Below are 70,543 nucleotides of genomic sequence, written 5' to 3'. Positions count from 1 at the left end.
GATTCTCCTCGAGGCTTGGCAGGGCAATTGGGACTCCTCTCCAGCTGAGGCGGGAGACCAAGGGTCCCTTTCCACGTGCCACAGGAATCCTGGGACTCCTATCAAGTTTCACGAGGAGTCAGGCATCGTCTCCTTTGGAGGCACTGATCTCCGCGTACCTCTGAAGTTTTCAAAGGATGTGAGGCCTCCGGTCGCGATGAGGTGGGGAACTAGGTCTTTCTCTGTGGTCTCCACAGGGGATTCAGACATCCTTTCGTCTTGGGAGATGCAAGACGAGCCTGCATTCAAGTCACTGCAGGGATATCCGGCCTTATTTCGAGTCAGGGCTTCGCGGTGTCCATTCCACTTGAGGCCGCAAACTCAGGGTCCCTCTCACATACCTAGAGCTGAGAGAAGCCTCCTCTTGAGGTGCTTGTGGTAAGGTGGTATTCCTCTGGAGTCGAAGCCAGGGACTAACCTCTCATCTCGAGTTGATTTTTGGTCCACGGAGCGCTTTCGTGTTGCTGCAGTGACCTCGGGATCCCTCTAGCCTTGAAACAGTGTTCTTGGGGTTTCTCTGGAGTGCCATCAAGGAAATCAAGGCTCCTTTCATGTGTGATGTGCAACACGGAATTGCTCTGCATGCAGTGCAGGGGAATTGGGCCTCATCTCGCGGCGAGGGTGAAGTCTCATGGTTTTTCTCGAGTTGCGGCGGGAACCTGGGGAATATTCTCGAGTTAGGACGGGGATGGCCCTTCCACACACGTGTTTCTTCAGCGACGTCAGGACTCCTGCCTAGTTGCGAGGGAGAACTCGGGATTCTCCTCGAGGCTTGGCAGGGCAATTGGGACGCCTCTCCAGCTGAGGCGGGAGACCAAGGGTCCCTTTCCACGTGCCACAGGAATCCTGGGAATCCTATCAAGTTTCACGAGGAGTCAGGCATCGTCTCCTTTGGAGGCACTGATCTCCGCGTACCTCTGGAGTTTTCAAAGGATGTGAGGCCTCCGGTCGCGAAGAGTTGGGGAACTAGGTCTTTCTCTGTGGTCTCCACAGGGGATTCAGACATCCTTTCGTCTTGGGAGATGCAAGACGAGCCTGCATTCAAGTCACTGCAGGGATATCCGGCCTTATTTCGAGTCAGGGCTTCGCGGTATCCATTCCACTTGAGGCCGCAAACTCAGGGTCCCTCTCACATACCTAGAGCTGAGAGAAGCCTCCTCTTGAGGTGCTTGTGGTAAGGTGGTATTCCTTTGGAGTCGAAGCCAGGGACTAACCTCTCATCTCGAGTTGATTTTTGGTCCACGGAGCTCTTTCGTGTTGCTGCAGTGACCTCGGGATCCCTCTAGGCTTGAAACAGTGTTCTTGGGGTTTCTCTGGAGTGCCATCAAGGAAATCAAGGCTCCTTTCATGTGTGATGTGCAACACGGAATTGCTCTGCACGCAGTGCAGGGGAATCGGGCCTCATCTCGCGGCGCGGGGGAAGTCTCATGGTTTTTCTCGAGTTGCGGCGGGAACCTGGGGTATATTCTCGAGTTACGACGGGGATGGCCCTTCCACACACGTGTTTGTTCAGCGACGGCAGGACTCCTGCCTAGTTGCGAGGGAAAACTCGGGATTCTCCTCGAGGCTTGGCAGGGCAATTGGGACTCCTCTCCAGCTGAGGCGGGAGACTAAGGGTCCCTTTCCACGTGCCACAGGAATCCTGGGACTCCTATCAAGTTTCACGAGGAGTCAGGCATCGTCTCCTTTGGAGGCACTGATCTCCGCGTACCTCTGAAGTTTTCAAAGGATGTGAGGCCTCCGGTCGCGATGAGGTGGGGAACTAGGTCTTTCTCTGTGGTCTCCACAGGGGATTCAGACATCCTTTCGTCTTGGGAGATGCAAGACGAGCCTGCATTCAAGTCACTGCAGGGATATCCGGCCTTATTTCGAGTCAGGGCATCGCGGTGTCCATTCCACTTGAGGCCGCAAACTCAGGGTCCCTCTCACATACCTAGAGCTGAGAGAAGCCTCCTCTTGAGGTGCTTGTGGTAAGGTGGTATTCCTCTGGAGTCGAAGCCAGGGACTAACCTCTCATCTCGAGTTGATTTTTGGTCCACGGAGCTCTTTCGTGTTGCTGCAGTGACCTCGGGATCCCTCTAGCCTTGAAACAGTGTTCTTGGGGTTTCTCTGGAGTGCCATCAAGGAAATCAAGGCTCCTTTCATGTGTGATGTGCAACACGGAATTGCTCTGCATGCAGTGCAGGGGAATTGGGCCTCATCTCGCGGCGAGGGGGAAGTCTCATGGTTTTTATCGAGTTGCGGCGGGAACCTGGGGTATATTCTCGAGTTACGACGGGGATGGCCCTTCCACACACGTGTTTCTTCAGCGACGTCAGGACTCCTGCCTAGTTGCGAGGGACAACTCGGGATTCTCCTCGAGGCTTGGCAGGGCAATTGGGACGCCTCTCCAGCTGAGGCGGGAGACCAAGGGTCTCTTTCCACGTGCCACAGGAATCCTGGGACTCCTATCAAGTTTCACGAGGAGTCAGGCCTCGTCTCCTTTGGAGGCATAGATCTCCGCGTACCTCTGGAGTTTTCAAAGCATGTGAGGCCTCCGGTCGCGAAGAGTTGGGGAACTAGGTCTTTCTCTGTGGTCTCCACAGGGGATTCAGACATCCTTTCATCTTGGAAGATGCAGGACGAGCCTGCATTCAAGTCACTGCAGGGATATCCGGCCTTATTTCACGTCAGGGCATCGTGGTGTCCATTCCATTTGCGGCCGCAAACTCAGGGTCCCTCTCACATAGCTAGAGCTGAGAGAAGCCTCCTCTTGAGGTGCTTGTGCAAGGTGGTATTCCTCTGGAGTCGAAGCCAGGGACTAACCTCTCATCTCGAGTTGATTTTTGGTCCATGGAGCACTTTCGTGTTGCTACAGTGACCTCAGGATCCCTCTAGCCTTGAAACAGTGTTCTTGGGGTTTCTATGGAGTGACATCAAGGAAATCAAGGCTCCTTTCATGTGTGATGTGCAAAACGGAATTGCTCTGCACGCAGTGCAGGGGAATCGGGCCTCATCTCGCGGCGAGGCGGAAGTCTCATGGTTTTTCTCGAGTTGCGGCGGGAACCTGGGGTATATTCTCGAGTTACGACGGGGATGGTCCTTCCACACAAGTGTTTGTTCAGCGACCTCAGGACTCCTGCCTAGTTGCGAGGGACAACTCGGGATTCTCCTCGAGGCTTGGCAGGGCAATTGGGACGCCTCTCCAGCTGAGGCGGGAGACCAAGGGTCCCTTTCCACGTGCCACAGGAATCCTGGGACTCCTATCAAGTTTCACGAGGAGTCAGGCATCGTCTCCTTTGGAGGCAATGATCTCCGCGTACCTCTGGAGTTTTCAAAGGATGTGAGTCCTCCGGTCGCCATGAGGTGGGGAACTAGGTCTTTCTCTCTGGTCTCCACAGGGGATTCAGACAACCTTTCATTTTGGGAGATGCAAGCCGAGCTTGCATTCAAGTCACTGCAGGGATATCCGGCCTTATTTCGCGTCAGGGCATCGCAGTGTCCATTCCACTTGAGGCCGCAAAATCAGCGTCCCTCTCACATACCTAGAGCTGAGAGAAGCCTCCTCTTGAGGTGCTTGTGGTAAGGTGGTATTCCTCTGGAGTCGAAGCCAGGGACTAACCTCTCATCTCGAGTTGATTTTTGGTCCACGGAGCTCTTTCGTGTTGCTACAGTGACCTCAGGATCCCTCTAGCCTTGAAACAGTGTTCTTGGGGTTTCTCCGAAGTGCCATCAAAGAAATCAAGGCTCCTTTCATGTGTGATGTGCAACACGGAATTGCTCTGCACGCAGTGCAGGGGAATCGTGCCTCATCTCACGGTGAGGGGGAAGTCTCATTGTTTTTCTCAAGTTGCGGCGGGAACCTGGGGTATATTCTCGACTTACGACGGGGATGGCCCTTCCACCCACATGTTTGTTCAGCTACGTCAGGAGTCCTGCCTAGTTGTGAGGGACAATTCGGGATTCTCCTCGAGGCTTGGCAGGGCAATTGGGACGCCTCTCCAGCTGAGACGGGAGACCAAGTGTCCCTTTCCACGTGCCACAGGAATCCTGGGACTCCTATCAAGTTTCACGAGGAGTCAGGCATCGTCTCCTTTGGAGGCACTAATCTCCGCTTACCTCTGGAGTTTTCAAAGGATGTGAGGCCTCCGGTCGCGATGAGGTGGGGAACTAGGTCTTTCTCTGTGGTCTCCACAGGGGATTCAGACATCCTTTCGTCTTGGGAGATGCAAGACGAGCCTGCATTCAAGTCACTGCAGGGATATCCGGCCTTATTTCGAGTCAGGGCATCGCGGTGTCCATTCCACTTGAGGCGGCAAACTCAGGGTCCCTCTCACATAGCTAGAGCTGAGAGAAGCCTCCTCTTGAGGTGCTTGTGGTAAGGTGGTATTCCTCTGGAGTCGAAGCCAGGGACTAACCTCTCATCTCGAGTTGATTTTTGGTCCACGGAGCTCTTTCGTGTTGCTACAGTGACCTCAGGATCCCTCTAGCCTTGAAACAGTGTTCTTGGGGTTTCTCTGGAGTGCCATCAAGGAAATCAAGGCTCCTTTCATGTGTGATGTGCAACACGCAATTGCTCTGCACGCAGTGCAGGGGAATCGGGCCTCATCTTGCGGCGAGGGGGAAGTCTCATGGTTTTTCTCGAGTTGCGGCGGGAGCCTGGGGAATATTCTTGAGTTACGACGGGGATGGCCCTTCCACACACGTGTTAGTTCAGCGACGTCAGGACTCCTGCCTAGTTGCGAGGGACAACTCGGGATTCTCCTCGAGGCTTGGCAGGGCAATTGGGACGCCTCTCCAGCTGAGGCGGGAGACCAAGGGTCCCTTTCCACGTGCCACAGGAATCCTGGGACTCCTATCAAGTTTCACGAGGAGTCAGGCATCGGCTCCTTTGGAGGCACTGATCTCCGCGTACCTCTGGAGTTTTCAAAGGATGTGAGTCCTCCGGTCGCCATGAGGTGGGGAACTAGGTCTTTCTCTCTGGTCTCCACAGGGGATTCAGACAACCTTTCATTTTGGGAGATGCAAGCCGAGCTTGCATTCAAGTCACTGCAGGGATATCCGGCCTTATTTCGCGTCAGGGCATTGCAGTGTCCATTCCACTTGAGGCCGCAAACTCAGGGTCCCTCTCACATACCTAGAGCTGAGAGAAGCCTCCTCTTGAGGTGCTTGTGGTAAGGTGGTATTCCTCTGGAGTCGAAGCCAGGGACTAACCTCTCATCTCGAGTTGATTTTTGGTCCACGGAGCTCTTTCGTGTTGCTACAGTGACCTCAGGATCCCTCTAGCCTTGAAACAGTGTTCTTGGGGTTTCTCTGGAGTGCCATCAAGGAAATCAAGGCTCCTTTCATGTTTGATGTGCAACACGGAATTGCTCTCTATGCAGTGCAGGGGAATCGTGCCTCATCTCACGGTGAGGGGGAAGTCTCATTGTTTTTCTCAAGTTGCGGCGGGAACCTGGGGTATATTCTCGAGTTACGACGGGGATGGCCCTTCCACCCACGTGTTTGTTCAGCGACGTCAGGACTCCTGCCTAGTTGTGAGGGACAATTCGGGATTCTCCTCGAGGCTTGGCAGGGCAATTGGGACGCCTCTCCAGCTGAGACGGGAGACCAAGTGTCCCTTTCCACGTGCCACAGGAATCCTGGGACTCCTATCAAGTTTCACGAGGAGTCAGGCATCGTCTCCTTTGGAGGCACTAATCTCCGCGTACCTCTGGAGTTTTCAAAGGATGTGAGGCCTCCGGTCGCGATGAGGTGGGGAACTAGGTCTTTCTCTGTGGTCTCCACAGGGGATTCAGACATCCTTTCGTCTTGGGAGATGCAAGACGAGCCTGCATTCAAGTCACTGCAGGGATATCCGGCCTTATTTCGAGTCAGGGCATCGCGGTGTCCATTCCACTTGAGGCGGCAAACTCAGGGTCCCTCTCACATAGCTAGAGCTGAGAGAAGCCTCCGCTTGAGGTGCTTGTGGTAAGGTGGTATTCCTCTGGAGTCGAAGCCAGGGACTAACCTCTCATCTCGAGTTGATTTTTGGTCCACGGAGCTCTTTCGTGTTGCTACAGTGACCTCAGGATCCCTCTAGCCTTGAAACAGTGTTCTTGCGGATTCTCTGGAGTGCCATCAAGGAAATCAAGGCTCCTTTCATGTGTGATGTGCAACACGCAATTGCTCTGCACGCAGTGCAGGGGAATCGGGCCTCATCTCGCAGCGAGGGGGAAGTCTCATGGTTTTTCTCGAGTTGCGGTGGGAACCTGGGGAATATTCTCGAGTTAGGACGGGGATGGCCCTTCCACACACGTGTTTGTTCAGCGACGTCAGGACTCCTGCCTAGTTGCGAGGGACAACTCGGGATTCTCCTCGAGGCTTGGCAGGGCAATTGGGACGCCTCTCCAGCTGAGGCGGGAGACCAAGGGTCCCTTTCCACGTGCCACAGGAATTCTGGGAATCCTATCAAGTTTCACGAGGAGTCAGGCATCGTCTCCTTTGGAGGCACTGATCTCCGCGTACCTCTGGAGTTTTCAAAGGATGTGAGGCCTCCGGTCGCGATGAGGTGGGGAACTAGTTCTTTCTCTGTGGTCTCCACAGGGGATTCAGACATCCTTTCGTCTTGGGAGATGCAAGACGAGACTGCATTCAAGTCACTGCAGGGATATCCGGCCGTATTTCGAGTCAGGGCTTCGCGGTGTCCATTCCACTTGAGGCCGCAAACTCAGGGTCCCTCTCACATACCTAGAGCTGAGAGAAGCCTCCTCTTGAGGTGCTTGTGGTAAGGTGGTATTCCTCTGGAGTCGAAGCCAGGGACTAACCTCTCATCTCGAGTTGATTTTTGGTCCACGGAGCTCTTTCGTGTTGCTGCAGTGACCTCGGGATCCCTCTAGCCTTGAAACAGTGTTCTTGGGGTTTCTCTGGAGTGCCATCAAGGAAATCAAGGCTCCTTTCATGTGTGATGTGCAACACGGAATTGCTCTGCACGCAGTGTAGGGGAATCGTGCCTCATCTCGCGGCGAGGGGGAAGTCTCATGGTTTTTCTCGAGTTGCGGCGGGAACCTGGGGTATATTCTCGAGTTACGACGGGGATGGCCCTTCCACACACGTGTTTCTTCAGCGACGTCAGGACTCCTGCCTAGTTGCGAGGGACAACTCGGGATTCTCCTCGAGGCTTGGCAGGGCAATTGGGACGCCTCTCCAGCTGAGGCGGGAGACCAAGGGTCTCTTTCCACGTGCCACAGGAATCCTGGGACTCCTATCAAGTTTCACGAGGAGTCAGGCATCGTCTCCTTTGGAGGCACTGATCTCCGCGTACCTCTGGAGTTTTCAAAGGATGTGAGGCCTCCGGTCGCAAAGAGTTGGGGAACTAGGTCTTTCTCTGTGGTCTCCACAGGGGATTCAGACATCCTTTCATCTTGGGAGATGCAAGACGAGCCTGCATTCAAGTCACTGCAGGGATATCCGGCCTTATTTCGCGTCAGGGCATCGTGGTGTCCATTCCATTTGAGGCCGCAAACTCAGGGTCCCTCTCACATACCTAGAGCTGAGAGAAGCCTCCTCTTGAGGTGCTTGTGCAAGGTGGTATTCCTCTGGAGTCGAAGCCTGGGACTAACCTCTCATCTCGAGTTGATTTTTGGTCCACGGAGCACTTTCGTGTTGCTACAGTGACCTCAGGATCCCTCTAGCCTTGAAACAGTGTTCTTGGGGTTTCTATGGAGCGACATCAAGGAAATCAAGGCTCCTTTCATGTGTGATGTGCAACACGGAATTGCTCTGCACGCAATGCAGGGGAATCGGGCCTCATCTCGCGGCGAGGGGGAAGTCTCATGGTTTTTCTCGAGTTGCGGCGGGAACCTGGGTTATATTCTCGAGTTACGACGGGGATGGTCCTTCCACACAAGTGTTTGTTCAGCGACGTCAGGACTCCTGCCTAGTTGCGAGGGACAACTCGGGATTCTCCTCGAGGCTTGGCAGGGCAATTGGGACGCCTCTCCAGCTGAGGCGGGAGAACAAGGGTCCCTTTCCACTTGCCACAGGAATCCTGGGACTCCTATCAAGTTTCACGAGGAGTCAGGCATCGTCTCCTTTGGAGGCACTGATCTCCGCGTACCTCTGGAGTTTCCAAAGGATGTGAGTCCTCCGGTCGCCATGAGGTGGGGAACTAGGTCTTTCTCTCTGGTCTCCACAGGGGATTCAGACATCCTTTCATCTTGGGAGATGCAAGCCGAGCTTGCATTCAAGTCACTGCAGGGATATCCGGCCTTATTTCGCGTCAGGGCATCGCAGTGTCCATTCCACTTGAGGCCGCAAAATCAGGGTCCCTCTCACATACCTAGAGCTGAGAGAAGCCTCCTCTTGAGGTGCTTGTGGTAAGGTGGTATTCCTCTGGAGTCGAAGCCAGGGACTAACCTCTCATCTCGAGTTGATTTTTGGTCCACGGAGCTCTTTCGTGTTGCTACAGTGACCTCAGGATCCCTCTAGCCTTGAAACAGTGTTCTTGGGGTTTCTCTGGAGTGCCATCAAGGAAATCAAGGCTCCTTTCATGTGTGATGTGCAACACGGAATTGCTCTGCACGTAGTGCAGGGGAATCGTGCCTCATCTCGCGGCGAGGGGGAAGTCTCATGGTTTTTCTCGAGTTGCGGAGGGAACCTGGGGAATATTCTTGAGTTACGACGGGGATGGCCCTTCCACACACGTGTTAGTTCAGCGACGGCAGGACTCGTGCCTAGTTGCGAGGGACAACTCGGGATTCTCCTCGAGGCTTGGCAGGGCAATTGGGACGCCTCTCCAGCTGAGGCGGGAGACCAAGGGTCCCTTTCCACGTGCCACAGGAATCCTGGGACTCCTATCAAGTTTCACGAGGAGTCAGGCATCGGCTCCTTTGGAGGCACTGATCTCCGCGTACCTCTGGAGTTTTCAAAGGATGTGAGGCCTCCGGTCGCGATGAGGTGGGAAACTAGGTCTTTCTCTGTGGTCTCCACAGGGGATTCAGACATCCTTTCCTCTTGGGAGATGCAAGACGAGCCTGCATTCAAGTCACTGCAGGGATATCCGGCCTTATTTCGAGTCAGGGCATCGCGGTGTCCATTCCACTTGAGGCCACAAACTCAGGGTCCCTCTCACATAGCTAGAGCTGAGAGAAGCCTCCACTTGAGGTGCTTGTGGTAAGGTGGTATTCCTCTGGAGTCGAAGCCAGGGGCTAACCTCTCATCTCGAGTTGATTTTTGGTCCACGGAGCACTTTCGTTTTGCTACAGTGACCTCAGGATCCCTCTAGCCTTGAAACAGTGTTCTTGGGGATTCTCTGGAGTGACATCAAGGAAATCAAGGCTCCTTTCATGTGTGATGTGTAAAACGGAATTGCTCTGCACGCAGTGCAGGGGAATCGGGCCTCATCTCGCGGCGAGGTGGAAGTCTCATGGTTTTTCTCGAGTGGCGGCGGGAACCTGGGGTATATTCTCGAGTTACGACGGGGATGGCACTTCCACACACGTGTTTGTTCAGCGACGTCAGGACTCCTGCCTAGTTGCGAGGGACAACTCGGGATTCTCCTCGAGGCTTGGCAGGGCAATTGGGACGCCTCTCCAGCTGAGGCGGGAGACCAAGTGTCCCTTTCCACGTGCCACAGGAATCCTGGGACTCCTATCAAGTTTCACGAGGAGTCAGGCATCGTCTCCTTTGGAGGCACTGATCTCCGCGTACCTCTGGAGTTTTCAAAGGATGTGAGGCCTCCGGTCGCGATGATGTGGGGAACTAGGTCTTTCTCTGTGGTCTCCACAGGGGATTCAGACATCCTTTCGTCTTGGGAGATGCAAGACGAGCCTGCATTCAAGTCACTGCATGGATATCCGGCCTTATTTCGAGTCAGGGCATCGCGGTGTCCATTCCACTTGAGGCCGCAAACTCAGGGTCCCTCTCACATAGCTAGAGCTGAGAGAAGCCTTCTCTTCAGGTGCTTGTGGTAAGGTGGTATTCCTCTGGAGTCGAAGCCAGGGACTAACCTCTCATCTCGAGTTGATTTTTGGTCCACGGAGCTCTTTTGTGTTGCTACAGTGACCTCAGGATCCCTCTAGCCTTGAAACAGTGTTCTTGGGGTTTCTCTGGAGTGCCATCAAGGAAATCAAGGCTCCTTTCATGTGTGATGTGCAACACGGAATTGCTCTGCACGCAGTGCAGGGGAATCGGGCCTCATCTCGCGGCGAGGGGGAAGTCTCATGGTTTTTCTCGAGTTGCGGTGGGAACCTGGGGTATATTCTCGAGTTACGAAGGGGATGGCCCTTCCACACACGTGTTTGTTCAGCGACGTCAGGACTCCTGCCTAGTTGCGAGGGACAACTCGGGATTCTCCTCGAGGCTTGGCAGGGCAATTGGGACGCCTCTCCAGCTGAGGCGGGAGACCAAGGGTCCCTTTCCACGTGCCACAGGAATCCTGGGACTCCTATCAAGTTTCACGAGGAGTCAGGCATCGTCTCCTTTGGAGGCACTGATCTCCGCGTACCTCTGGAGTTTTCAAAGGATGTGAGGCCTCCGGTCGCGATGATGTGGGGAACTAGGTCTTTCTCTGTGGTCTCCACAGGGGATTCAGACATCCTTTCGTCTTGGGAGATGCAAGACGAGCCTGCATTCAAGTCACTGCAGGGATATCCGGCCTAATTTCGAGCCAGGGCATCGCGGTGTCCATTCCATTTGAGGCCGCAAACTCAGGGTCCCTCTCACATACCTAGAGCTGAGAGAAGCCTCCTCTTGAGGTGCTTGTGGTAAGGTGGTATTCCTCTGGAGTCGAAGCCAGGGACTAACCTCTCATCTCGAGTTGATTTTTGGTCCACGGAGCTCTTTTGTGTTGCTACAGTGAACTCAGTGTCCCTCTAGCCTTGAAACAGTGTTCTTGGTGTTTCTCTGGAGTGCCATTAAGGAAATAAAGGCTCCTTTCATGTGTGATGTGCAAGACGGAATTGCTCTGCACGCAGTGCAGGGGAATCGGGCCTCATCTCGCGGCGAGGGGGAAGTCTCATGGTTTTTCTCGAGTTGCGGCGGGAACCTGGGGTATATTCTCGAAGTACGACGGGGATGGCCCTTCCACACACGTGTTTGTTCAGCGAAGTCAGGACTCCTGCCTACTTGCGAGGAACAACTCGGGGTTCTCCTCGAGGCTTGGCAGGGCAACTGGGACGCCTCTCCAGCTGAGGCGGGAGACCAAGGGTCCCTTTCCACGTGCCACAGGAATCCTGGGACTCCTGTCAAGTTTCACGAGGAGTCAGGCATCGTCTCCTTTGGAGGCACTGATCTCCGCGTACCTCTGGTGTTTTCAAAGGATGTGAGGCCTCCGGTCGCGATGAGGTGGGGAACTAGGTCTTTCTCTGTGGTCTCCACAGGGGATTCAGACATCCTTTCATCTTGGGAGATGCAAGACGAGCCTGCATTCAAGTCACTGCAGGGATATCCGGCCTTATTTCGCGTCAGGGCATCGCGGTGTCCATTCCACTTGAGGCCGCAAACTCAGGGTCCCTCTCACATACCTAGAGCTGAGAGAAGCCTCCTCTTGAGGTGCTTGTGGTGAGGTGGTATTCCTCTGGAGTCGAAGCCAGGGACAAACCTCTCATCTCGAGTTGATTTTTGGTCCACGGAGCTCGTACGTGTTGCTACAGTGACCTCAGGATCCCTCTAGCCTTGAAACAGTGTTCTTGTGGTTTCTCTGGAGTGACATCAAGGAAATCAAGGCTCCTTTCATGTGTGATGTGCAACACGGAATTGCTCTGCACGCAGTGCAGGGGAATCGGGCCTCATCTCGCGGCGAGGGGGAAGTCTCATGGTTTTTCTCGAGTTGCGGTGGGAACCTGGGGTATATTCTCGAGTTACGACGGGGATGACCCTTCCACACACGTGTTTCTTCAGCGACGGCAGGACTCCTGCCTAGTTGCGAGGGACAACTCGGGATTCTCCTCGAGGCTTGGCAGGGCAATTGGGACGCCTCTCCAGCTGAGGCGGGAGACCAAGGGTCCCTTTCCACGTGCCACAGGAATCCTGGGACTCCTATCAAGTTTCACGAGGAGTCAGGCATCGTCTCCTTTGGAGGCACTTATCTCCGCGTACCTCTGGAGTTTTCAAAGGATGTGAGGCCTCCGGTCGCGATGAAGTGGGGAACTAGGTGTTTCTCTGTGGTCTCCACAGGGGATTCAGACATCCTTTCGTCTTGGGAGATGCAAGACGAGCCTGCATTCAAGTCACTGCAGGGATATCCGGCCTAATTTCGAGCCAGGGCATCGCGGTGTCCATTCCACTTGAGGCCGCAAACTCAGGGTCCCTCTCACATAGCTAGAGCTGAGAGAAGCCTCCTCTTGAGGTGCTTGTGGTAAGGTGGTCTTCCTCTGGAGTCGAAGCCAGGGACTAACCTCTCATCTCGAGTTGATTTTTGGTCCACGGAGCTCTTTTGTGTTGCTACAGTGAACTCAGTGTCCCTCTAGCCTTGAAACAGTGTTCTTGGTGTTTCTCTGGAGTGCCATTAAGGAAATAAAGGCTCCTTTCATGTGTGATGTGCAAGACGGAATTGCTCTGCACGCAGTGCAGGGGAATCGGGCCTCATCTCGCGGCGAGCGGGAAGTCTCATGGTTTTTCTCGAGTTGCGGCGGGAACCTGGGGTATATTCTCGAAGTACGACGGGGATGGCCTTTCCAACCACGTGTTTGTTCAGCGACGTCAGGACTCCTGCCTACTTGCGAGGAACAACTCGGGGTTCTCCTCGAGGCTTGGCAGTGCAATTGGGACGCCTCTCCAGCTGAGGCGGGAGACCAAGGGTCCCTTTCCACGTGCCACAGGAATCCTGGGACTCCTATCAAGTTACATGAGGAGTCAGGCATCGTCTCCTTTGGAGGCACTGATCTCCGCGTACCTCTGGAGTTTTCAAAGGATGTGAGGCCTCCGGTCGCGATGAGGTGGGGAACTAGGTCTTTCTCTGTGGTCTCCACAGGGGATTCAGACATCCTTTCTTCTTGGGAGATGCAAGACGAGCCTGCATTCAAGTCACTGCAGGGATATCCGGTCTGATTTCGAGTCAGGGCATCGCGGTGTCCATTCCACTTGAGGCCGCAAACTCAGGGTCCCTCTCACATAGCTAGAGCTGAGAGAAGCCTCCTCTTGAGGTGCTTGTGGTAAGGTGGTATTCCTCTGAAGTCGAAGCGAGGGACTAACCTCTCACCTCGAGTTGATTTTTGGTCCACGGAGCTCTTTCGTGTTGCTACAGTGACCTCAGGATCCCTCTAGCCTTGAAACAGTGTTCTTGGGGTTTCTCTGGAGTGCCATCAAGGAAATCAAGGCTCCTTTCATGTGTGATGTGCAACACGGAATTGCTCTGCACGCAGTTCAGGGGAATCGGGTCTCATCTCGCGGCGAGGGTGAAGTCTCATGGTTTTTCTCGAGTTGCAGCGGGAACCTGGGGTATATTCTCGAGTTACGACGGGGATGGCCCTTCCACACACGTGTTAGTTCAGCGAGGGCAGGACTCCTGCCTAGTTGCGAGGGACAACTCGGGATTCTCCTCGAGGCTTGGCAGGGAAATTGGGACGCCTCTCCAGCTGAGGCGGGAGACCAAGGGTCCCTTTCCACGTGCCACAGGAATCCTGGGACTCCTGTCAAGTTTCACGAGGAGTCAGGCATCGTCTCCTTTGGAGGCACTGATCTCCGTGTACCTCTGGTGTTTTCAAAGGATGTGAGGCCTCCGGTCGCGATGAGGTGGGGAACTAGGTCTTTCTCTGTGGTCTCCACAGGGGATTCAGACATCCTTTCATCTTGGGAGATGCAAGACGAGCCTGCATTCAAGTCACTGCAGGGATATCCGGCCTTATTTCGCGTCAGGGCATCGCGGTGTCCATTCCACTTGAGGCCGCAAACTCAGGGTCCCTCTCACATACCTAGAGCTGAGAGAATCCTCCTCTTGAGGTGCTTGTGGTAAGGTGGTATTCCTCTGGAGTCGAAGCCAGGGACTAACCTCTCATCTCGAGTTTATTCATGGTCCACGGAGCTCTTTCGTGCTGCTACAGGGACCTCAGGATCCCTCCAGCCTTGAAACAGTGTTCTTGGAGTTTCTCTGGAGTGGCATCAAGGAAATCAAGGCTCCTTTCATGTGTGATGTGCAACACGGAATTGCTCTGCACGCATTGCAGGGGAATCGGGCCTCATCTCGCGGCGAGGGGGAAGTCTCATGGTTTTTCTCGAGTTGCGGCGGGAACCTGGGGTATATTCTCGAGTTACGACGGGGATGGCCCTTCCACCCACGTGTTTGTTCAGCGACGTCAGACTCCTGCCTAGTTGCGAGGGACAACTCGGGATTTTCCTCGAGGCTTGGCAGGGCAATTGGGACGCCTCTCCAGCTGAGGCGGGATACCAAGGGTCCCTTTCCACGTGCCACAGGAATCCGGGGACTCCTATCAAGTTTCATGAGGAGTCAGGCATCGTCTCCTTTGGAGGCACTGATCTCCGCGGACCTCTGGAGTTTTCAAAGGATGTGAGGCCTCCGGTCGCCATGAGGTGGGGAACTAGGTCTTTCTCTGCGGTCTCCACAGGGGATTCAGACATCCTTTCATCTTGGGAGATGCAAGACGAGCCTGCATTCAAGTCACTGCAGGGATATCCGGCCTTATTTTGCGTCAGGGCATCGCAGTGTCCATTCCACTTGAGGCCGCAAAATAAGGGTCCATCTCACATAGCTAGAGCTGAGAGAAGCCTCCTCTTGAGGTGCTTGTGGTAAGGTGGTATTCCTCTGGAGTCGAAGCCAGGGACTAACCTCTCATCTCGAGTTGATTTTTGGTCCACGGAGCTCGTACGTGTTGCTACAGTGACCTCAGGATCCCTCTAGCCTTGAAACAGTGTTCTTGGGGTTTCTCTGGAGTGACATCAAGGAAATCAAGGCTCCTTTCATGTGTGATGTGCAACACGGAATTGCTCTACACGCAGTGCAGGGGAATCGGGCCTCATCTCGCGGCGAGGGGGAAGTCTCATGGTTTTTCTCGAGTTGCGGTGGGAACCTGGGGTATATTCTCGAGTTACGACGGGGATGGCCCTTCCACACACGTGTTTGTTCAGCGACGGCAGGACTCCTGCCTAGTTGCGAGGGACAACTTGGGATTCTCCTCGAGGCTTGGCAGGGAAATTGGGACGCCTCTCCAGCTGAGGCGGGAGACCAAGGGTCCCTTTCCACGTGCCACAGGAATCCTGGGACTCCTATCAAGTTTCACGAGGAGTCAGGCATCGTCTCCTTTGGAGGCACTGATCTCCGCGTACCTCTGGAGTTTTCAAAGGATGTGAGGCCTCCGGTCGCGATGAAGTGGGGAACTAGGGGTTTCTCTGTGGTCTCCACAGGGGATTCAGACATCCTTTCGTCTTGGGAGATGCAAGACGAGCCTGCATTTAAGTCACAGCAGGGATATCCGGCCTTATTTCGCGTCAGGGCATCGCGGTGTCCATTCCATTTGAGGCCGCAAACTCAGGGTCCCTCTCATATACCTAGAGCTGAGAGAAGCCTCCTCTTGAGGTGCTTGTGGTAAGGTGGTATTCCTCTGGAGTCGAAGCCACGGACTAACCTCTCATCACGAGTTGATTCATGGTACACGGAGCTCTTTCGTGCTGCTACAGTGACCTCAGGATCCCTCCAGCCTTAAAACAGTGTTCTTGGGGTTTCTCTGGAGTGCCATCAAGGAAATCAAGGCTCCTTTCATGTGTGATGTGCAACACGGAATTGCTCTGCACGCAGTGCAGGGGAATCAGGCCTCATCTCGCGGCGAGGGGGAAGTCTCATGGTTTTTCTCAAGTTGCGGAGGGAACCTGGGGTATATTCTCGAGTTACGACGGGGATGGCCCTTCCACCCACGTGTTTGTTCAGCGACGTCAGGACTCCTGCCTAGTTGCGAGGGTCAACTCGGGATTCTCCTCGAGGCTTGGCAGGGCAATTGGGACGCCTCTCCAGCTGAGGCGGAAGACCAAGTGTCCCTTTCCACGTGCCACAGGAATCCTGTGACTCCTAAGAATTTTCACGAGGAGTCAGGCATCGTCTCCTTTGGAGGCACTGATCTCCGCGTCCCTCTGGAGTTTTCAAAGGATGTGAGGCCTCCGGTCGCGATGAGGTGGGGAAGTAGGTCATTCTCTGTGGTCTCCACTGGGATTCAGACATCCTTTCGTCTTGGGAGATGCAAGACGAGCCTGCATTCAAGTCACTGCAGGGATATCCGGCCTTATTTCGCGCCAGGGAATCGCGGTGTCCATTCCACTTGAGGCCGCAAACTCAGGGTCCCACTCACATAGCTAGAGCTGAGAGAAGCCTCCTCTTGAGGTGCTTGTGGTAAGGTGGTATTCCTCTGGAGTCGAAGCCAGGGACTAACCTCTCATCTCGAGTTGATTTTTGGTCTACGGAGCTCTTTCGTGTTGCTACAGTGACCTCAGGATCCCTCTAGCCTTGAAACAGTGTTCTTGGGGTTTCTCTGGAGTGCCATCAAGGAAATCAAGGCTCCTTTCATGTGTGATGTGCAACACGGAATTGCTCTGCACGCAGTGCAGCGTATCGGGCCTTATTTTGCGGCGAGGGGGAAGTCTCATGGTTTTTCTCGAGTTGCGATGGGAACCTGTGGTATATTCTCGAGTTACTACGGGGATGGTCCTTCCACTCACGTGTTTGTTCAGTGACGTCAGACTCCTGCCTAGTTGCGAGGGACAACTCGGGATTCTCCTCGAGGCTTGGCAGGGCAATTGGGACGCCTCTCCAGCTGAGGCGGGAGACCAAGGGTCCCTTTCCACGTGCCACAGGAATCCTGGGACTCCTATCAAGTTTCACGAGGAGTCAGGCATTGTCTCCTTTGGAGGAACTGATCTCTGCATACCTCTGGAGTTTTCAAAGGATGTGAGGCCTCCGGTCGCGATGAGGTGGGGAACTAGGTCTTTCTCTGTGGTCTCCACAGGGGATTCAGACATCCTTTCGTCTTGGGAGATGCAATACGTGCCTGCATTCAAGTCACTGCAGGGATATCCGGCCTTATTTTGAGTCAGGGCATCGCGGTCTCCATTCCACTTGAGGCCGAAAACTCAGGGTCCCTCTCACATACCTAGAGCTGAGAGAAGCCTCCTCTTGAGGTGCTTGTGGTAAGGTGGTATTCCTCTGGAGTCGAAGCCAGGGACTAAGCTCTCATCTCGAGTTGATTTTTGGTCCACGGAGCTCTTTCGTGTTGCTACAGTGACCTCAGGATCCCTCTAGCCTTGAAACAGTGTTCTTGGGCTTTCGCTGGAGTGCCGTCAAGGAAATTAAGGCTCCTTTCATGTGTGATGTGCAACACGGAATTGCTCTGCACGCAGTGCAGGGGAATCGGGCCTCATCTCGCGGCGAGGGGGAAGTCTCATAGTTTTTCTCGAGTTGCGGCGGGAACCTGGGGTACATTCTCGAGTTACGACAGGGATGGCCCTTCCAACCACGTGTTTCTTCAGCGACGTCAGGACTCCTGCCTAGTTGCGAGGGACAACTCGGTGTTCTCCTCGAGGCTTGGCAGGGCAATTGGGACGCCTCTCCAGCTGAGGCGGGAGACCAAGGGTCCCTTTCCACGTGCCACAGGAATCCTGGGACTCCTATCAAGTTTCACGAGGAGTCAGGCATCGTCTCCTTTGGAGGCACTGATCTCCGCGTACCTCTGGAGTTTTCAAAGGATGTGAGGCCTCCGGTCGCCATGAGGTGGGGAACTAGGTCTTTCTCTGTGGTCTCCACAGGGGATTCAGATATCCTTTCGTCTTGGGAGATGCAAGACGAGCCTGCATTCAAGCCACTGCAGGGATATTCGGCCTTATTTCGAGTCAGGGCATCGCGGTGTCCATTCCAATTGAGGCCGCAAAATCAGGGTCCCTCTCACATACCTAGAGCTGAGAGAAGCCTCCTCTTGAGGTGCTTGTGGTAAGGTGGTATTCCTCTGGAGTCGAAGCCAGGGACTAACCTCTCATCTCGAGTTGATTTTTGGTCCACGGAGCTCTTTCGTGTTGCTACAGGGACCTCAGGATCCCTCTAGCCTTGAAACAGTGTTCTTGGGGTTTCTCTGGAGTGCCATCAAGGAAATCAAGGCTCCTTTCATGTGTGATGTGCAACACGGAATTGCTCTGCATGCAGTGCAGGGGAATCGGGCCTCATCTCACGGCGAGGGGGAAATCTCATGGTTTTTCTCGAGTTGCGGCGGGAACCTGGGGTATATTCTCAAGTTACGACGGGGATGGCCCTTCCAACCACGTGTTTGTTCAGCGACGTCAGGACTCCTGCCTAGTTGCGAGGGACAACTCGGGATTCTCCTCGAGGCTTGGCAGGGCCATTGGGACGCCTCTCCAGCTGAGGCGGGAGACCAAGGGTCCCTTTCCACGTGCCACAGGAATCCTGGAACTCCTATCAAGTTTCACGAGGAGTCAGGCATCGTCTCCTTTGGAGGCACTGATCTCCGCGTACCTCTGGAGTTTTCAAAGGATGTGAGGCCTCCGGTCGCGATGAGGGGGGAACTAGGTCTTTCTCTCTGTCTCCACAGGGAATTCAGACATCCTTTCGTCTTGGGAGATGCAAGACGAGCCTGCATTCAAGTCACTGCAGGGATATCCGGCCTTATTTCGAGTCAGGGCATCGTGGTGTCCATTCCACTTGAGGCCGCAAACTCAGGGTCCCTCTCACATAGCTAGAGCTGAGAGAAGCCTCCTCTTGAGGTGCTTGTGGTAAGGTGGTATTCCTCTGGAGTCGAAGCCAGGGACTAAGCTCTCATCTTGAGTTGATTTTTGGTCCACGGAGCTCTTTCTTGTTGCTACAGTGACCTCAGGATCCCTCTAGCCTTGAAACAGTGTTCTTGGGCTTTCGCTGGAGTGCCGTCAAGGAAATCAAGGCTCCTTTCATGTGTGATGTGCAACACGGAATTGCTCTGCACGCAGTGCAGGGGAATCGGGACTCAACTCGCGGCGAGGGGGAAGTCTCATGGTTTTTCTCGAGTTGCGGCGGGAACCTGGGGTATATTCTCGAGTTACGACGGGGATGGCCCTTCCACCCACGTGTTTGTTCAGCGACGTCAGGACTCCTGCCTAGTTGCGAGGGACAACTCGGGGTTCTCCTCGAGGCTTGGCAGGGCAATTGGGACGCCTCTCCAGTTGAGGCGGGAGACCAAGGGTCCCTTTCCACGTGCCACAGGAATCCTTGGACTCCTATCAAGTTTCACGAGGAGTCAGGCATCGTCTCCTTTGGAGGCACTGATCTCCGCGTACCTCTGGAGTTTTCTAAGGATGTGAGGCCTCCGGTCGCCATGAGGTGGGGAACTAGGTCTTTCTCTGTGGTTTCCACAGGGGATTCAGACATCCTTTCATCTTGGGAGATGCAAGACGAGCCTGCATTCAAGTCACTGCAGGGATATCCGGCCTTATTTCGAGTCAGGGCATAGCGGTGTCCATTCCACTTGAGGCCGCAAACTCAGGGTCCCTCTGACATACCTAGAGCTGAGAGAAGCCTCCTCTTGAGGTGCTTGTGGTAAGGTGGTATTCCTCTGGAGTCGAAGCCAGGGACGAACCTCTCATCTCGAGTTGATTTTTGGTCCACGGAGCTCTTTCGTGTTGCTACAGTGACCTCAGGATCCCTCTAGCCTTGAAACAGTGTTCTTGGGGATTCTCTGGAGTGCCATCAAGGAAATCAAGGCTCCTTTCATGTGTGATGTGCAACACGGAATTGCTCTGCACGCAGTGCAGGGGAATCGGGCCTCATCTCGCGGCGAGGGGGAAGTCTCATGGTTTTTCTCGAGTTGCGGCGGGAACCTGGGGTATATTCTCGAGTTACGACGGGGATGGCCCTTCCAACCACGTGTTTGTTCAGCGAAGTCAGGACTCCTGCCTAGTTGCGAGGGACAACTCGGGATTCTCCTCGAGGCTTGGCAGGGCCATTGGGACGCCTCTCCAGCTGAGGCGGGAGACCAAGGGTCCCTTTCCACGTGCCACAAGAATCCTGGAACTCCTATCAAGTTTCACGAGGAGTCAGGCATCGTCTCCTTTGGAGGCACTGATCTCCGCGTACCTCTGGAGTTTTCGAAGGATGTGAGGCCTCCGGTCGCCATGAGGTGGGGAACTAGGTCTTTCACTGTGGTCTCCACAGGGGATTCAGATATCCTTTCGTCTTGGGAGATGCAAGACGAGCCTGCATTCAAGTCACTGCAGGGAAATCCGGCCTTATTTCGAGTCAGGGCATAGCGGTGTCCATTCCACTTGAGGCCGCAAAATCAGGGTCCCTCTCACATACCTAGAGCTGAGAGAAGCCTCCTCTTGAGGTGCTTGTGGTAAGGTGGTATTCCTCTGGAGTCGAAGCCAGGGACTAACCTCTCATCTCGAGTTGATTTTTGGTCCACGGAGCTCTTTCGTGTTGCTACAGGGACCTCAGGATCCCTCTAGCCTTGAAACAGTGTTCTTGGGGTTTCTCTGGAGTGCCATCAAGGAAATCAAGGCTCCTTTCATGTGTGATGTGCAACACGGAATTGCTCTGCATGCAGTGCAGGGGAATCGGGCCTCATCTCACGGCGAGGGGGAAATTTCATGGTTTTTCTCGAGTTGCGGCGGGAACCTGGGGTATATTCTCGAGTTACGACGGGGATGGCCCTTCCAACCACGTGTTTGTTCAGCGACGTCAGGACTCCTGCCTAGTTGCGAGGGACAACTCGGGATTCTCCTCGAGGCTTGGCAGGGCCATTGGGACGCCTCTCCAGCTGAGGCGGGAGACCAAGGGTCCCTTTCCACGTGCCACAGGAATCCTGGAACTCCTATCAAGTTTCACGAGGAGTCAGGCATCGTCTCCTTTGGAGGCACTGATCTCCGCGCCCCTCTGGAGTTTTCAAAGGATGTGAGGCCTCCGGTCGCGATGAGGGGGGAACTAGGTCTTTCTCTGTGTCTCCACAGGGAATTCAGACATCCTTTCGTCTTGGGAGATGCAAGACGAGCCTGCATTCAAGTCACTGCAGGGATATCCGGCCTTATTTCGAGTCAGGGCATCGTGGTGTCCATTCCACTTGAGGCCGCAAACTCAGGGTCCCTCTCACATAGCTAGAGCTGAGAGAAGCCTCCTCTTGAGGTGCTTGTGGTAAGGTGGTATTCCTCTGGAGTCGAAGCCAGGGACTAAGCTCTCATCTTGAGTTGATTTTTGGTCCACGGAGCTCTTTCTTGTTGCTACAGTGACCTCAGGATCCCTCTAGCCTTGAAACAGTGTTCTTGGTCTTTCGCTGGAGTGCCGTTAAGGAAATCAAGGCTCCTTTCATGTGTGATGTGCAACACGGAATTGCTCTGCACGCAGTGCAGGGGAATCGGGACTCAACTCGCGGCGAGGGGGAAGTCTCATGGTTTTTCTCGAGTTGCGGCGGGAACCTGGGGTACATTCTCGAGTTACGACGGGGATGGCCCTTCCACCCACGTGTTTGTTCAGCGACGTCAGGACTCCTGCCTAGTTGCGAGGGACAACTCGGGGTTCTCCTCGAGGCTTGGCAGGGCAATTGGGACGCCTCTCCAGCTGAGGCGGGAGACCAAGGGTCCCTTTCCACGTGCCACAGGAATCCTTGGACTCCTATCAAGTTTCACGAGGAGTCAGGCATCGTCTCCTTTGGAGGCACTGATCTCCGCGTACCTCTGGAGTTTTCTAAGGATGTGAGGCCTCCGGTCGCCATGAGCTGGGGAACTAGGTCTTTCTCTGTGGGCTGCACAGGGAATTCAGACATCCTTTCGTCTTGGGAGATGCAAGACGAGCCTGCATTCAAGTCACTGCAGGGATATCCGGCCTTATTTCGCGTCAGGGCATCGCGGTGTCCATTCCACTTGAGGCCGCAAACTCAGGGTCCCTCTCACATACCTAGAGCTGAGAGTAGCCTCCTCTTGAGGTGCTTGTGGTAATGTGGTCTTCCTCTGGAGTCGAAGCCAGGGACTAACCTCTCATCTCGAGTTGATTTTTTGTCCACGGAGCTCTTTCGTGTTGCTACAGTGACCTCAGGATCCCTCTAGCCTTGAAACAGTGTTCTTGGGGTTTCGCTGGAGTGCCGTCAAGGAAATCAAGGCTCCTTTCATGTGTGATGTGCAACACGGAATTGCTTTGTACGCAGTGCAGGGGAATCGGGCCTCATCTCGCGGCGAGGGGGAAGTCTCATGGTTTTTCTCGAGTTTCGGCGGGAACCTGGGGTATATTCTCGAGTTACGACGGGGATGGCCCTTCCACCCACGTGTTTGTTCAGCGACGTCAGGACTCCTGCCTAGTTGCGAGGGACAAATCGGGGTTCTCCTCGAGGCTTGGCAGGGCAATTGGAACGCCTCTCCAGCTGAGGAGGGAGACCAAGGGTCCCTTTCCAAGTACCACAGGAATCCTGGGACTCCTATCAAGTTTCACGAGGAGTCAGGCATCGTCTCCTTTGGAGGCACTGATCTCCACGTACCTCTGGAGTTTTCAAAGGATGTGAGGCCTCCGGTCGCGATGAGGTGGGGAAATAGGTCTTTCTCTGTGGTCTCCACAGGGGATTCAGACATCCTTTCGTCTTGGGAGATGCAAGACGAGCCTGCATTCAAGTCACGGCAGGGATATCCGGCCTTATTTCGAGTCAGGGCATCGCGGTGTCCATTCCACTTGAGGCCGCAAACTCTGGGTCCCTCTGACATACCTAGAGCTGAGAGAAGTCTCCTCTTGAGGTGCTTGTGGTAAGGTGGTATTCCTCTGGAGTCGAAGCCAGGGACTAAGCTCTCATCTCGAGTTGATTTTTGGTCAACAGAGCTCTTTCGTGTTGCTACAGTGACCTCGGGATCCCTCTAGCCTTGAAACAGTGTTGTTGGGGTTTCTCTGGAGTGCCATCAAGGAAATCAAGGCTCCTTTCATGTGTGATGTGCAACACGGAATTGCTCTGCACGCAGTGCAGGGGAATCGGGCCTCATCTCGCCGCGAGGGGGAAGTCTCATGGTTTTTCTCGAGTTGCGGCGGGAACCTGGGGTATATTCTCGAGTTACGACGGGGATGGCCCTTCCACCCACGTGTTTGTTCAGCGACGTCAGGACTCCTGCCTAGTTGCGAGGGACAACTCGGGAATCTCCTCGAGGTTTGGCAGGGCAATTGGGACGCCTCTCCAGCTGAGGCGGGAGACCAAGGGTCCCTTTCCACGTGCCACAGGAATCCTGGGACTCCTATCAAGTTTCACGAGGAGTCAGGCATCGTCTCCTTTGGAGGCACTGATCTCCGCGTACCTCTGGAGTTTTCGAAGGATGTGAGGCCTCCGGTCGCGATGAGGTGGGGAACTAGGTCATTCTCTGTGGTCTCCACAGGGGATTCAGACATCCTTTCATCTTGGGAGATGCAAGACGAGCCTGCATTCAAGTTACTGCAGGGATATCCGGCCTTATTTCGAGTCAGGGCATAGCGGTCTCCATTCCACTTGAGGCCGCAAACTCAGGGTCCCTCTCATATAGCTAGAGCTGAGAGAAGCCTCCTCTTGAGGTGCTTGTGGTAAGGTGGTATTCCTCTGGAGTTGAAGCCAGCGACTAACCTCTCATCTCGAGTTGATTCTTGGTCCACGGAGCTCTTTCGTGTTGCTACAGTGACCTCAGGATCCCTCTAGCCGTGAATCAGTGTTCTTGGGGTTTCTCTGGAGTGCCATCAAGGAAATCAAGGCTCCTTTCATGTGTGATGTGCAACACGGAATTGCTCTGCACGCAGTGCAGGGGAATCGGGCCTCATTTCGCGGCGAGGGGGAAGTCTCATGGTTTTTCTCGAGTTGTGGCGGGAACCTGGGGTATATTCTCGAGTTACGACGGGGATGGCCCTTCCACCCACGTGTTTGTTCAGCGACGTCTGGACTCCTGCCTACTTGCGAGGGACAACTCGGGATTCTCCTCGAGGCTTGGCAGGGCAATTGGGACGCCTCTCCAGCTGAGGCGGGAGACCAAGGGTCCCTTTCCACGTGCCACAGGAATCCTCGGACTCCCATCAAGTTTCACGAGGAGTCAGGCATCGTCTCCTTTGGAGGCACTGATCTCCGCGTACCTCTGGAGTTTTCGAAGGATGTGAGGCCTCCGGTCGCCATGAGGTGGGGAACTAGGTCTTTCTCTGTGGTCTCCACAGGGGATTCAGATATCCTTTCGTCTTGGGAGATGCAAGACGAGCCTGCATTCAAGTCACTGCAGGGAAATCCGGCCTTATTTCGAGTCAGGGCATCGCGGTGTCCATTCCACTTGAGGCCGCAAACTCAGGGTCCCTCTCACATACCTAGAGCTTTGAGAAGCCTCCTCTTGAGGTGCTTGTGGTAAGGTGGTATTCCTCTGGAGACGAAGCCAGGGACTAACCTCTCATCTCGAGTTGATTTTTGGTCCACGGAGCTCTTTCGTGTTGCTACAGTGACCTCAGGATCCCTCTAGCCTTGAAACAGTGTTCTTGCGGTTTCTCTGGAGTGCCATCAAGGAAATCAAGGCTCCTTTCCTGTGTGATGTGCAACACGGCATTGCTCTGCACGCAGGGCAGGGGAATCAGGCCTCATCTCGCGGCGAGGGGGAATTCTCATGGTTTTTCTCGAGTTGCGGCGGGAACCTGGGGTATATTCTCGAGTTACGAGGGGATGGCCCTTCCACACACGTGTTTGTTCAGTGACGTCAGGACTCCTGCCTAGTTACGAGGGAAAACTCGGTATTCTCCTCGAGGCTTGGCAGGGCAATTGGGACGCCTCTCCAGCTGAGGCGGGAGACCAAGGGTCCCTTTCCACGTGCCACAGGAATCCTGGGAATCCTATCAAGTTTCACGAGGAGTCAGGCATCGTCTCCTTTGGAGGCACTGATCTCCGCGTACCTCTGGAGTTTTCGAAGGATGTGAGGCCTCCGGTCGCCATGAGGTGGGGAACTAGGTCTTTCACTGTGGTCTCCACAGGGGATTCAGATATCCTTTCGTCTTGGGAGATGCAAGACGAGCCTGCATTCCAGTCACTGCAGGGAAATCCGGCCTTATTTCGAGTCAGGGCATCGCGGTGTCCATTCCACTTGAGGCCGCAAACTCTGGGTCCCTCTGACATACCTAAAGCTGAGAGAAGCCTCCTCTTGAGGTGCTTGTGGTAAGGTGGTATTCCTCTGGAGTCGAAGCCAGGGACTAACCTCTCATCTCGAGTTGATTTTTGGTCAACAGAGCTCTTTTGTGTTGCTACAGTGACCTCGGGATCCCTCTAGCCTTGAAACAGTGTTCTTGGGGTTTCTCTGGAGTGCCATCAAGGAAATCAAGGCTCCTTTCTTGTGTGATGTGCAACAGGGAATTGCTCTGCACACAGTGCAGGGGAATCGGGCCTCATCTCGCCGCGAGGGGGAAGCCTCATGGTTTTTCTCGAGTTGCGGCGGGAACCTGGGGTATATTCTCGAGTTACGACGGGGATGACCCTTCCACCCACGTGTTTGTTCAGCGACGTCAGTACTCCTGCCTAGTTGCGAGGAAGAACTCGGGAATCTCCTCGAGGCTTGGCAGGGCAATTGGGACGCCTCTCCAGCTGAGGCGGGAGACCAAGGGTCCCTTTCCACGTGCCACAGGAATCCTGGGACTCCTATCAAGTTTCACCAGGAGTCAGGCATCGTCTCCTTTGGAGGCACTGTTCTCCGCGGACCTCTGGAGTTTTCAAAGGATGTGAGGCCTCCGGTCGCGATGAGGTGGGAACTAGGTCTTTCTCTGTGGTCTCCACAGGGGATTCAGACATCCTTTCATCTTGGGAGATGCAAGACGAGCCTGCATTCAAGTCACTGCAGGGATATCCGGCCTTATTTCGAGTCAGGGCATCGCGGGCTCCATTCCACTTGAGGCCGCAAACTCAGGGTCCCTCTCACATAGCTAGAGCTGAGAGAAGCCTCCTCTTGAGGTGCTTGTGGTAAGGTGGTATTCCTCTGGAGTCGAAGCCAGGGACTAAGCTCTCATCTCGAGTTGATTTTTGGTCCACGGAGCTCTTTCGTGTTGCTACAGTGACCTCAGGATCCCTCTAGCCTTGAAACAGTGTTCTTGGGGTTTCGCTGGAGTGCCGTCAAGGAAATCAAGGCTCCTTTCATGTGTGATGTGCAACACGGAATTGCTCTGTACGCAGTGCAGGGGAATCGGGCCTCATCTCGCGGCGAGGGGGAAGTCTCATGGTTTTTCTCGAGTTGCGGCGGGAACCTGGGGTATATTCTCGAGTTATGACGGGGATTGCCATTCCACCCACGTGTTTGTTCAGCGACGTCAGGACTCCTGCCTAGTTGCGAGGGACAACTCGGGGTTCTCCTCGAAGCTCGGCAGGGCAATTGGAACGCCTCTCCAGCTGAGGCGGGAGACCAAGGTTTCCTTTCCAAGTACCACAGGAATCCTGGGACTCCTATCAAGTTTCACGAGGAGTCAGGCATCGTCTCCTTTGGAGGCACTGATCTCCACGTACCTCTGGAGTTTTCAAAGGATGTGAGGCCTCCGGTCGCGATGAGGTGGGGAACTAGGTCTTTCTCTGTGGTCTCCACAGGGGATTCAGACATCCTTTCGTCTTGGGAGATGCAAGACGAGCCTGCATTCAAGTCACTGCAGGGATATCCGGCCTTATTTCGAGTCAGGGCATCGCGGTGTCCATTCCACTTGAGGCGGCAAACTCAGGGTCCCTCTCACATACCTAGAGCTGAGAGAAGCCTCCTCTTGAGGTGCTTGTGGTAAGGTGGTATCCCTCTGGAGACGAAGCCAGGGACTAACCTCTCATCTCGAGTTGATTTTTGGTCCACGGAGCTCTTTCGTGTTGCTACAGTGACCTCAGGATCCCTCTAGCCTTGAAACAGTGTTCTTTGGGTTTCTCTGGAGTGCCATCAAGGAAATCAAGGCTCCTTTCATGTGTGATGTGCAACACGGAATTGCTCTGCACGCAGTGCAGGGGAATCGGGACTCATATCGCGGCGAGGGGGAAGTCTCATGGTTTTTCTCGAGTTGCGGCGGGAACCTGGGGTATATTCTCGAGTTACGACGGGGATGGCCCTTCCACCCACGTGTTTGTTCAGCGACGTCAGGACTCCTGCCTAGTTGCGAGGGACAACTCGGGGTTCTCCTCGAGGCTTGGCAGGGCAATTGGGACGCCTCTCCAGCTGAGGCGGGAGACCAAGGGTCCCTTTCCACGTGCCACAGGAATCCTGGGACTCCTATCAAGTTTCACGAGGAGTCAGGCATCGTCTCCTTTGGAGGCACTGATCTCCACGTACCTCTGGAGTTTTCAAAGGATGTGAGGCCTCCGGTCGCGATGAGGTGGGGAACTAGGTCTTTCTCTGTGGTCTCCACAGGGGATTCAGACATCCTTTCGTCTTGGGAGATGAAAGACGAGCCTGCATTCAAGTCACTGCAGGGATATCCGGCCTTATTTCGAGTCAGGGCATCGCGGTGTCCATTCCACTTGAGGCCGCAAACTCTGGGTCCCTCTGACATACCTAAAGCTGAGAGAAGCCTCCTCTTGAGGTGCTTGTGGTAAGGTGGTATTCCTCTGGAGTCGAAGCCAGGGACTAACCTCTCATCTCGAGTTGATTTTTGGTCAACAGAGCTCTTTTGTGTTACTACAGTGACCTCGGGATCCCTCTAGCCTTGAAACAGTGTTCTTGGGGTTTCTCTGGAGTGCCATCAAGGAAATCAAGGCTCCTTTCTTGTGTGATGTGCAACAGGGAATTGCTCTGCACGCAGTGCAGGGGAATCGGGCCTCATCTCGCCGCGAGGGGGAAGCCTCATGGTTTTTCTCGAGTTGCGGCGGGAACCTGTGGTATATTCTCGAGTTACGACGGGGATGGCCCTTCCACCCACGTGTTTGTTCAGCGACGTCAGGACTCCTGCCTAGTTGCGAGGGACAACTCGGGATTCTCCTCGAGGCTTGGCAGGGCCATTGGGACGCCTCTCCAGCTGAGGCGGGAGACCAAGGGTCCCTTTCCACGTGCCACAGGAATCCTGGAACTCCTATCAAGTTTCACGAGGAGTCAGGCATCGTCTCCTTTGGAGGCACTGATCTCCGCGTACCTCTGGAGTTTTCAAAGGATGTGAGGCCTCCGGTCGCGATGAGGGGGGAACTAGGTCTTTCTCTGTGTCTCCACAGGGAATTCAGACATCCTTTCGTCTTGGGAGATGCAAGACGAGCCTGCATTCAAGTCACTGCAGGGATATCCGGCCTTATTTCGAGTCAGGGCATCGTGGTGTCCATTCCACTTGAGGCCGCAAACTCAGGGTCCCTCTCACATAGCTAGAGCTGAGAGAAGCCTCCTCTTGAGGTGCTTGTGGTAAGGTGGTATTCCTCTGGAGTCGAAGCCAGGGACTAAGCTCTCATCTTGAGTTGATTTTTGGTCCACGGAGCTCTTTCTTGTTGCTACAGTGACCTCAGGATCCCTCTAGCCTTGAAACAGTGTTCTTGGGCTTTCGCTGGAGTGCCGTCAAGGAAATCAAGGCTCCTTTCATGTGTGATGTGCAACACGGAATTGCTCTGCACGCAGTGCAGGGGAATCGGGACTCAACTCGCGGCGAGGGGGAAGTCTCATGGTTTTTCTCGAGTTGCGGCGGGAACCTGGGGTATATTCTCGAGTTACGACGGGGATGGCCCTTCCACCCACGTGTTTGTTCAGCGACGTCAGGACTCCTGCCTAGTTGCGAGGGACAACTCGGGGTTCTCCTCGAGGCTTGGCAGGGCAATTGGGACGCCTCTCCAGTTGAGGCGGGAGACCAAGGGTCCCTTTCCACGTGCCACAGGAATCCTTGGACTCCTATCAAGTTTCACGAGGAGTCAGGCATCGTCTCCTTTGGAGGCACTGATCTCCGCGTACCTCTGGAGTTTTCTAAGGATGTGAGGCCTCCGGTCGCCATGAGGTGGGGAACTAGGTCTTTCTCTGTGGTTTCCACAGGGGATTCAGACATCCTTTCGTCTTGGGAGATGCAAGACGAGCCTGCATTCAAGTCACTGCAGGGATATCCGGCCTTATTTCGAGTCAGGGCATAGCGGTGTCCATTCCACTTGAGGCCGCAAACTCAGGGTCCCTCTGACATACCTAGAGCTGAGAGAAGCCTCCTCTTGAGGTGCTTGTGGTAAGGTGGTATTCCTCTGGAGTCGAAGCCAGGGACGAACCTCTCATCTCGAGTTGATTTTTGGTCCACGGAGCTCTTTCGTGTTGCTACAGTGACCTTAGGATCCCTCTAGCCTTGAAACAGTGTTCTTGGGGTTTCTCTGGAGTGCCATCAAGGAAATCAAGGCTCCTTTCATGTGTGATGTGCAACACGGAATTGCTCTGCACGCAGTGCAGGGGAATCGGGCCTCATCTCGCGGCGAGGGGGAAGTCTCATGGTTTTTCTCGAGTTGCGGCGGGAACCTGGGGTATATTCTCGAGTTACGACGGGGATGGCCCTTCCAACCACGTGTTTGTTCAGCGACGTCAGGACTCCTGCCTAGTTGCGAGGGACAACTCGGGATTCTCCTCGAGGCTTGGCAGGGCCATTGGGACGCCTCTCCAGCTGAGGCGGGAGACCAAGGGTCCCTTTCCACGTGCCACAGGAATCCTGGAACTCCTATCAAGTTTCACGAGGAGTCAGGCATCGTCTCCTTTGGAGGCACTGATCTCCGCGTACCTCTGGAGTTTTCGAAGGATGTGAGGCCTCCGGTCGCCATGAGGTGGGGAACTAGGTCTTTCACTGTGGTCTCCACAGGGGATTCAGATATCCTTTCGTCTTGGGAGATGCAAGACGAGCCTGCATTCAAGTCACTGCAGGGAAATCCGGCCTTATTTCGAGTCAGGGCATCGCGGTGTCCATTCCACTTGAGGCCGCAAAATCAGGGTCCCTCTCACATACCTAGAGCTGAGAGAAGCCTCCTCTTGAGGTGCTTGTGGTAAGGTGGTATTCCTCTGGAGTCGAAGCCAGGGACTAACCTCTCATCTCGAGTTGATTTTTGGTCCACGGAGCTCTTTCGTGTTGCTACAGGGACCTCAGGATCCCTCTAGCCTTGAAACAGTGTTCTTGGGGTTTCTCTGGAGTGCCATCAAGGAAATCAAGGCTCCTTTCATGTGTGATGTGCAACACGGAATTGCTCTGCATGCAGTGCAGGGGAATCGGGCCTCATCTCACGGCGAGGGGGAAATCTCATGGTTTTTCTCGAGTTGCGGCGGGAACCTGGGGTATATTCTCGAGTTACGACGGGGATGGCCCTTCCAACCACGTGTTTGTTCAGCGACGTCAGGACTCCTGCCTAGTTGCGAGGGACAACTCGGGATTCTCCTCGAGGCTTGGCAGGGCCATTGGGACGCCTCTCCAGCTGAGGCGGGAGACCAAGGGTCCCTTTCCACGTGCCACAGGAATCCTGGAACTCCTATCAAGTTTCACGAGGAGTCAGGCATCGTCTCCTTTGGAGGCACTGATCTCCGCGCCCCTCTGGAGTTTTCAAAGGATGTGAGGCCTCCGGTCGCGATGAGGGGGGAACTAGGTCTTTCTCTGTGTCTCCACAGGGAATTCAGACATCCTTTCGTCTTGGGAGATGCAAGACGAGCCTGCATTCAAGTCACTGCAGGGATATCCGGCCTTATTTCGAGTCAGGGCATCGTGGTGTCCATTCCACTTGAGGCCGCAAACTCAGGGTCCCTCTCACATAGCTAGAGCTGAGAGAAGCCTCCTCTTGAGGTGCTTGTGGTAAGGTGGTATTCCTCTGGAGTCGAAGCCAGGGACTAAGCTCTCATCTTGAGTTGATTTTTGGTCCACGGAGCTCTTTCTTGTTGCTACAGTGACCTCAGGATCCCTCTAGCCTTGAAACAGTGTTCTTGGGCTTTCGCTGGAGTGCCGTCAAGGAAATCAAGGCTCCTTTCATGTGTGTTGTGCAACACGGAATTGCTCTGCACGCAGTGCAGGGGAATCGGGACTCAACTCGCGGCGAGGGGGAAGTCTCATGGTTTTTCTCGAGTTGCGGCGGGAACCTGGGGTATATTCTCGAGTTACGACGGGGATGGCCCTTCCACCCACGTGTTTGTTCAGCGACGTCAGGACTCCTGCCTAGTTGCGAGGGACAACTCGGGGTTCTCCTCGAGGCTTGGCAGGGCAATTGGGACGCCTCTCCAGCTGAGGCGGGAGACCAAGAGTCCCTTTCCACGTGCCACAGGAATCCTTGGACTCCTATCAAGTTTCAGGAGGAGTCAGGCATCGTCTCCTTTGGAGGCACTGATCTCCGCGTACCTCTGGAGTTTTCTAAGGATGTGAGGCCTCCGGTCGCCATGAGGTGGGGAACTAGGTCTTTCTCTGTGGTTTCCACAGGGGATTCAGACATCCTTTCGTCTTGGGAGATGCAAGACGAGCCTGCATTCAAGTCACTGCAGGGATATCCGGCCTTATTTCGAGTCAGGGCATAGCGGTGTCCATTCCACTTGAGGCCGCAAACTCAGGGTCCCTCTGACATACCTAGAGCTGAGAGAAGCCTCCTCTTGAGGTGCTTGTGGTAAGGTGGTATTCCTCTGGAGTTGAAGCCAGCGACTAACCTCTCATCTCGAGTTGATTCTTGGTCCACGGAGCTCTTTCGTGTTGCTACAGTGACCTCAGGATCCCTCTAGCCGTGAATCAGTGTTCTTGGGGTTTCTCTGGAGTGCCATCAAGGAAATCAAGGCTCCTTTCATGTGTGATGTGCAACACGGAATTGCTCTGCACGCAGTGCAGGGGAATCGGGCCTCATTTCGCGGCGAGGGGGAAGTCTCATGGTTTTTCTCGAGTTGTGGCGGGAACCTGGGGTATATTCTCGAGTTACGACGGGGATGGCCCTTCCACCCACGTGTTTGTTCAGCGACGTCTGGACTCCTGCCTACTTGCGAGGGACAACTCGGGATTCTCCTCGAGGCTTGGCAGGGCAATTGGAACGCCTCTCCAGCTGAGACGGGAGACCAAGGGTCCCTTTCCACGTGCCACAGGAATCCTCGGACTCCCATCAAGTTTCACGAGGAGTCAGGCATCGTCTCCTTTGGAGGCACTGATCTCCGCGTACCTCTGGAGTTTTCGAAGGATGTGAGGCCTCCGGTCGCCATGAGGTGGGGAACTAGGTCTTTCACTGTGGTCTCCACAGGGGATTCAGATATCCTTTCGTCTTGGGAGATGCAAGACGAGCCTGCATTCAAGTCACTGCAGGGAAATCCGGCCTTATTTCGAGTCAGGGCATCGCGGTGTCCATTCCACTTGAGGCCGCAAACTCAGGGTCCCTCTCACATACCTAGAGCTTTGAGAAGCCTCCTCTTGAGGTGCTTGTGGTAAGGTGGTATTCCTCTGGAGACGAAGCCAGGGACTAACCTCTCATCTCGAGTTGATTTTTGGTCCACGGAGCTCTTTCGTGTTGCTACAGTGACCTCAGGATCCCTCTAGCCTTGAAACAGTGTTCTTGGGGTTTCTCTGGAGTGCCATCAAGGAAATCAAGGCTCCTTTCATGTGTGATGTGCAACACGGAATTGCTCTGCATGCAGTGCAGGGGAATCCGGACTCATATCGCGGCGAGGGGGAAGTCTCATGGTTTTTCTCGAGTTGCGGCGGGAACCTGGGGTATATTCTCGAGTTACGACGGGGAAGGCCCTTCCACCCACGTGTTTGTTCAGCGACGTCAGGACTCCTGCCTAGTTGCGAGGGACAACTCGGGGTTCTCCTCGAGGCTTGGCAGGGCAATTGGGACGCCTCTCCAGCTGAGGAGGGAGACCAAGTGTCCCTTTCCACGTGCCACAGGAATCCTGGGACTCCTATCAAGTTTCACGAGGAGTCAGGCATCGTCTCCTTTGGAGGCACTGATCTCCGCGTACCTCTGAAGTTTTCAAAGGATGTGAGGCCTCCGGTCGCGATGAGGTGGGGAACTAGGTCATTCTCTGTGGTCTCCACAGGGGATTCAGACATCCTTTCATCTTGGGAGATGCAAGACGACCCTGCATTCAAGTCACTGCAGGGATATCCGGCCTTATTTCGAGTCAGGGCATAGCGGTCTCCATTCCACTTGAGGCCGCAAACTCAGGGTCCCACTCACATAGCTAGAGCTGAGAGAAGCCTCCTCTTGAGGTGCTTGTGGTAAGGTGGTATACCTCTGGAGTTGAAGCCAGGGACTAACCTCTCATCTCGAGTTGATTCTTGGTCCACGGAGCTCTTTCGTGTTGCTACAGTGACCTCAGGATCCCTCTAGCCTTGAAACAGTGTTCTTGCGGTTTCTCTGGAGTGCCATCAAGGAAATCAAGGCTCCTTTCATGTGTGATGTGCAACACGAAATTGCTCTGCACGCAGTGCAGGGGAATCGGGCCTCATCTCGCGGCGAGGGGGAATTCTCATGGTTTTTCTCGAGTTGCGGCGGGAACCTGGGGTATATTCTCGAGTTACGAGGGGATGGCCCTTCCACACACGTGTTTGTTCAGTGACGTCAGGACTCCTGCCTAGTTGCGAGGGAAAACTCGGTATTCTCCTCGAGGCTTGGCAGGGCAATTGGGACGCCTCTCCAGCTGAGGCGGGAGACCAAGGGTCCCTTTCCACGTGCCACAGGAATCCTGGGAATCCTATCAAGTTTCACGAGGAGTCAGGCATCGTCTCCTTTGGAGGCACTGATCTCCGAGTACCTCTGGAGTTTTCGAAGGATGTGAGGCCTCCGGTCGCCATGAGGTGGGGAACTAGGTCTTTCACTGTGGTCTCCACAGGGGATTCAGATATCCTTTCGTCTTGGGAGATGCAAGACGAGCCTGCATTCCAGTCACTGCAGGGAAATCCGGCCTTATTTCGAGTCAGGGCATCACGGTGTCCATTCCACTTGAGGCCGCAAACTCTGGGTCCCTCTGACATACCTAAAGCTGAGAGAAGCCTCCTCTTGAGGTGCTTGTGGTAAGGTGGTATTCCTCTGGAGTCGAAGCCAGGGACTAACCTCTCATCTCGAGTTGATTTTTGGTCAACAGAGCTCTTTTGTGTTGCTACAGTGACCTCGGGATCCCTCTAGCCTTGAAACAGTGTTCTTGGGGTTTCTCTGGAGTGCCATCAAGGAAATCAAGGCTCCTTTCTTGTGTGATGTGCAACAGGGAATTGCTCTGCACACAGTGCAGGGGAATCGGGCCTCATCTCGCCGCGAGGGGGAAGCCTCATGGTTTTTCTCGAGTTGCGGCGGGAACCTGGGGTATATTCTCGAGTTACGACGGGGATGGCCCTTCCACCCACGTGTTTGTTCAGCGACGTCAGTACTCCTGCCTAGTTGCGAGGAAGAACTCGGGAATCTCCTCGAGGCTTGGCAGGGCAATTGGGACGCCTCTCCAGCTGAGGCGGGAGACCAAGGGTCCCTTTCCACGTGCCACAGGAATCCTGGGACTCCTATCAAGTTTCACCAGGAGTAAGGCATCGTCTCCTTTGGAGGCACTGTTCTCCGCGGACCTCTGGAGTTTTCAAAGGATGTGAGGCCTCCGGTCGCGATGAGGTGGGGAACTAGGTCTTTCTCTGTGGTCTCCACAGGGGATTCAGACATCCTTTCATCTTGGGAGATGCAAGACGAGCCTGCATTCAAGTCACTGCAGGGATATCCGGCCTTATTTCGAGTCAGGGCATCGCGGGCTCCATTCCACTTGAGGCCGCAAACTCAGGGTCCCTCTCACATAGCTAGAGCTGAGAGAAGCCTCCTCTTGAGGTGCTTGTGGTAAGGTGGTATTCCTCTGGAGTCGAAGCCAGGGACTAAGCTCTCATCTCGAGTTGATTTTTGGTCCACGGAGCTCTTTCGTGTTGCTACAGTGACCTCAGGATCCCTCTAGCCTTGAAACAGTGTTCTTGGGGTTTCGCTGGAGTGCCGTCAAGGAAATCAAGGCTCCTTTCATGTGTGATGTGCAACACGGAATTGCTCTGTACGCAGTGCAGGGGAATCGGGCCTCATCTCGCGGCGAGGGGGAACTCTCATGGTTTTTCTCGAGTTGCGGCGGGAACCTGGGGTATATTCTCGAGTTATGACGGGGATTGCCCTTCCACCCACGTGTTTGTTCAGCGACGTCAGGACTCCTGCCTAGTTGCGAGGGACAACTCGGGGTTCTCCTCGAAGCTTGGCAGGGCAATTGGAACGCCTCTCCAGCTGAGGCGGGAGACCAAGGTTCCCTTTCCAAGTACCACAGGAATCCTGGGACTCCTATCAAGTTTCACGAGGAGTCAGGCATCGTCTCCTTTGGAGGCACTGATCTCCACGTACCTCTGGAGTTTTCAAAGGATGTGAGGCCTCCGGTCCCGATGAGGTGGGGAACTAGGTCTTTCTCTGTGGTCTCCACAGGGGATTCAGACATCCTTTCGTCTTGGGAGATGCAAGACGAGCCTGCATTCAAGTCACTGCAGGGATATCCGGCCTTATTTCGAGTCAGGGCATCGCGGTGTCCATTCCACTTGAGGCGGCAAACTCAGGGTCCCTCTCACATACCTAGAGCTGAGAGAAGCCTCCTCTTGAGGTGCTTGTGGTAAGGTGGTATCCCTCTGGAGACGAAGCCAGGGACTAACCTCTCATCTCGAGTTGATTTTTGGTCCACGGAGCTCTTTCGTGTTGCTACAGTGACCTCAGGATCCCTCTAGCCTTGAAACAGTGTTCTTTGGGTTTCTCTGGAGTGCCATCAAGGAAATCAAGGCTCCTTTCATGTGTGATGTGCAACACGGAATTGCTCTGCACGCAGTGCAGGGGAATCGGGACTCATATCGCGGCGAGGGGGAAGTCTCATGGTTTTTCTCGAGTTGCGGCGGGAACCTGGGGTATATGCTCGAGTTACGACGGGGATGGCCCTTCCACCCACGTGTTTGTTGAGCGACGTCAGGACTCCTGCCTAGTTGCGAGGGACAACTCGGGGTTCTCCTCGAGGCTTGGCAGGGCAATTGGGACGCCTCTCCAGCTGAGGCGGGAGACCAAGGGTCCCTTTCCACGTGCCACAGGAATCCTGGGACTCCTATCAAGTTTCACGAGGAGTCAGGCATCGTCTCCTTTGGAGGCACTGATCTCCACGTACCTCTGGAGTTTTCAAAGGATGTGAGGCCTCCGGTCGCGATGAGGTGGGGAACTAGGTCTTTCTCTGTGGTCTCCACAGGGGATTCAGACATCCTTTCGTCTTGGGAGATGAAAGACGAGCCTGCATTCAAGTCACTGCAGGGATATCCGGCCTTATTTCGAGTCAGGGCATCGCGGTGTCCATTCCACTTGAGGCCGCAAACTCTGGGTCCCTCTGACATACCTAAAGCTGAGAGAAGCCTCCTCTTGAGGTGCTTGTGGTAAGGTGGTATTCCTCTGGAGTCGAAGCCAGGGACTAACCTCTCATCTCGAGTTGATTTTTGGTCAACAGAGCTCTTTTGTGTTGCTACAGTGACCTCGGGATCCCTCTAGCCTTGAAACAGTGTTCTTGGGGTTTCTCTGGAGTGCCATCAAGGAAATCAAGGCTCCTTTCTTGTGTGATGTGCAACAGGGAATTGCTCTGCACGCAGTGCAGGGGAATCGGGCCTCATCTCGCCGCGAGGGGGAAGCCTCATGGTTTTCCTCGAGTTGCGGCGGGAACCTGGGGTATATTCTCGAGTTACGACGGGGATGGCCCTTCCACCCACGTGTTTGTTCAGCGATGTCAGGACTCCTGCCTAGTTGCGAGGGACAACTCGGGATTCTCCTCGAGGCTTGGCAGGGCCATTGGGACGCCTCTCCAGCTGAGGCGGGAGACCAAGGGTCCCTTTCCACGTGCCACAGGAATCCTGGAACTCCTATCAAGTTTCACGAGGAGTCAGGCATCGTCTCCTTTGGAGGCACTGATCTCCGCGTACCTCTGGAGTTTTCAAAGGATGTGAGGCCTCCGGTCGCGATGAGGGGGGAACTAGGTCTTTCTCTCTGTCTCCACAGGGAATTCAGACATCCTTTCGTCTTGGGAGATGCAAGACGAGCCTGCATTCAAGTCACTGCAGGGATATCCGGCCTTATTTCGAGTCAGGGCATCGTGGTGTCCATTCCACTTGAGGCCGCAAACTCAGGGTCCCTCTCACATAGCTAGAGCTGAGAGAAGCCTCCTCTTGAGGTGCTTGTGGTAAGGTGGTATTCCTCTGGAGTCGAAGCCAGGGACTAAGCTCTCATCTTGAGTTGATTTTTGGTCCACGGAGCTCTTTCTTGTTGCTACAGTGACCTCAGGATCCCTCTAGCCTTGAAACAGTGTTCTTGGGCTTTCGCTGGAGTGCCGTCAAGGAAATCAAGGCTCCTTTCATGTGTGATGTGCAACACGGAATTGCTCTGCACGCAGTGCAGGGGAATCGGGACTCATTTCGCGGCGAGGGGGAAGTCTCATGGTTTTTCTCGAGTTGTGGCGGGAACCTGGGGTATATTCTCGAGTTACGACGGGGATGGCCCTTCCACCCACGTGTTTGTTCAGCGACGTCTGGACTCCTGCCTACTTGCGAGGGACAACTCGGGATTCTCCTCGAGGCTTGGCAGGGCAATTGGAACGCCTCTCCAGCTGAGACGGGAGACCAAGGGTCCCTTTCCACGTGCCACAGGAATCCTCGGACTCCCATCAAGTTTCACGAGGAGTCAGGCATCGTCTCCTTTGGAGGCACTGATCTCCGCGTACCTCTGGAGTTTTCGAAGGATGTGAGGCCTCCGGTCGCCATGAGGTGGGGAACTAGGTCTTTCACTGTGGTCTCCACAGGGGATTCAGATATCCTTTCGTCTTGGGAGATGCAAGACGAGCCTGCATTCAAGTCACTGCAGGGAAATCCGGCCTTATTTCGAGTCAGGGCATCGCGGTGTCCATTCCACTTGAGGCCGCAAACTCAGGGTCCCTCTCACATACCTAGAGCTTTGAGAAGCCTCCTCTTGAGGTGCTTGTGGTAAGGTGGTATTCCTCTGGAGACGAAGCCAGGGACTAACCTCTCATCTCGAGTTGATTTTTGGTCCACGGAGCTCTTTCGTGTTGCTACAGTGACCTCAGGATCCCTCTAGCCTTGAAACAGTGTTCTTGGGGTTTCTCTGGAGTGCCATCAAGGAAATCAAGGCTCCTTTCATGTGTGATGTGCAACACGGAATTGCTCTGCATGCAGTGCAGGGGAATCCGGACTCATATCGCGGCGAGGGGGAAGTCTCATGGTTTTTCTCGAGTTGCGGCGGGAACCTGGGGTATATTCTCGAGTTACGACGGGGAAGGCCCTTCCACCCACGTGTTTGTTCAGCGACGTCAGGACTCCTGCCTAGTTGCGAGGGACAACTCGGGGTTCTCCTCGAGGCTTGGCAGGGCAATTGGGACGCCTCTCCAGCTGAGGAGGGAGACCAAGTGTCCCTTTCCACGTGCCACAGGAATCCTGGGACTCCTATCAAGTTTCACGAGGAGTCAGGCATCGTCTCCTTTGGAGGCACTGATCTCCGCGTACCTCTGAAGTTTTCAAAGGATGTGAGGCCTCCGGTCGCGATGAGGTGGGGAACTAGGTCATTCTCTGTGGTCTCCACAGGGGATTCAGACATCCTTTCATCTTGGGAGATGCAAGACGACCCTGCATTCAAGTCACTGCAGGGATATCCGGCCTTATTTCGAGTCAGGGCATAGCGGTCTCCATTCCACTTGAGGCCGCAAACTCAGGGTCCCACTCACATAGCTAGAGCTGAGAGAAGCCTCCTCTTGAGGTGCTTGTGGTAAGGTGGTATACCTCTGGAGTTGAAGCCAGGGACTAACCTCTCATCTCGAGTTGATTCTTGGTCCACGGAGCTCTTTCGTGTTGCTACAGTGACCTCAGGATCCCTCTAGCCTTGAAACAGTGTTCTTGCGGTTTCTCTGGAGTGCCATCAAGGAAATCAAGGCTCCTTTCATGTGTGATGTGCAACACGGAATTGCTCTGCACGCAGTGCAGGGGAATCGGGCCTCATCTCGCGGCGAGGGGGAATTCTCATGGTTTTTCTCGAGTTGCGGCGGGAACCTGGGGTATATTCTCGAGTTACGAGGGGATGGCCCTTCCACACACGTGTTTGTTCAGTGACGTCAGGACTCCTGCCTAGTTGCGAGGGAAAACTCGGTATTCTCCTCGAGGCTTGGCAGGGCAATTGGGACGCCTCTCCAGCTGAGGCGGGAGACCAAGGGTCCCTTTCCACGTGCCACAGGAATCCTGGGAATCCTATCAAGTTTCACGAGGAGTCAGGCATCGTCTCCTTTGGAGGCACTGATCTCCGAGTACCTCTGGAGTTTTCGAAGGATGTGAGGCCTCCGGTCGCCATGAGGTGGGGAACTAGGTCTTTCACTGTGGTCTCCACAGGGGATTCAGATATCCTTTCGTCTTGGGAGATGCAAGACGAGCCTGCATTCCAGTCACTGCAGGGAAATCCGGCCTTATTTCGAGTCAGGGCATCACGGTGTCCATTCCACTTGAGGCCGCAAACTCTGGGTCCCTCTGACATACCTAAAGCTGAGAGAAGCCTCCTCTTGAGGTGCTTGTGGTAAGGTGGTATTCCTCTGGAGTCGAAGCCAGGGACTAACCTCTCATCTCGAGTTGATTTTTGGTCAACAGAGCTCTTTTGTGTTGCTACAGTGACCTCGGGATCCCTCTAGCCTTGAAACAGTGTTCTTGGGGTTTCTCTGGAGTGCCATCAAGGAAATCAAGGCTCCTTTCTTGTGTGATGTGCAACAGGGAATTGCTCTGCACACAGTGCAGGGGAATCGGGCCTCATCTCGCCGCGAGGGGGAAGCCTCATGGTTTTTCTCGAGTTGCGGCGGGAACCTGGGGTATATTCTCGAGTTACGACGGGGATGGCCCTTCCACCCACGTGTTTGTTCAGCGACGTCAGTACTCCTGCCTAGTTGCGAGGAAGAACTCGGGAATCTCCTCGAGGCTTGGCAGGGCAATTGGGACGCCTCTCCAGCTGAGGCGGGAGACCAAGGGTCCCTTTCCACGTGCCACAGGAATCCTGGGACTCCTATCAAGTTTCACCAGGAGTAAGGCATCGTCTCCTTTGGAGGCACTGTTCTCCGCGGACCTCTGGAGTTTTCAAAGGATGTGAGGCCTCCGGTCGCGATGAGGTGGGGAACTAGGTCTTTCTCTGTGGTCTCCACAGGGGATTCAGACATCCTTTCATCTTGGGAGATGCAAGACGAGCCTGCATTCAAGTCACTGCAGGGATATCCGGCCTTATTTCGAGTCAGGGCATCGCGGGCTCCATTCCACTTGAGGCCGCAAACTCAGGGTCCCTCTCACATAGCTAGAGCTGAGAGAAGCCTCCTCTTGAGGTGCTTGTGGTAAGGTGGTATTCCTCTGGAGTCGAAGCCAGGGACTAAGCTCTCATCTCGAGTTGATTTTTGGTCCACGGAGCTCTTTCGTGTTGCTACAGTGACCTCAGGATCCCTCTAGCCTTGAAACAGTGTTCTTGGGGTTTCGCTGGAGTGCCGTCAAGGAAATCAAGGCTCCTTTCATGTGTGATGTGCAACACGGAATTGCTCTGTACGCAGTGCAGGGGAATCGGGCCTCATCTCGCGGCGAGGGGGAACTCTCATGGTTTTTCTCGAGTTGCGGCGGGAACCTGGGGTATATTCTCGAGTTATGACGGGGATTGCCCTTCCACCCACGTGTTTGTTCAGCGACGTCAGGACTCCTGCCTAGTTGCGAGGGACAACTCGGGGTTCTCCTCGAAGCTTGGCAGGGCAATTGGAACGCCTCTCCAGCTGAGGCGGGAGACCAAGGTTCCCTTTCCAAGTACCACAGGAATCCTGGGACTCCTATCAAGTTTCACGAGGAGTCAGGCATCGTCTCCTTTGGAGGCACTGATCTCCACGTACCTCTGGAGTTTTCAAAGGATGTGAGGCCTCCGGTCGCGATGAGGTGGGGAACTAGGTCTTTCTCTGTGGTCTCCACAGGGGATTCAGACATCCTTTCGTCTTGGGAGATGCAAGACGAGCCTGCATTCAAGTCACTGCAGGGATATCCGGCCTTATTTCGAGTCAGGGCATCGCGGTGTCCATTCCACTTGAGGCGGCAAACTCAGGGTCCCTCTCACATACCTAGAGCTGAGAGAAGCCTCCTCTTGAGGTGCTTGTGGTAAGGTGGTATCCCTCTGGAGACGAAGCCAGGGACTAACCTCTCATCTCGAGTTGATTTTTGGTCCACGGAGCTCTTTCGTGTTGCTACAGTGACCTCAGGATCCCTCTAGCCTTGAAACAGTGTTCTTTGGGTTTCTCTGGAGTGCCATCAAGGAAATCAAGGCTCCTTTCATGTGTGATGTGCAACACGGAATTGCTCTGCACGCAGTGCAGGGGAATCGGGACTCATATCGCGGCGAGGGGGAAGTCTCATGGTTTTTCTCGAGTTGCGGCGGGAACCTGGGGTATATTCTCGAGTTACGACGGGGATGGCCCTTCCACCCACGTGTTTGTTGAGCGACGTCAGGACTCCTGCCTAGTTGCGAGGGACAACTCGGGGTTCTCCTCGAGGCTTGGCAGGGCAATTGGGACGCCTCTCCAGCTGAGGCGGGAGACCAAGGGTCCCTTTCCACGTGCCACAGGAATCCTGGGACTCCTATCAAGTTTCACGAGGAGTCAGGCATCGTCTCCTTTGGAGGCACTGATCTCCACGTACCTCTGGAGTTTTCAAAGGATGTGAGGCCTCCGGTCGCGATGAGGTGGGGAACTAGGTCTTTCTCTGTGGTCTCCACAGGGGATTCAGACATCCTTTCGTCTTGGGAGATGAAAGACGAGCCTGCATTCAAGTCACTGCAGGGATATCCGGCCTTATTTCGAGTCAGGGCATCGCGGTGTCCATTCCACTTGAGGCCGCAAACTCTGGGTCCCTCTGACATACCTAAAGCTGAGAGAAGCCTCCTCTTGAGGTGCTTGTGGTAAGGTGGTATTCCTCTGGAGTCGAAGCCAGGGACTAACCTCTCATCTCGAGTTGATTTTTGGTCAACAGAGCTCTTTTGTGTTGCTACAGTGACCTCGGGATCCCTCTAGCCTTGAAACAGTGTTCTTGGGGTTTCTCTGGAGTGCCATCAAGGAAATCAAGGCTCCTTTCTTGTGTGATGTGCAACAGGGAATTGCTCTGCACGCAGTGCAGGGGAATCGGGCCTCATCTCGCCGCGAGGGGGAAGCCTCATGGTTTTCCTCGAGTTGCGGCGGGAACCTGGGGTATATTCTCGAGTTACGACGGGGATGGCCCTTCCACCCACGTGTTTGTTCAGCGATGTCAGGACTCCTGCCTAGTTGCGAGGGACAACTCGGGATTCTCCTCGAGGCTTGGCAGGGCCATTGGGACGCCTCTCCAGCTGAGGCGGGAGACCAAGGGTCCCTTTCCACGTGCCACAGGAATCCTGGAACTCCTATCAAGTTTCACGAGGAGTCAGGCATCGTCTCCTTTGGAGGCACTGATCTCCGCGTACCTCTGGAGTTTTCAAAGGATGTGAGGCCTCCGGTCGCGATGAGGGGGGAACTAGGTCTTTCTCTGTGTCTCCACAGGGAATTCAGACATCCTTTCGTCTTGGGAGATGCAAGACGAGCCTGCATTCAAGTCACTGCAGGGATATCCGGCCTTATTTCGAGTCAGGGCATCGTGGTGTCCATTCCACTTGAGGCCGCAAACTCAGGGTCCCTCTCACATAGCTAGAGCTGAGAGAAGCCTCCTCTTGAGGTGCTTGTGGTAAGGTGGTATTCCTCTGGAGTCGAAGCCAGGGACTAAGCTCTCATCTTGAGTTGATTTTTGGTCCACGGAGCTCTTTCTTGTTGCTACAGTGACCTCAGGATCCCTCTAGCCTTGAAACAGTGTTCTTGGGCTTTCGCTGGAGTGCCGTCAAGGAAATCAAGGCTCCTTTCATGTGTGATGTGCAACACGGAATTGCTCTGCACGCAGTGCAGGGGAATCGGGACTCAACTCGCGGCGAGGGGGAAGTCTCATGGTTTTTCTCGAGTTGCGGCGGGAACCTGGGGTATATTCTCGAGTTACGACGGGGATGGCCCTTCCACCCACGTGTTTGTTCAGCGACGTCAGGACTCCTGCCTAGTTGCGAGGGACAACTCGGGGTTCTCCTCGAGGCTTGGCAGGGCAATTGGGACGCCTCTCCAGTTGAGGCGGGAGACCAAGGGTCCCTTTCCACGTGCCACAGGAATCCTTGGACTCCTATCAAGTTTCACGAGGAGTCAGGCATCGTCTCCTTTGGAGGCACTGATCTCCGCGTACCTCTGGAGTTTTCTAAGGATGTGAGGCCTCCGGTCGCCATGAGGTGGGGAACTAGGTCTTTCTCTGTGGTTTCCACAGGGGATTCAGACATCCTTTCGTCTTGGGAGATGCAAGACGAGCCTGCATTCAAGTCACTGCAGGGATATCCGGCCTTATTTCGAGTCAGGGCATAGCGGTGTCCATTCCACTTGAGGCCGCAAACTCAGGGTCCCTCTGACATACCTAGAGCTGAGAGAAGCCTCCTCTTGAGGTGCTTGTGGTAAGGTGGTATTCCTCTGGAGTCGAAGCCAGGGACGAACCTCTCATCTCGAGTTGATTTTTGGTCCACGGAGCTCTTTCGTGTTGCTACAGTGACCTCAGGATCCCTCTAGCCTTGAAACAGTGTTCTTGGGGTTTCTCTGGAGTGCCATCAAGGAAATCAAGGCTCCTTTCATGTGTGATGTGCAACACGGAATTGCTCTGCACGCAGTGCAGGGGAATCGGGCCTCATCTCGCGGCGAGGGGGAAGTCTCATGGTTTTTCTCGAGTTGCGGCGGGAACCTGGGGTATATTCTCGAGTTACGACGGGGATGGCCCTTCCAACCACGTGTTTGTTCAGCGACGTCAGGACTCCTGCCTAGTTGCGAGGGACAACTCGGGATTCTCCACGAGGCTTGGCAGGGCCATTGGGACGCCTCTCCAGCTGAGGCGGGAGACCAAGGGTCCCTTTCCACGTGCCACAGGAATCCTGGAACTCCTATCAAGTTTCACGAGGAGTCAGGCATCGTCTCCTTTGGAGGCACTGATCTCCGCGCCCCTCTGGAGTTTTCAAAGGATGTGAGGCCTCCGGTCGCGATGAGGGGGGAACTAGGTCTTTCTCTGTGTCTCCACAGGGAATTCAGACATCCTTTCGTCTTGGGAGATGCAAGACGAGCCTGCATTCAAGTCACTGCAGGGATATCCGGCCTTATTTCGAGTCAGGGCATCGTGGTGTCCATTCCACTTGAGGCCGCAAACTCAGGGTCCCTCTCACATAGCTAGAGCTGAGAGAAGCCTCCTCTTGAGGTGCTTGTGGTAAGGTGGTATTCCTCTGGAGTCGAAGCCAGGGACTAAGCTCTCATCTTGAGTTGATTTTTGGTCCACGGAGCTCTTTCTTGTTGCTACAGTGACCTCAGGATCCCTCTAGCCTTGAAACAGTGTTCTTGGGCTTTCGCTGGAGTGCCGTCAAGGAAATCAAGGCTCCTTTCATGTGTGATGTGCAACACGGAATTGCTCTGCACGCAGTGCAGGGGAATCGGGACTCAACTCGCGGCGAGGGGGAAGTCTCATGGTTTTTCTCGAGTTGCGGCGGGAACCTGGGGTATATTCTCGAGTTACGACGGGGATGGCCCTTCCACACACGTGTTTCTTCAGCGACGGCAGGACTCCTGCCTAGTTGCGAGGGACAACTCGGGGTTCTCCTCGAGGCTTGGCAGGGCAATTGGGACGCCTCTCCAGCTGAGGCGGGAGACCAAGGGTCCCTTTCCACGTGCCACAGGAATCCTTGGACTCCTATCAAGTTTCACGAGGAGTCAGGCATCGTCTCCTTTGGAGGCACTGATCTCCGCGTACCTCTGGAGTTTTCTAAGGATGTGAGGCCTCCGGTCGCCATGAGGTGGGGAACTAGGTCTTTCTCTGTGGTTTCCACAGGGGATTCAGACATCCTTTCGTCTTGGGAGATGCAAGACGAGCCTGCATTCAAGTCACTGCAGGGATATCCGGCCTTATTTCGAGTCAGGGCATAGCGGTGTCCATTCCACTTGAGGCCGCAAACTCAGGGTCCCTCTGACATACCTAGAGCTGAGAGAAGTCTCCTCTTGAGGTGCTTGTGGTAAGGTGGTATTCCTCTGGAGTCGAAGCCAGGGACGAACCTCTCATCTCGAGTTGATTTGTGGTCCACGGAGCTCTTTCGTGTTGCTACAGTGACCTCAGGATCCCTCTAGCCTTGAAACAGTGTTCTTGGGGTTTCTCTGGAGTGCCATCAAGGAAATCAAGGCTCCTTTCATGTGTGATGTGCAACACGGAATTGCTCTGCACGCATTGCAGGGGAATCGGGCCTCATCTCGCGGCGAGGGGGAAGTCTCATGGTTTTTCTCGAGTTGCGGCGGGAACCTGGGGTATATTCTCGAGTTACGACGGGGATGGCCCTTCCACCCACGTGTTTGTTCAGCGACGTCAGACTCCTGCCTAGTTGCGAGGGACAACTCGGGATTCTCCTTGAGGCTTGGCAGGGCAATTGGGACGCCTCTCCAGCTGAGGCGGGAGACCAAGGGTCCCTTTCCACGTGCCACAGGAATCCTGGGACTCCTATCAAGTTTCACGAGGAGTCAGGCATCGGCTCCTTTGGAGGCACTGATCTCCGCGTACCTCTGGAATTTTCAAAGGATGTGAGTCCTCCGGTCGCCATGAGGTGGGGAACTAGGTCTTTCTCTCTGGTCTCCACAGGGAATTCAGACAACCTTTCATTTTGGGAGATGCAAGCCGAGCTTGCATTCAAGTCACTGCAGGGATATCCGGCCTTATTTCGCGTCAGGGCATTGCAGTGTCCATTCCACTTGAGGCCGCAAACTCAGGGTCCCTCTCACATACCTAGAGCTGAGAGAAGCCTCCTCTTGAGGTGCTTGTGGTAAGGTGGTATTCCTCTGGAGTCGAAGCCAGGGACTAACCTCTCATCTCGAGTTGATTTTTGGTCCACGGAGCTCTTTCGTGTTGCTACAGTGACCTCAGGATCCCTCTAGCCTTGAAACAGTGTTCTTGGGGTTTCTCTGAAGTGCCATCAAGGAAATCAAGGCTACTTTCATGTTTGATGTGCAACACGGAATTGCTCTGCATGCAGTGCAGGGGAATCGTGCCTCATCTCACGGTGAGGGGGAAGTCTCATTGTTTTTCTCAAGTTGCGGCGGGAACCTGGGGTATATTCTCGAGTTACGACGGGGATGGCCCTTCCACCCACATATTTATTCAGCGACGTCAGGACTCCTGCCTAGTTGTGAGGGACAATTCGGGATTCTCCTCGAGGCTTGGCAGGGCAATTGGGACGCCTCTCCAGCTGAGACGGGAGACCAAGTGTCCCTTTCCACGTGCCACAGGAATCCTGGGACTCCTATCAAGTTTCACGAGGAGTCAGGCATCGTCTCCTTTGGAGGCACTAATCTCCGCGTACCTCTGGAGTTTTCAAAGGATGTGAGGCCTCCGGTCGCGATGAGGTGGGGAACTAGGTCTTTCTCTGTGGTCTCCACAGGGGATTCAGACATCCTTTCGTCTTGGGAGATGCAAGACGAGCCTGCATTCAAGTCACTGCAGGGATATCCGGCCTTATTTCGAGGCAGGGCATCGCGGTGTCCATTCCACTTGAGGCGGCAAACTCAGGGTCCCTCTCACATAGCTAGAGCTGAGAGAAGCCTCCGCTTGAGGTGCTTGTGGTAAGGTGGTATTCCTCTGGAGTCGAAGCCAGGGACTAACCTCTCATCTCGAGTTGATTTTTGGTCCACGGAGCACTTTCGTGTTGCTACAGTGACCTCAGGATCCCTCTAGCCTTGAAACAGTGTTCTTGGGGTTTCTATGGAGCGACATCAAGGAAATCAAGGCTCCTTTCATGTGTGATGTGCAACACGGAATTGCTCTGCACGCAGTGCAGGGAAATCGGGCCTCATCTCGCGGCGAGGGGGAAGTCTCATGGTTTTTCTCGAGTTGCGGCGGGAACCTGGGTTATATTCTCGAGTTACGACGGGGATGGTCCTTCCACACAAGTGTTTGTTCAGCGACGTCAGGACTCCTGCCTAGTTGCGAGGGACAACTCGGGATTCTCCTCGAGGCTTGGCAGGGCAATTGGGACGCCTCTCCAGCTGAGGCGGGAGAACAAGGGTCCCTTTCCACGTGCCACAGGAATCCTGGGAATCCTATCAAGTTTCACGAGGAGTCAGGCATCGTCTCCTTTGGAGGCACTGATCTCCGCGTACCTCTGGAGTTTCCAAAGGATGTGAGTCCTCCGGTCGCCATGAGGTGGGGAACTAGGTCTTTCTCTCTGGTCTCCACAGGGGATTCAGACATCCTTTCATCTTGGGAGATGCAAGCCGAGCTTGCATTCAAGTCACTGCAGGGATATCCGGCCTTATTTCGCGTCAGGGCATCGCAGTGTCCATTCCACTTGAGGCCGCAAAATCAGGGTCCCTCTCACATACCTAGAGCTGAGAGAAGCCTCCTCTTGAGGTGCTTGTGGTAAGGTGGTATTCCTCTGGAGTCGAAGCCAGGGACTAACCTCTCATCTCGAGTTGATTTTTGGTCCACGGAGCTCTTTCGTGTTGCTACAGTGACCTCAGGATCCCTCTAGCCTTGAAACAGTGTTCTTGGGGTTTCTCTGGAGTGCCATCAAGGAAATCAAGGCTCCTTTCATGTGTGATGTGCAACACGGAATTGCTCTGCACGTAGTGCAGGGGAATCGTGCCTCATCTCGCGGCGAGGGGGAAGTCTCATGGTTTTTCTCGAGTTGCGGAGGGAACCTGGGGAATATTCTTGAGTTACGACGGGGATGGCCCTTCCACACACGTGTTAGTTCAGCGACGGCAGGACTCGTGCCTAGTTGCGAGGGACAACTCGGGATTCTCCTCGAGGCTTGGCAGGGCAATTGGGACGCCTCTCCAGCTGAGGCGGGAGACCAAGGGTCCCTTTCCACGTGCCACAGGAATCCTGGGACTCCTATCAAGTTTCACGATGAGTCAGGCATCGGCTCCTTTGGAGGCACTGATCTCCGCGTACCTCTGGAGTTTTCAAAGGATGTGAGGCCTCCGGTCGCGATGAGGTGGGAAACTAGGTCTTTCTCTGTGGTCTCCACAGGGGATTCAGACATCCTTTCCTCTTGGGAGATGCAAGACGAGCCTGCATTCAAGTCACTGCAGGGATATCCGGCCTTATTTCGAGTCAGGGCATCGCGGTGTCCATTCCACTTGAGGCCACAAACTCAGGGTCCCTCTCACATAGCTAGAGCTGAGAGAAGCCTCCACTTGAGGTGCTTGTGGTAAGGTGGTATTCCTCTGGAGTCGAAGCCAGGGGCTAACCTCTCATCTCGAGTTGATTTTTGGTCCACGGAGCACTTTCGTTTTGCTACAGTGACCTCAGGATCCCTCTAGCCTTGAAACAGTGTTCTTGGGGATTCTCTGGAGTGACATCAAGGAAATCAAGGCTCCTTTCATGTGTGATGTGTAAAACGGAATTGCTCTGCACGCAGTGCAGGGGAATCGGGCCTCATCTCGCGGCGAGGTGGAAGTCTCATGGTTTTTCTCGAGTGGCGGCGGGAACCTGGGGTATATTCTCGAGTTACGACGGGGATGGCACTTCCACACACGTGTTTGTTCAGCGACGTCAGGACTCCTGCCTAGTTGCGAGGGACAACTCGGGATTCTCCTCGAGGCTTGGCAGGGCAATTGGGACGCCTCTCCAGCTGAGGCGGGAGACCAAGTGTCCCTTTCCACGTGCCACAGGAATCCTGGGACTCCTATCAAGTTTCACGAGGAGTCAGGCATCGTCTCCTTTGGAGGCACTGATCTCCGCGTACCTCTGGAGTTTTCAAAGGATGTGAGGCCTCCGGTCGCGATGATGTGGGGAACTAGGTCTTTCTCTGTGGTCTCCACAGGGGATTCAGACATCCTTTCGTCTTGGGAGATGCAAGACGAGCCTGCATTCAAGTCACTGCAGGGATATCCGGCCTTATTTCGAGTCAGGGCATCGCGGTGTTCATTCCACTTGAGGCCGCAAACTCAGGGTCCCTCTCACATAGCTAGAGCTGAGAGAAGCCTTCTCTTCAGGTGCTTGTGGTAAGGTGGTATTCCTCTGGAGTCGAAGCCAGGGACTAACCTCTCATCTCGAGTTGATTTTTGGTCCACGGAGCTCTTTTGTGTTGCTACAGTGACCTCAGGATCCCTCTAGCCTTGAAACAGTGTTCTTGGGGTTTCTCTGGAGTGCCATCAAGGAAATCAAGGCTCCTTTCATGTGTGATGTGCAACACGGAATTGCTCTGCACGCAGTGCAGGGGAATCGGGCCTCATCTCGCGGCGAGGGGGAAGTCTCATGGTTTTTCTCGAGTTGCGGTGGGAACCTGGGGTATATTCTCGAGTTACGACGGGGATGGACCTTCCACACACGTGTTTGTTCAGCGACGTCAGGACTCCTGCCTAGTTGCGAGGGACAACTCGGGATTCTCCTCGAGGCTTGGCAGGGCAATTGGGACGCCTCTCCAGCTGAGGCGGGAGACCAAGGGTCCCTTTCCACGTGCCACAGGAATCCTGGGACTCCTATCAAGTTTCACGAGGAGTCAGGCATCGTCTCCTTTGGAGGCACTGATCTCCGCGTACCTCTGGAGTTTTCAAAGGATGTGAGGCCTCCGGTCGCGATGATGTGGGGAACTAGGTCTTTCTCTGTGGTCTCCACAGGGGATTCAGACATCCTTTCGTCTTGGGAGATGCAAGACGAGCCTGCATTCAAGTCACTGCAGGGATATCCGGCCTAATTTCGAGCCAGGGCATCGCGGTGTCCATTCCATTTGAGGCCGCAAACTCAGGGTCCCTCTCACATACCTAGAGCTGAGAGAAGCCTCCTCTTGAGGTGCTTGTGGTAAGGTGGTATTCCTCTGGAGTCGAAGCCAGGGACTAACCTCTCATCTCGAGTTGATTTTTGGTCCACGGAGCTCTTTTGTGTTGCTACAGTGAACTCAGTGTCCCTCTAGCCTTGAAACAGTGTTCTTGGTGTTTCTCTGGAGTGCCATTAAGGAAATAAAGGCTCCTTTCATGTGTGATGTGCAAGACGGAATTGCTCTGCACGCAGTGCAGGGGAATCGGGCCTCATCTCGCGGCGAGGGGGAAGTCTCATGGTTTTTCTCGAGTTGCGGAGGGAACCTGGGGAATATTCTTGAGTTACGACGGGGATGGCCCTTCCACACACGTGTTAGTTCAGCGACGGCAGGACTCGTGCCTAGTTGCGAGGGACAACTCGGGATTCTCCTCGAGGCTTGGCAGGGCAATTGGGACGCCTCTCCAGCTGAGGCGGGAGACCAAGTGTCCCTTTCCACGTGCCACAGGAATCCTGGGACTCCTATCAAGTTTCACGAGGAGTCAGGCATCGGCTCCTTTGGAGGCACTGATCTCCGCGTACCTCTGGAGTTTTCAAAGGATGTGAGGCCTCCGGTCGCGATGAGGTGGGAAACTAGGTCTTTCTCTGTGGTCTCCACAGGGGATTCAGACATCCTTTCCTCTTGGGAGATGCAAGACGAGCCTGCATTCAAGTCACTGCAGGGATATCCGGCCTTATTTCGAGTCAGGGCATCGCGGTGTCCATTCCACTTGAGGCCACAAACTCAGGGTCCCTCTCACATAGCTAGAGCTGAGAGAAGCCTCCACTTGAGGTGCTTGTGGTAAGGTGGTATTCCTCTGGAGTCGAAGCCAGGGGCTAACCTCTCATCTCGAGTTGGTTTTTGGTCCACGGAGCACTTTCGTTTTGCTACAGTGACCTCAGGATCCCTCTAGCCTTGAAACAGTGTTCTTGGGGATTCTCTGGAGTGACATCAAGGAAATCAAGGCTCCTTTCATGTGTGATGTGTAAAACGGAATTGCTCTGCACGCAGTGCAGGGGAATCGGGCCTCATCTCGCGGCGAGGTGGAAGTCTCATGGTTTTTCTCGAGTGGCGGCGGGAACCTGGGGTATATTCTCGAGTTACGAAGGGGATGGCACTTCCACACACGTGTTTGTTCAGCGACGTCAGGACTCCTGCCTAGTTGCGAGGGACAACTCGGGATTCTCCTCGAGGCTTGGCAGGGCAATTGGGACGCCTCTCCAGCTGAGGCGGGAGACCAAGTGTCCCTTTCCACGTGCCACAGGAATCCTGGGACTCCTATCAAGTTTCACGAGGAGTCAGGCATCGTCTCCTTTGGAGGCACTGATCTCCGCGTACCTCTGGAGTTTTCAAAGGATGTGAGGCCTCCGGTCGCGATGATGTGGGGAACTAGGTCTTTCTCTGTGGTCTCCACAGGGGATTCAGACATCCTTTCGTCTTGGGAGATGCAAGACGAGCCTGCATTCAAGTCACTGCAGGGATATCCGGCCTTATTTCGAGTCAGGGCATCGCGGTGTCCATTCCACTTGAGGCCGCAAACTCAGGGTCCCTCTCACATAGCTAGAGCTGAAAGAAGCCTTCTCTTCAGGTGCTTGTGGTAAGGTGGTATTCCTCTGGAGTCGAAGCCAGGGACTAACCTCTCATCTCGAGTTGATTTTTGGTCCACGGAGCTCTTTTGTGTTGCTACAGTGACCTCAGGATCCCTCTAGCCTTGAAACAGTGTTCTTGGGGTTTCTCTGGAGTGCCATCAAGGAAATCAAGGCTCCTTTCATGTGTGATGTGCAACACGGAATTGCTCTGCACGCAGTGCAGGGGAATCGGGCCTCATCTCGCGGCGAGGGGGAAGTCTCATGGTTTTTCTCGAGTTGCGGTGGGAACCTGGGGTATATTCTCGAGTTACGAAGGGGATGGCCCTTCCACACACGTGTTTGTTCAGCGACGTCAGGACTCCTGCCTAGTTGCGAGGGACAACTCGGGATTCTCCTCGAGGCTTGGCAGGGCAATTGGGACGCCTCTCCAGCTGAGGCGGGAGACCAAGGGTCCCTTTCCACGTGCCACAGGAATCCTGGGACTCCTATCAAGTTTCACGAGGAGTCAGGCATCGTCTCCTTTGGAGGCACTGATCTCCGCGTACCTCTGGAGTTTTCAAAGGATGTGAGGCCTCCGGTCGCGATGATGTGGGGAACTAGGTCTTTCTCTGTGGTCTCCACAGGGGATTCAGACATCCTTTCGTCTTGGGAGATGCAAGACGAGCCTGCATTCAAGTCACTGCAGGGATATCCGGCCTAATTTCGAGCCAGGGCATCGCGGTGTCCATTCCATTTGAGGCCGCAAACTCAGGGTCCCTCTCACATACCTAGAGCTGAGAGAAGCCTCCTCTTGAGGTGCTTGTGGTAAGGTGGTATTCCTCTGGAGTCGAAGCCAGGGACTAACCTCTCATCTCGAGTTGATTTTTGGTCCACGGAGCTCTTTTGTGTTGCTACAGTGAACTCAGTGTCCCTCTAGCCTTGAAACAGTGTTCTTGATGTTTCTCTGGAGTGCCATTAAGGAAATAAAGGCTCCTTTCATGTGTGATGTGCAAGACGGAATTGCTCTGCACGCAGTGCAGGGGAATCGGGCCTCATCTCGCGGCGAGGGGGAAGTCTCATGGTTTTTCTCGAGTTGCAGCGGGAACCTTGGCTATATTCTCGAAGTACGACGGGGATGGCCCTTCCACACACGTGTTTGTTCAGCGAAGTCAGGACTCCTGCCTACTTGCGAGGAACAACTCGGGGTTCTCCTCGAGGCTTGGCAGGGCAATTGGGACGCCTCTCCAGCTGAGGCGGGAGACCAAGGGTCCCTTTCCACGTGCCACAGGAATCCTGGGACTCCTGTCAAGTTTCACGAGGAGTCAGGCATCGTCTCCTTTGGAGGCACTGATCTCCGCGTACCTCTGGTGTTTTCAAAGGATGTGAGGCCTCCGGTCGCGATGAGGTGGGGAACTAGGTCTTTCTCTGTGGTCTCCACAGGGGATTCAGACATCCTTTCATCTTGGGAGATGCAAGACGAGCCTGCATTCAAGTCACTGCAGGGATATCCGGCCTTATTTCGCGTCAGGGCATCGCGGTGTCCATTCCACTTGAGGCCGCAAACTCAGGGTCCCTCTCACATACCTAGAGCTGAGAGAAGCCTCCTCTTGAGGTGCTTGTGGTGAGGTGGTATTCCTCTGGAGTCGAAGCCAGGGACTAACCTCTCATCTCGAGTTGATTTTTGGTCCACGGAGCTCGTACGTGTTGCTACAGTGACCTCAGGATCCCTCTAGCCTTGAAACAGTGTTCTTGTGGTTTCTCTGGAGTGACATCAAGGAAATCAAGGCTCCTTTCATGTGTGATGTGCAACACGGAATTGCTCTGCACGCAGTGCAGGGGAATCGGGCCTCATCTCGCGGCGAGGGGGAAGTCTCATGGTTTTTCTCGAGTTGCGGTGGGAACCTGGGGTATATTCTCGAGTTACGACGGGGATGACCCTTCCACACACGTGTTTCTTCAGCGACGGCAGGACTCCTGCCTAGTTGCGAGGGACAACTCGGGATTCTCCTCGAGGCTTGGCAGGGCAATTGGGACGCCTCTCCAGCTGAGGCGGGAGACCAAGGGTCCCTTTCCACGTGCCACAGGAATCCTGGGACTCCTATCAAGTTTCACGAGGAGTCAGGCATCGTCTCCTTTGGAGGCACTTATCTCCGCGTACCTCTGGAGTTTTCAAAGGATGTGAGGCCTCCGGTCGCGATGAAGTGGGGAACTAGGTGTTTCTCTGTGGTCTCCACAGGGGATTCAGACATCCTTTCGTCTTGGGAGATGCAAGACGAGCCTGCATTCAAGTCACTGCAGGGATATCCGGCCTAATTTCGAGCCAGGGCATCGCGGTGTCCATTCCACTTGAGGCCGCAAACTCAGGGTCCCTCTCACATAGCTAGAGCTGAGAGAAGCCTCCTCTTGAGGTGCTTGTGGTAAGGTGGTCTTCCTCTGGAGTCGAAGCCAGGGACTAACCTCTCATCTCGAGTTGATTTTTGGTCCACGGAGCTCTTTTGTGTTGCTACAGTGAACTCAGTGTCCCTCTAGCCTTGAAACAGTGTTCTTGGGGTTTCTCTGGAGTGCCATCAAGGAAATAAAGGCTCCTTTCATGTGTGATGTGCAAGACGGAATTGCTCTGCACGCAGTGCAGGGGAATCGGGCCTCATCTCGCGGCGAGCGGGAAGTCTCATGGTTTTTCTCGAGTTGCGGCGGGAACCTGGGGTATATTCTCGAAGTACGACGGGGATGGCCTTTCCAACCACGTGTTTGTTCAGCGACGTCAGGACTCCTGCCTACTTGCGAGGAACAACTCGGGGTTCTCCTCGAGGCTTGGCAGTGCAATTGGGACGCCTCTCCAGCTGAGGCGGGAGACCAAGGGTCCCTTTCCACGTGCCACAGGAATCCTGGGACTCCTATCAAGTTACATGAGGAGTCAGGCATCGTCTCCTTTGGAGGCACTGATCTCCGCGTACCTCTGGAGTTTTCAAAGGATGTGAGGCCTCCGGTCGCGATGAGGTGGGGAACTAGGTCTTTCTCTGTGGTCTCCACAGGGGATTCAGACATCCTTTCTTCTTGGGAGATGCAAGACGAGCCTGCATTCAAGTCACTGCAGGGATATCCGGTCTGATTTCGAGTCAGGGCATCGCGGTGTCCATTCCACTTGAGGCCGCAAACTCAGGGTCCCTCTCACATAGCTAGAGCTGAGAGAAGCCTCCTCTTGAGGTGCTTGTGGTAAGGTGGTATTCCTCTGAAGTCGAAGCGAGGGACTAACCTCTCACCTCGAGTTGATTTTTGGTCCACGGAGCTCTTTCGTGTTGCTACAGTGACCTCAGGATCCCTCTAGCCTTGAAACAGTGTTCTTGGGGTTTCTCTGGAGTGCCATCAAGGAAATCAAGGCTCCTTTCATGTGTGATGTGCAACACGGAATTGCTCTGCACGCAGTTCAGGGGAATCGGGTCTCATCTCGCGGCGAGGGTGAAGTCTCATGGTTTTTCTCGAGTTGCAGCGGGAACCTGGGGTATATTCTCGAGTTACGACGGGGATGGCCCTTCCACCCACGTGTTAGTTCAGCGAGGGCAGGACTCCTGCCTAGTTGCGAGGGACAACTCGGGATTCTCCTCGAGGCTTGGCAGGGAAATTGGGACGCCTCTCCAGCTGAGGCGGGAGACCAAGGGTCCCTTTCCACGTGCCACAGGAATCCTGGGACTCCTGTCAAGTTTCACGAGGAGTCAGGCATCGTCTCCTTTGGAGGCACTGATCTCCGTGTACCTCTGGTGTTTTCAAAGGATGTGAGGCCTCCGGTCGCGATGAGGTGGGGAACTAGGTCTTTCTCTGTGGTCTCCACAGGGGATTCAGACATCCTTTCATCTTGGGAGATGCAAGACGAGCCTGCATTCAAGTCACTGCAGGGATATCCGGCCTTATTTCGCGTCAGGGCATCGCGGTGTCCATTCCACTTGAGGCCGCAAACTCAGGGTCCCTCTCACATACCTAGAGCTGAGAGAATCCTCCTCTTGAGGTGCTTGTGGTAAGGTGGTATTCCTCTGGAGTCGAAGCCAGGGACTAACCTCTCATCTCGAGTTTATTCATGGTCCACGGAGCTCTTTCGTGCTGCTACAGGGACCTCAGGATCCCTCCAGCCTTGAAACAGTGTTCTTGGAGTTTCTCTGGAGTGGCATCAAGGAAATCAAGGCTCCTTTCATGTGTGATGTGCAACACGGAATTGCTCTGCACGCATTGCAGGGGAATCGGGCCTCATCTCGCGGCGAGGGGGAAGTCTCATGGTTTTTCTCGAGTTGCGGCGGGAACCTGGGGTATATTCTCGAGTTACGACGGGGATGGCCCTTCCACCCACGTGTTTGTTCAGCGACGTCAGACTCCTGCCTAGTTGCGAGGGACAACTCGGGATTTTCCTCGAGGCTTGGCAGGGCAATTGGGACGCCTCTCCAGCTGAGGCGGGAGACCAAGAGTCCCTTTCCACGTGCCACAGGAATCCGGGGACTCCTATCAAGTTTCATGAGGAGTCAGGCATCGTCTCCTTTGGAGGCACTGATCTCCGCGGACCTCTGGAGTTTTCAAAGGATGTGAGGCCTCCGGTCGCCATGAGGTGGGGAACTAGGTCTTTCTCTGCGGTCTCCACAGGGGATTCAGACATCCTTTCATCTTGGGAGATGCAAGACGAGCCTGCATTCAAGTCACTGCAGGGATATCCGGCCTTATTTTGCGTCAGGGCATCGCAGTGTCCATTCCACTTGAGGCCGCAAAATAAGGGTTCATCTCACATAGCTAGAGCTGAGAGAAGCCTCCTCTTGAGGTGCTTGTGGTAAGGTGGTATTCCTCTGGAGTCGAAGCCAGGGACTAACCTCTCATCTCGAGTTGATTTTTGGTCCACGGAGCTCGTACGTGTTGCTACAGTGACCTCAGGATCCCTCTAGCCTTGAAACAGTGTTCTTGGGGTTTCTCTGGAGTGACATCAAGGAAATCAAGGCTCCTTTCATGTGTGATGTGCAACACGGAATTGCTCTACACGCAGTGCAGGGGAATCGGGCCTCATCTCGCGGCGAGGGGGAAGTCTCATGGTTTTTCTCGAGTTGCGGTGGGAACCTGGGGTATATTCTCGAGTTACGACGGGGATGGCCCTTCCACACACGTGTTTGTTCAGCGACGGCAGGACTCCTGCCTAGTTGCGAGGGACAACTTGGGATTCTCCTCGAGGCTTGGCAGGGCAATTGGGACGCCTCTCCAGCTGAGGCGGGAGACCAAGGGTCCCTTTCCACGTGCCACAGGAATCCTGGGACTCCTATCAAGTTTCACGAGGAGTCAGGCATCGTCTCCTTTGGAGGCACTGATCTCCGCGTACCTCTGGAGTTTTCAAAGGATGTGAGGCCTCCGGTCGCGATGAAGTGGGGAACTAGGGGTTTCTCTGTGGTCTCCACAGGGGATTCAGACATCCTTTCGTCTTGGGAGATGCAAGACGAGCCTGCATTCAAGTCACTGCAGGGATATCCGGCCTTATTTCGCGTCAGGGCATCGCGGTGTCCATTCCATTTGAGGCCGCAAACTCAGGGTCCCTCTCATATACCTAGAGCTGAGAGAAGCCTCCTCTTGAGGTGCTTGTGGTAAGGTGGTATTCCTCTGGAGTCGAAGCCAGGGACTAACCTCTCATCACGAGTTGATTCATGGTACACGGAGCTCTTTCGTGCTGCTACAGTGACCTCAGGATCCCTCCAGCCTTAAAACAGTGTTCTTGGGGTTTCTCTGGAGTGCCATCAAGGAAATCAAGGCTCCTTTCATGTGTGATGTGCAACACGGAATTGCTCTGCACGCAGTGCAGGGGAATCAGGCCTCATCTCGCGGCGAGGGGGAAGTCTCATGGTTTTTCTCAAGTTGCGGAGGGAACCTGGGGTATATTCTCGAGTTACGACGGGGATGGCCCTTCCACCCACGTGTTTGTTCAGCGACGTCAGGACTCCTGCCTAGTTGCGAGGGTCAACTCGGGATTCTCCTCGAGGCTTGGCAGGGCAATTGGGACGCCTCTCCAGCTGAGGCGGGAGACCAAGTGTCCCTTTCCACGTGCCACAGGAATCCTGTGACTCCTAAGAATTTTCACGAGGAGTCAGGCATCGTCTCCTTTGGAGGCACTGATCTCCGCGTACCTCTGGAGTTTTCAAAGGATGTGAGGCCTCCGGTCGCGATGATGTGGGGAACTAGGTCTTTCTCTGTGGTCTCCACAGGGGATTCAGACATCCTTTCGTCTTGGGAGATGCAAGACGAGCCTGCATTCAAGTCACTGCAGGGATATCCGGCCTAATTTCGAGCCAGGGCATCGCGGTGTCCATTCCATTTGAGGCCGCAAACTCAGGGTCCCTCTCACATACCTAGAGCTGAGAGAAGCCTCCTCTTGAGGTGCTTGTGGTAAGGTGGTATTCCTCTGGAGTCGAAGCCAGGGACTAACCTCTCATCTCGAGTTGATTTTTGGTCCACGGAGCTCTTTTGTGTTGCTACAGTGAACTCAGTGTCCCTCTAGCCTTGAAACAGTGTTCTTGGTGTTTCTCTGGAGTGCCATTAAGGAAATAAAGGCTCCTTTCATGTGTGATGTGCAAGACGGAATTGCTCTGCACGCAGTGCAGGGGAATCGGGCCTCATCTCGCGGCGAGGGGGAAGTCTCATGGTTTTTCTCGAGTTGCGGAGGGAACCTGGGGAATATTCTTGAGTTACGACGGGGATGGCCCTTCCACACACGTGTTAGTTCAGCGACGGCAGGACTCGTGCCTAGTTGCGAGGGACAACTCGGGATTCTCCTCGAGGCTTGGCAGGGCAATTGGGACGCCTCTCCAGCTGAGGCGGGAGACCAAGGGTCCCTTTCCACGTGCCACAGGAATCCTGGGACTCCTATCAAGTTTCACGAGGAGTCAGGCATCGGCTCCTTTGGAGGCACTGATCTCCGCGTACCTCTGGAGTTTTCAAAGGATGTGAGGCCTCCGGTCGCGATGAGGTGGGAAACTAGGTCTTTCTCTGTGGTCTCCACAGGGGATTCAGACATCCTTTCCTCTTGGGAGATGCAAGACGAGCCTGCATTCAAGTCACTGCAGGGATATCCGGCCTTATTTCGAGTCAGGGCATCGCGGTGTCCATTCCACTTGAGGCCACAAACTCAGGGTCCCTCTCACATAGCTAGAGCTGAGAGAAGCCTCCACTTGAGGTGCTTGTGGTAAGGTGGTATTCCTCTGGAGTCGAAGCCAGGGGCTAACCTCTCATCTCGAGTTGGTTTTTGGTCCACGGAGCACTTTCGTTTTGCTACAGTGACCTCAGGATCCCTCTAGCCTTGAAACAGTGTTCTTGGGGATTCTCTGGAGTGACATCAAGGAAATCAAGGCTCCTTTCATGTGTGATGTGTAAAACGGAATTGCTCTGCACGCAGTGCAGGGGAATCGGGCCTCATCTCGCGGCGAGGTGGAAGTCTCATGGTTTTTCTCGAGTGGCGGCGGGAACCTGGGGTATATTCTCGAGTTACGACGGGGATGGCACTTCCACACACGTGTTTGTTCAGCGACGTCAGGACTCCTGCCTAGTTGCGAGGGACAACTCGGGATTCTCCTCGAGGCTTGGCAGGGCAATTGGGACGCCTCTCCAGCTGAGGCGGGAGACCAAGTGTCCCTTTCCACGTGCCACAGGAATCCTGGGACTCCTATCAAGTTTCACGAGGAGTCAGGCATCGTCTCCTTTGGAGGCACTGATCTCCGCGTACCTCTGGAGTTTTCAAAGGATGTGAGGCCTCCGGTCGCGATGATGTGGGGAACTAGGTCTTTCTCTGTGGTCTCCACAGGGGATTCAGACATCCTTTCGTCTTGGGAGATGCAAGACGAGCCTGCATTCAAGTCACTGCAGGGATATCCGGCCTTATTTCGAGTCAGGGCATCGCGGTGTCCATTCCACTTGAGGCCGCAAACTCAGGGTCCCTCTCACATAGCTAGAGCTGAAAGAAGCCTTCTCTTCAGGTGCTTGTGGTAAGGTGGTATTCCTCTGGAGTCGAAGCCAGGGACTAACCTCTCATCTCGAGTTGATTTTTGGTCCACGGAGCTCTTTTGTGTTGCTACAGTGACCTCAGGATCCCTCTAGCCTTGAAACAGTGTTCTTGGGGTTTCTCTGGAGTGCCATCAAGGAAATCAAGGCTCCTTTCATGTGTGATGTGCAACACGGAATTGCTCTGCACGCAGTGCAGGGGAATCGGGCCTCATCTCGCGGCGAGGGGGAAGTCTCATGGTTTTTCTCGAGTTGCGGTGGGAACCTGGGGTATATTCTCGAGTTACGAAGGGGATGGCCCTTCCACACACGTGTTTGTTCAGCGACGTCAGGACTCCTGCCTAGTTGCGAGGGACAACTCGGGATTCTCCTCGAGGCTTGGCAGGGCAATTGGGACGCCTCTCCAGCTGAGGCGGGAGACCAAGGGTCCCTTTCCACGTGCCACAGGAATCCTGGGACTCCTATCAAGTTTCACGAGGAGTCAGGCATCGTCTCCTTTGGAGGCACTGATCTCCGCGTACCTCTGGAGTTTTCAAAGGATGTGAGGCCTCCGGTCGCGATGATGTGGGGAACTAGGTCTTTCTCTGTGGTCTCCACAGGGGATTCAGACATCCTTTCGTCTTGGGAGATGCAAGACGAGCCTGCATTCAAGTCACTGCAGGGATATCCGGCCTAATTTCGAGCCAGGGCATCGCGGTGTCCATTCCATTTGAGGCCGCAAACTCAGGGTCCCTCTCACATACCTAGAGCTGAGAGAAGCCTCCTCTTGAGGTGCTTGTGGTAAGGTGGTATTCCTCTGGAGTCGAAGCCAGGGACTAACCTCTCATCTCGAGTTGATTTTTGGTCCACGGAGCTCTTTTGTGTTGCTACAGTGAACTCAGTGTCCCTCTAGCCTTGAAACAGTGTTCTTGATGTTTCTCTGGAGTGCCATTAAGGAAATAAAGGCTCCTTTCATGTGTGATGTGCAAGACGGAATTGCTCTGCACGCAGTGCAGGGGAATCGGGCCTCATCTCGCGGCGAGGGGGAAGTCTCATGGTTTTTCTCGAGTTACGGCGGGAACCTGGGGTATATTCTCGAAGTACGACGGGGATGGCCCTTCCACACACGTGTTTGTTCAGCGAAGTCAGGACTCCTGCCTACTTGCGAGGAACAACTCGGGGTTCTCCTCGAGGCTTGGCAGGGCAATTGGGACGCCTCTCCAGCTGAGGCGGGAGACCAAGGGTCCCTTTCCACGTGCCACAGGAATCCTGGGACTCCTGTCAAGTTTCACGAGGAGTCAGGCATCGTCTCCTTTGGAGGCACTGATCTCCGCGTACCTCTGGTGTTTTCAAAGGATGTGAGGCCTCCGGTCGCGATGAGGTGGGGAACTAGGTCTTTCTCTGTGGTCTCCACAGGGGATTCAGACATCCTTTCATCTTGGGAGATGCAAGACGAGCCTGCATTCAAGTCACTGCAGGGATATCCGGCCTTATTTCGCGTCAGGGCATCGCGGTGTCCATTCCACTTGAGGCCGCAAACTCAGGGTCCCTCTCACATACCTAGAGCTGAGAGAAGCCTCCTCTTGAGGTGCTTGTGGTGAGGTGGTATTCCTCTGGAGTCGAAGCCAGGGACTAACCTCTCATCTCGAGTTGATTTTTGGTCCACGGAGCTCGTACGTGTTGCTACAGTGACCTCAGGATCCCTCTAGCCTTGAAACAGTGTTCTTGTGGTTTCTCTGGAGTGACATCAAGGAAATCAAGGCTCCTTTCATGTGTGATGTGCAACACGGAATTGCTCTGCACGCAGTGCAGGGGAATCGGGCCTCATCTCGCGGCGAGGGGGAAGTCTCATGGTTTTTCTCGAGTTGCGGTGGGAACCTGGGGTATATTCTCGAGTTACGACGGGGATGACCCTTCCACACACGTGTTTCTTCAGCGACGGCAGGACTCCTGCCTAGTTGCGAGGGACAACTCGGGATTCTCCTCGAGGCTTGGCAGGGCAATTGGGACGCCTCTCCAGCTGAGGCGGGAGACCAAGGGTCCCTTTCCACGTGCCACAGGAATCCTGGGACTCCTATCAAGTTTCACGAGGAGTCAGGCATCGTCTCCTTTGGAGGCACTTATCTCCGCGTACCTCTGGAGTTTTCAAAGGATGTGAGGCCTCCGGTCGCGATGAAGTGGGGAACTAGGTGTTTCTCTGTGGTCTCCACAGGGGATTCAGACATCCTTTCGTCTTGGGAGATGCAAGACGAGCCTGCATTCAAGTCACTGCAGGGATATCCGGCCTAATTTCGAGCCAGGGCATCGCGGTGTCCATTCCACTTGAGGCCGCAAACTCAGGGTCCCTCTCACATAGCTAGAGCTGAGAGAAGCCTCCTCTTGAGGTGCTTGTGGTAAGGTGGTCTTCCTCTGGAGTCGAAGCCAGGGACTAACCTCTCATCTCGAGTTGATTTTTGGTCCACGGAGCTCTTTTGTGTTGCTACAGTGAACTCAGTGTCCCTCTAGCCTTGAAACAGTGTTCTTGGTGTTTCTCTGGAGTGCCATTAAGGAAATAAAGGCTCCTTTCATGTGTGATGTGCAAGACGGAATTGCTCTGCACGCAGTGCAGGGGAATCGGGCCTCATCTCGCGGCGAGCGGGAAGTCTCATGGTTTTTCTCGAGTTGCGGCGGGAACCTGGGGTATATTCTCGAAGTACGACGGGGATGGCCTTTCCAACCACGTGTTTGTTCAGCGACGTCAGGACTCCTGCCTACTTGCGAGGAACAACTCGGGGTTCTCCTCGAGGCTTGGCAGTGCAATTGGGACGCCTCTCCAGCTGAGGCGGGAGACCAAGGGTCCCTTTCCACGTGCCACAGGAATCCTGGGACTCCTATCAAGTTACATGAGGAGTCAGGCATCGTCTCCTTTGGAGGCACTGATCTCCGCGTACCTCTGGAGTTTTCAAAGGATGTGAGGCCTCCGGTCGCGATGAGGTGGGGAACTAGGTCTTTCTCTGTGGTCTCCACAGGGGATTCAGACATCCTTTCTTCTTGGGAGATGCAAGACGAGCCTGCATTCAAGTCACTGCAGGGATATCCGGTCTGATTTCGAGTCAGGGCATCGCGGTGTCCATTCCACTTGAGGCCGCAAACTCAGGGTCCCTCTCACATAGCTAGAGCTGAGAGAAGCCTCCTCTTGAGGTGCTTGTGGTAAGGTGGTATTCCTCTGAAGTCGAAGCGAGGGACTAACCTCTCACCTCGAGTTGATTTTTGGTCCACGGAGCTCTTTCGTGTTGCTACAGTGACCTCAGGATCCCTCTAGCCTTGAAACAGTGTTCTTGGGGTTTCTCTGGAGTGCCATCAAGGAAATCAAGGCTCCTTTCATGTGTGATGTGCAACACGGAATTGCTCTGCACGCAGTTCAGGGGAATCGGGTCTCATCTCGCGGCGAGGGTGAAGTCTCATGGTTTTTCTCGAGTTGCAGCGGGAACCTGGGGTATATTCTCGAGTTACGACGGGGATGGCCCTTCCACCCACGTGTTAGTTCAGCGAGGGCAGGACTCCTGCCTAGTTGCGAGGGACAACTCGGGATTCTCCTCGAGGCTTGGCAGGGAAATTGGGACGCCTCTCCAGCTGAGGCGGGAGACCAAGGGTCCCTTTCCACGTGCCACAGGAATCCTGGGACTCCTGTCAAGTTTCACGAGGAGTCAGGCATCGTCTCCTTTGGAGGCACTGATCTCCGTGTACCTCTGGTGTTTTCAAAGGATGTGAGGCCTCCGGTCGCGATGAGGTGGGGAACTAGGTCTTTCTCTGTGGTCTCCACAGGGGATTCAGACATCCTTTCATCTTGGGAGATGCAAGACGAGCCTGCATTCAAGTCACTGCAGGGATATCCGGCCTTATTTCGCGTCAGGGCATCGCGGTGTCCATTCCACTTGAGGCCGCAAACTCAGGGTCCCTCTCACATACCTAGAGCTGAGAGAATCCTCCTCTTGAGGTGCTTGTGGTAAGGTGGTATTCCTCTGGAGTCGAAGCCAGGGACTAACCTCTCATCTCGAGTTTATTCATGGTCCACGGAGCTCTTTCGTGCTGCTACAGGGACCTCAGGATCCCTCCAGCCTTGAAACAGTGTTCTTGGAGTTTCTCTGGAGTGGCATCAAGGAAATCAAGGCTCCTTTCATGTGTGATGTGCAACACGGAATTGCTCTGCACGCATTGCAGGGGAATCGGGCCTCATCTCGCGGCGAGGGGGAAGTCTCATGGTTTTTCTCGAGTTGCGGCGGGAACCTGGGGTATATTCTCGAGTTACGACGGGGATGGCCCTTCCACCCACGTGTTTGTTCAGCGACGTCAGACTCCTGCCTAGTTGCGAGGGACAACTCGGGATTTTCCTCGAGGCTTGGCAGGGCAATTGGGACGCCTCTCCAGCTGAGGCGGGAGACCAAGAGTCCCTTTCCACGTGCCACAGGAATCCGGGGACTCCTATCAAGTTTCATGAGGAGTCAGGCATCGTCTCCTTTGGAGGCACTGATCTCCGCGGACCTCTGGAGTTTTCAAAGGATGTGAGGCCTCCGGTCGCCATGAGGTGGGGAACTAGGTCTTTCTCTGCGGTCTCCACAGGGGATTCAGACATCCTTTCATCTTGGGAGATGCAAGACGAGCCTGCATTCAAGTCACTGCAGGGATATCCGGCCTTATTTTGCGTCAGGGCATCGCAGTGTCCATTCCACTTGAGGCCGCAAAATAAGGGTTCATCTCACATAGCTAGAGCTGAGAGAAGCCTCCTCTTGAGGTGCTTGTGGTAAGGTGGTATTCCTCTGGAGTCGAAGCCAGGGACTAACCTCTCATCTCGAGTTGATTTTTGGTCCACGGAGCTCGTACGTGTTGCTACAGTGACCTCAGGATCCCTCTAGCCTTGAAACAGTGTTCTTGGGGTTTCTCTGGAGTGACATCAAGGAAATCAAGGCTCCTTTCATGTGTGATGTGCAACACGGAATTGCTCTACACGCAGTGCAGGGGAATCGGGCCTCATCTCGCGGCGAGGGGGAAGTCTCATGGTTTTTCTCGAGTTGCGGTGGGAACCTGGGGTATATTCTCGAGTTACGACGGGGATGGCCCTTCCACACACGTGTTTGTTCAGCGACGGCAGGACTCCTGCCTAGTTGCGAGGGACAACTTGGGATTCTCCTCGAGGCTTGGCAGGGCAATTGGGACGCCTCTCCAGCTGAGGCGGGAGACCAAGGGTCCCTTTCCACGTGCCACAGGAATCCTGGGACTCCTATCAAGTTTCACGAGGAGTCAGGCATCGTCTCCTTTGGAGGCACTGATCTCCGCGTACCTCTGGAGTTTTCAAAGGATGTGAGGCCTCCGGTCGCGATGAAGTGGGGAACTAGGGGTTTCTCTGTGGTCTCCACAGGGGATTCAGACATCCTTTCGTCTTGGGAGATGCAAGACGAGCCTGCATTCAAGTCACTGCAGGGATATCCGGCCTTATTTCGCGTCAGGGCATCGCGGTGTCCATTCCATTTGAGGCCGCAAACTCAGGGTCCCTCTCATATACCTAGAGCTGAGAGAAGCCTCCTCTTGAGGTGCTTGTGGTAAGGTGGTATTCCTCTGGAGTCGAAGCCAGGGACTAACCTCTCATCACGAGTTGATTCATGGTACACGGAGCTCTTTCGTGCTGCTACAGTGACCTCAGGATCCCTCCAGCCTTAAAACAGTGTTCTTGGGGTTTCTCTGGAGTGCCATCAAGGAAATCAAGGCTCCTTTCATGTGTGATGTGCAACACGGAATTGCTCTGCACGCAGTGCAGGGGAATCAGGCCTCATCTCGCGGCGAGGGGGAAGTCTCATGGTTTTTCTCAAGTTGCGGAGGGAACCTGGGGTATATTCTCGAGTTACGACGGGGATGGCCCTTCCACCCACGTGTTTGTTCAGCGACGTCAGGACTCCTGCCTAGTTGCGAGGGTCAACTCGGGATTCTCCTCGAGGCTTGGCAGGGCAATTGGGACGCCTCTCCAGCTGAGGCGGGAGACCAAGTGTCCCTTTCCACGTGCCACAGGAATCCTGTGACTCCTAAGAATTTTCACGAGGAGTCAGGCATCGTCTCCTTTGGAGGCACTGATCTCCGCGTCCCTCTGGAGTTTTCAAAGGATGTGAGGCCTCCGGTCGCGATGAGGTGGGGAAGTAGGTCATTCTCTGTGGTCTCCACTGGGATTCAGACATCCTTTCGTCTTGGGAGATGCAAGACGAGCCTGCATTCAAGTCACTGCAGGGATATCCGGCCTTATTTCGCGCCAGGGAATCGCGGTGTCCATTCCACTTGAGGCCGCAAACTCAGGGTCCCACTCACATAGCTAGAGCTGAGAGAAGCCTCCTCTTGAGGTGCTTGTGGTAAGGTGGTATTCCTCTGGAGTCGAAGCCAGGGACTAACCTCTCATCTCGAGTTGATTTTTGGTCTACGGAGCTCTTTCGTGTTGCTACAGTGACCTCAGGATCCCTCTAGCCTTGAAACAGTGTTCTTGGGGTTTCTCTGGAGTGCCATCAAGGAAATCAAGGCTCCTTTCATGTGTGATGTGCAACACGGAATTGCTCTGCACGCAGTGCAGCGTATCGGGCCTTATTTTGCGGCGAGGGGGAAGTCTCATGGTTTTTCTCGAGTTGCGATGGGAACCTGTGGTATATTCTCGAGTTACTACGGGGATGGTCCTTCCACTCACGTGTTTGTTCAGTGACGTCAGACTCCTGCCTAGTTGCGAGGGACAACTCGGGATTCTCCTCGAGGCTTGGCAGGGCAATTGGGACGCCTCTCCAGCTGAGGCGGGAGACCAAGGGTCCCTTTCCACGTGCCACAGGAATCCTGGGACTCCTATCAAGTTTCACGAGGAGTCAGGCATTGTCTCCTTTGGAGGAACTGATCTCTGCATACCTCTGGAGTTTTCAAAGGATGTGAGGCCTCCGGTCGCGATGAGGTGGGGAACTAGGTCTTTCTCTGTGGTCTCCACAGGGGATTCAGACATCCTTTCGTCTTGGGAGATGCAATACGTGCCTGCATTCAAGTCACTGCAGGGATATCCGGCCTTATTTTGAGTCAGGGCATCGCGGTCTCCATTCCACTTGAGGCCGAAAACTCAGGGTCCCTCTCACATACCTAGAGCTGAGAGAAGCCTCCTCTTGAGGTGCTTGTGGTAAGGTGGTATTCCTCTGGAGTCGAAGCCAGGGACTAAGCTCTCATCTCGAGTTGATTTTTGGTCCACGGAGCTCTTTCGTGTTGCTACAGTGACCTCAGGATCCCTCTAGCCTTGAAACAGTGTTCTTGGGCTTTCGCTGGAGTGCCGTCAAGGAAATTAAGGCTCCTTTCATGTGTGATGTGCAACACGGAATTGCTCTGCACGCAGTGCAGGGGAATCGGGCCTCATCTCGCGGCGAGGGGGAAGTCTCATAGTTTTTCTCGAGTTGCGGCGGGAACCTGGGGTACATTCTCGAGTTACGACAGGGATGGCCCTTCCAACCACGTGTTTCTTCAGCGACGTCAGGACTCCTGCCTAGTTGCGAGGGACAACTCGGTGTTCTCCTCGAGGCTTGGCAGGGCAATTGGGACGCCTCTGCAGCTGAGGCGGGAGACCAAGGGTCCCTTTCCACGTGCCACAGGAATCCTGGGACTCCTATCAAGTTTCACGAGGAGTCAGGCATCGTCTCCTTTGGAGGCACTGATCTCCGCGTACCTCTGGAGTTTTCTAAGGATGTGAGGCCTCCGGTCGCCATGAGGTGGGGAACTAGGTCTTTCTCTGTGGTCTCCACTGGGGATTCAGACATCCTTTCGTCTTGGGAGATGCAAGACGAGCCTGCATTCAAGTCACTGCAGGGATATCCGGCCTAATTTCGAGTCAGGGCATCGCGGTGTTCATTCCACTTGAGGCCGCAAACTCAGGGTCCCTCTCACATACCTAGAGCTGAGGGAAGCCTCCTTTTGAGGTGCTTGTGGTAAGGTGGTATTCCTCTGGAGTCGAAGCCAGGGACTAACCTCTCATCTCGAGTTGATTTTTGGTCCACGGAGCTCTTTCGTGTTGCTACAGTGACCTCAGCATCCCTCTAGCCTTGAAACAGTGTTCTTGGGGTTTCTCTGGAGTGCCATCAAGGAAATCAAGGCTCCTTTCATGTGGGATGTGCAACACGGAATTGCTCTGCACGCAGTGCAGGGGAATCGGGCCTCATCTCGCGGCGAGCGGGAAGTCTCATAGTTTTTCTCGAGTTGCGGCGGGAACCTGGGGTATATTCTCGAGTTACGACGGGGATGGCCCTTCCACACACGTGTTTCTTCAGCGACGGCAGGACTCCTGCCTAGTTGCGAGGGACAACTCGGGATTCTCCTCGAGGCTTGGCAGGGCAATTGGGACGCCTCTCCAGCTGAGGCGGGAGACCAAGTGTCCCTTTCCACGTGCCACAGAAATCCTGGGACTCCTATCAAGTTTCACGAGGAGTCAGGCATCGTCTCCTTTGGAGGCACTGATCTCCGCGTCCCTCTGGAGTTTTCAAGGGATGTGAGACCTCCGGTCGTGATAAGCTGGGGAACTAGGTCATTCTCTGTGGTCTCCACAGGGGATTCAGACATCCTTTCGTCTTGGGAGATGCAAGACGAGCCTGCATTCAAGTCACTGCAGGGATATCCGGCCTTATTTCCAGTCAGGGCATCGCGGTGTCCATTCCACTTGAGGCCGCAAACTCAGGGTCCCTCTCACATACCTAGAGCTGAGAGTAGCCTCCTCTTGAGGTGCTTGTGGTAATGTGGTATTCCTCTGGAGTCGAAGCCAGGGACTAACCTCTCATCTCGAGTTGATTTTTGGTCCACGGAGCTCTTTCGTGTTGCTACAGTGACCTCAGGATCCCTCTAGCCTAGAAACAGTGTTCTTGGGGTTTCGCTGGAGTGCCGTCAAGGAAATCAAGGCTCCTTTCATGTGTGATGTGCAACACGGAATTGCTCTGTACGCAGTGCAGGGGAATCGGGCCTCATCTCGCGGCGAGGGGGAAGTCTCATGGTTTTTCTCGAGTTGCGGCGGGAACCTGGGGTATATTCTCGAGTTACGACGGGGATGGCCCTTCCACCCACGTGTTTGTTCAGCGACGTCAGGACTCCTGCCTAGTTGCGAGGGACAACTCGGGATTCTCCTCGAGGCTTGGCAGGGCAATTGGAACGCCTCTCCAGCTGAGGCGGGAGACCAAGGGTCCCTTTCCAAGTACCACAGGAATCCTGGGACTCCTATCAAGTTTCACGAGGAGTCAGGCATCGTCTCCTTTGGAGGCACTAATCTCCACGTACCTCTGGAGTTTTCAAAGGATGTGAGGCCTCCGGTCGCGATGAGGTGGGGAACTAGGTCTTTCTCTGTGGTCTCCACAGGGGATTCAGACATCCTTTCGTCTTGGGAGATGCAAGACGAGCCTGCATTCAAGTCACGGCAGGGATATCCGGCCTTATTTCGAGTCAGGGCATCGCGGTGTCCATTCCACTTGAGGCCGCAAACTCTGGGTCCCTCTGACATACCTAGAGCTGAGAAGCCTCCTCTTGAGGTGCTTGTGGTAAGGTGGTATTCCTCTGGAGTCGAAGCCAGGGACTAACCTCTCATCTCGAGTTGATTTTTGGTCAACAGAGCTCTTTCGTGTTGCTACAGTGACCTCGGGATCCCTCTAGCCTTGAAACAGTGTTCTTGGGGTTTCTCTGGAGTGCCATCAAGGAAATCAAGGCTCCTTTCATGTGTGATGTGCAACACGGAATTGCTCTGCACGCAGTGCAGGGGAATCGGGCCTCATCTCGCCGCGAGGGGGAAGCCTCATGGTTTTTCTCGAGTTGCAGCGGGAACCTGGGGTATATTCTCGAGTTACGACGGGGATGGCCCTTCCACCCACGTGTTTCTTCAGCGACGTCAGGACTCCTGCCTAGTTGCGAGGGACAACTCGGAAATCTCCTCGAGGCTTGGCAGGGCAATTGGGACGCCTCTCCAGCTGAGGCGGGAGACCAAGGGTCCCTTTCCAAGTGCCACAGGAATCCTGGGACTCCTATCAAGTTTCACCAGGAGTCAGGCATCGTCTCCTTTGGAGGCACTGTTCTCCGCGGACCTCTGGAGCTTTCAAATGATGTGAGGCCTCCGGTCGCGATGAGGTGGGGAACTAGGTCTTTCTCTGCGGTCTCCACAGGGGATTCAGACATCCTTTCATCTTGGGAGATGCAAGACGAGCCTGCATTCAAGTCACTGCAGGGATATCCGGCCTTATTTCGAGTCAGGGCATCGCGGGCTCCATTCCACTTGAGGCCGCAAACTCAGGGTCCCTCTCACATAGCTAGAGCTGAGAGAAGCCTCCTCTTGAGGTGCTTGTGGTAACGTGGTATTCCTCTGGAGTCGAAGGCAAGGACTAACCTCTCATCTCGAGTTGATTTTTGGTCCACGGAGCTCTTTCGTGTTGCTACAGTGACCTCAGGATCCCTCTAGCCTTGAAACAGTGTTCTTGGGGTTTCTCTGGAGTGCCATCAAGGAAATCAAGGCTCCTTTCATGTGTGATGTGCAACACGGAATTGCTCTGCACGCAGTGCAGGGGAATCAGGCCTCATCTCGCGGCGAGGGGGAAGTCTCATGGCTTTTCTCGAGTTGCGGCGGGAACCTGGGGAATATTCTCGAGTTACGAGGGGATGGCCCTTCCACACACGTGTTTGTTCAGCGACGTCAGGACTCCTGCCTAGTTGCGAGGGACAACTCGGGATTCTCCTTGAGGCTTGGCAGGGCAATTGGGACGCCTCTCCAGCTGAGGCGGGTGACCAAGGGTCCCTTTCCACGTGCCACAGGAATCCTGGGACTCCTATCAAGTTTCACGAGGAGTCAGGCATCGTCTCCTTTGGAGGCACTGATCTCCGCGTACCTCTGGAGTTTTCAAAGGATGTGAGGCCTCCGGTCGCGATGAGGTGTGGAACTAGGTCTTTCTCTGTGGTCTCCACAGGGGATTCAGATATCCTTTCGTCTTGGGAGATGCAAGACGAGCCTGCATTCAAGCCACTGCAGGGATATTCGGCCTTATTTCGAGTCAGGGCATCGCGGTGTCCATTCCACTTGAGGCCGCAAAATCAGGGTCCCTCTCACATACCTAGAGCTGAGAGAAGCCTCCTCTTGAGGTGCTTGTGGTAAGGTGGTATTCCTCTGGAGTCGAAGCCAGGGACTAACCTCTCATCTCGAGTTGATTTTTGGTCCACGGAGCTCTTTCGTGTTGCTACAGGGACCTCAGGATCCCTCTA

Source organism: Cervus elaphus, chromosome 22 (assembly GCF_910594005.1).
Source record: "Cervus elaphus chromosome 22, mCerEla1.1, whole genome shotgun sequence".
NCBI classification, from domain to species: Eukaryota; Metazoa; Chordata; class Mammalia; order Artiodactyla; family Cervidae; genus Cervus; species Cervus elaphus.
Note: the sequence above shows the minus strand (reverse complement) of the source record.